Source organism: Paramormyrops kingsleyae, chromosome 16 (assembly GCF_048594095.1).
Source record: "Paramormyrops kingsleyae isolate MSU_618 chromosome 16, PKINGS_0.4, whole genome shotgun sequence".
Lineage (NCBI taxonomy): Eukaryota > Metazoa > Chordata > Actinopteri > Osteoglossiformes > Mormyridae > Paramormyrops > Paramormyrops kingsleyae.
Window position 1 is genome coordinate 19,221,605 of NC_132812.1, and position 70,645 is coordinate 19,292,249.

The 70,645-nt window shown below is 38.1% G+C and overlaps 1 protein-coding gene and 2 long non-coding RNA genes across 3 annotated transcripts; 1 reads left to right on the plus strand and 2 right to left on the minus strand.

Annotated features, from left to right (window-relative positions):
• Nucleotides 1-39,068: 39,068 nt before the first annotated feature.
• Nucleotides 39,069-40,822, minus strand: LOC111834126 (uncharacterized). Its single transcript, XR_002835919.1, has 4 exons — nt 40,738-40,822; nt 40,300-40,408; nt 39,584-39,677; nt 39,069-39,256 (listed from the first exon to the last, which is right to left on the minus strand). It is a non-coding gene; the product is annotated as an uncharacterized lncRNA (long non-coding RNA).
• Nucleotides 40,823-42,617: 1,795 nt separating this feature from the next.
• Nucleotides 42,618-45,570, minus strand: LOC111834124 (POU domain, class 4, transcription factor 1-like). The gene is made up of 2 exons (XM_072700459.1): nt 45,140-45,570; nt 42,618-44,796 (listed from the first exon to the last, which is right to left on the minus strand). The coding sequence occupies exons 1-2, from the start codon at nt 45,260-45,262 to the stop codon at nt 43,819-43,821; spliced, it is 1,101 nt and encodes a 366-aa protein (XP_072556560.1). The 5' UTR covers nt 45,263-45,570; the 3' UTR covers nt 42,618-43,818.
• Nucleotides 45,571-48,090: 2,520 nt separating this feature from the next.
• LOC111834125 (uncharacterized) lies at nt 48,091-54,253 on the plus strand. The gene is made up of 5 exons (XR_002835918.1): nt 48,091-48,639; nt 50,733-50,830; nt 51,036-51,142; nt 53,658-53,763; nt 53,943-54,253. It is a non-coding gene; the product is annotated as an uncharacterized lncRNA (long non-coding RNA).
• The last annotated feature ends 16,392 nt before the right edge of the window (nt 54,254-70,645 follow it).

Below are 70,645 nucleotides of genomic sequence, written 5' to 3' on the forward strand. Positions count from 1 at the left end.
CAGTACTCACCCCGACTGACCGTCAGCACCTCACAGGCCTTGTTTTCCAGAGATGCTCTGACCAGGTCATCTGATCATAATGATTTGGTCCTTGTCATAGTCACTCAGGTATATATCTTATGGTTAGGGCTGGGTTGGAGTAAAGGTTGTCATAGTTAGCATTAACATTTTTCCCATAGAAATTAATGAGCAGTCCCCAAAAAGATATGATTACATGACTCTGTGTGTGTGTGTGTGTGTGCGTGTGTGTGTGTGTGTGTGTGTGTGTGTGTGTGTATATATACATATAAAAGAGAGTGCGGGCACTTAACCCTGCCTGTGCACACTCCTGTAACAGTAAACATTACAATGTGGTGAGAGTTCCGCACCTCTCTGCCAGAACATTAGTCATCAGGCAGCCAGCCCTTGGCAGACGGCGTGGGACAGAGGTGGGCTTGACCAAGTGCAGAGGGCTGTATCTTTGAAGCAGCCTCAATCAAGGAGCATAATCTGCTTCCGCTAGGCAGCAAGACGGCCACCTTTGGGTTCAAGGTTACTGCGGCTGAGGTGAATCACACAGTGCTCCGTCAGATCGGCGCCAAGTGCTTCAGCAGTCACAGTGGGCAGGAGTGGAAATAAACCTGAGCTTGCATGTATGTTTTGAATAGAAAATAGAACAGTAGACTAACAAATGACATCTGAACAGATGGCAAAGCTTCTGCACGTGCAAGGGTGGTTTCATTAATTTAAATATTTTATTTAATGTTTTAATTTACCTTCTATTGAGATTTTTGTATTATTCCAACACTCTTGGCAAGAAAATTACAAATGTAAAAAAATAATTAAACAAAATGAAACAACAACAATAATAATAATAATGGACAAACAGAACAAAACTGCATGCATTATAGACATCGCCATACCACACACAGCCTACAAAAGACACAAACAGATAAAATACGTAAATATACAGATCTGGCACATGAATAGTCAGGAAATTTCTTTCACGTTTATGAACCTGCCCTAATGTCTTGGCCTTTGTCCGGCATAGGAGATAGACACAAGGATTTCCCAGAATAATTATAATAACATCAATAATAATGTATTGACTGAGTTAATCTTACCTTGAAGGATCCTTTAATATAGTAATAATGTGTTAGTCTATTCCAATCACTTATTTCCATTTCAGTTCATTTTTGAACGAGAGATGTGATGTACCTAAAAAGCCCCTAGAGGGCACTGTTGTTTTACATTTTAAAACAGTATTGAACAATACTTCTAACTATCCAAGGCTGTAAACAAATCCCGTGCTGCCAATAGTTTATTCACTCAGTCAGGCATCTTCTGCCAGCTTGTTTCTCTCCTTATCACCGCCATCTACTGACACGCCCATTCCTCTTAGTAATTCACCTTCCATTTTAGCTGTTTGGACCCCTGTCTCACCCTTAGTCTGCCAAAACTTTCCTTTACTGTATTGTGCACTGCTGTGTGCCCAAATCCCACCCAGATTATCACGCATCCACTCCAGCTAGCAGTCCTGCCTCTCTCTTTCTGCGCAGCCTCTGAGGCACACTCTGGATCCTAGCTGTGAACCTTGCCCTGGTTCCTTATCGCAGCCTGAATCCAGTTAAAAATTGTAGCAATCGTGTGCTATTTTCTTTGTCGGTTGTCTCTGGTTATTGTCACTTTCCATGCCCCTTGAGCATTCTTCCTCAGACCATTAGTTGCCTTGATGTGTGCTCCACTCAAACCACACTGCCTGTTTCCAGGTCTCAGGTGATGTGATGAGTGTCTGACTGACAAGAGAACAGCAGCATCAAAGACTCATGGTGCAGAATCATACTTCACGACCCCCTGTGATAATGTTACTCTGATGATCCAGAGGGCAATTTTTTTATTGTCTGAGTATTGATCCAGTGGCCATTACACTGCACTGCTACAGACCATAGTTTTACATGGTATTGTCTTTGGTTTCTGTTTTAAATGCATACAGATCCTTGGATCTAATGAGATGCTGTAGTTGTAACTTGAGCTGCATGAATGCCTTGATGATATTATGGGCTCTAGCTACAAAGATGAATAATAATGTTACATGTTGTGAAAGCTAATAAACGATTCTACTGGCTGTAAAGTTATCAAAAGAAAACAGACAGGAAGTAGAATGAATCTGATTAGATGCCACGAATCTTCAAAAGACACGCCCTGAAAGAAAATTAGAATTTGCTGGCATGTGATTGCAAAAAATAACCACTAGAGTGAGCCAGTGCACCTTGAGAAAGCAGTGATTCTATGCTAATGCAGAGAACTGGACTGATTGCAAGTGTAAATATCCTCCCATAGTAGAATATTGTTTATTATTGTTACTATTTTCAAATTCTATTATCGTAAGTGAAACACATCTGATATTTTTGAGTAAATGATTAAACTTTAGCACACGCAAACTTTATTAACAAAAGCTATAATTTGAAATTCATATAAATATGTCAAAACCAGTATAATCAACAATTTATTTAAATTTGTTCATGAACTGGAAAACACAACCATGAAAATAAAAATAAATTATAAAATAACAATTGCATAAAGTAAGTACTGTGCTAAGTACTGGGGGTCACATCCTCTGAGATCAATTTTGGGTTCTTCATGCTCAAGATCAAACAGAATGAGGCATACAGAAGCATGATGTGCCTTCAGAAAAAGAGGGATTAATCTGATTTCAGTGCAACAGGCAGAAACTGGAGGAAATTAAAGCAAGAAAAATTGGCAACGTTACTATAAATAATTAAACATCTAAATGTGGGTGGAGCTTGCTGGGAAAAAAGAATATGTTCAGTAACCACCATTGGAAACTTAGGATCAGTTTCACTGCAGCACCACGCTAAGATGAATGTCGGCTGGTTCGGCACTGATATTGCACCTTGCCAACTTTGAAGATTGTTTCGATCCTTGTGGAATGTGATCCTGCCAAAATATTTTCATGTTTCTGTCTTCAGCTATGCTTTATGCAGTGAAGGATACTGCAGTTTCCTTAAACAAATTTAAATAAAAATGGGTCCTGTTTTGACTTAGCCTACATCCTCAGATAGCAAGACCAGCTGATCATTACAGCTGCTGCAAATGCACAGCACTATGACTGCACCGGTCTGATGCAGAAATGTATGAGTTGTTCTGTCATAAAAAGTCACATAGCTGTGCCAGAAATAAGGAACACCCCTAGACTCCCACTTCAGCTTTTTCACACACTGGTATCCAGTTTATTACAGTGGGTTATAAACAGATCTCTTTTTGCCTTCTACCTTCATCTTTTCTGAACTCTTCAAGCTCAGTGTAGCACAGAGAAATTGTTCTTTGACAGAACTTACATGCAACCTTTAATATAAAATATACATTCTTTCATTTTGGAAAACTGCCTGCAGAATGATTTGTTTGACCTAGATCCAAACCCATACATAGATCAGTAGTCTTTAGTATTATAAATCCAAAAGAAGTCCTATAAAATCATTCATTGAGTTGGTTTTTCTTATTCATAACTTTTTGCTGTCTACTAGACTATTATAGAAATTTTAGTGTTCACTCCCAGAATATTTATGCTGGGGATTTGCAACATGGATGAATCCTGGAGCGTAATAGAACTAATAGAAGTCTCAACAACATTTTTTTAAAGAAAACACACTGTTATCCTTATTTATTTTTTGCACTTTCTGCATTTAAGTTATCCAAAATTTGAAATTTATTTATGCATTTATATTTGTTAGATGCACTTTTGTAATGTGACTGATATAAAATTGTTGCTAACAGAAATTACATAAACGGATTTGACTTATGCAGAAAAAAAAAATGACTGGACTGGAACTGAATAAATGTCTTTTTACGGTCCTTAATATCCTTGAATTTATCCCCTCTGAAATTACACCAGGTGAGTGAAGCGCTGTAAGACTGCATTACTAGAATTGACAAGTAACTGTTTTCTTAGATTTATTTATATATTTACTTATTTATTTATTTATCTATCTATCTATCCCAGACATATCACACATTCAACATAACCCTCTGAACTTGGCGCCTAGAATAACCAGCACCTCCAAGTCCCTATAATTATTTCTACTGTTAGTGACAGGCTTGGGCTAATCAGTCTCAGAGGGAATTGCACAGTACATTGTGGGTATTCCTGTGTATCCTTCACATGATAACCATGAGGTTATATCCATGAGCCCTTCTTTATGGCTCAGCACACTGAGGCTTTCCAGTGAAAGTCCTTCCTTTAATTATGTTAACACCCATCAACAGGCATCTGGCTGGAAAATAATAAGAGTGTGTGTGTGTGTGTGGGGAGGGGGTCATGCATCCGGATGATCAGGTGGCTAGGACAAAGGCGACCAAACCCTGGGCTCCCCCTCTTATCCAGTCTATGTGCAGAGAGAAGGCTTGATTCACAGGATATTCAGAGCTTTATGGCCCATTGGGGTGCTTGTCTGTTACCCCTATAGACAGCCCCCCTGTTGGCACTTGAGCTGTTAGGGTGGGAGGCAGGACCTGTATGCTGCAGTGTACCTCAGTGAAATCCCAGAGAGTATGAAAAGTAAATAATATTCTATTATAATATAATAATTACATTTAAAAAATCATTCTAGAGGTCTTGCAGCACTTGTCGATTAGATACAAAATAATTACATCTATATATGTACAGCAATTAAAAAGCACAGCTCATCTTGTCACTGTCGGGTTTATTAAAGCCTTATCTGGCATTTCACTTGTGAGAGGTGGTGGGAATCAGAGGTGTAAACTTGCAGACTGAAACATGACTTCTAAACCTAAAAACATGGTTTACAGGACCGAGCACCCAGTAACTTATTGTTCATGCTTATTTCCAAAATAAAAGATTACTTTTGCTATTTTCAGATAAATTGGACATTACTGAAAATGTAAACACTTTAAAGAGCTGCAGCAGGTTGTCACGTATGGGGGGAAAAAAGAACCATATGCTCCACTGTAAATATCTTTATTTTAGTAGCTAATTATAAGAAGTCGATCAGATATGTAGTGTTGTATTGTACACGCTATTTTTCTCACTGTCCAGCCTTCTGTTCCACTGGTCATGAATTATTCATGAATTCCCAACTGTGCAGTTCTTCATAAAAAAGAGAGAATGTTGTGTGATTTGGTCGGTACACTACACTCACCAGACCATCCTGTGTAGGAGAGCAGGGGGAAATGCTTTCATCCCAGTCTCCAAAGCAGTCAGGGTCAGAGCTTACTCGGACATAACTACAGACGTGGGCAAATTTGTTGGTACCCTGACATCTCATTGAAACAATACTTCATTTCTCCTGAAAAGTGATTGAATTAAAAGCAATTGTCTAATGTATACCTGCATGCCTTTAGTATGTGATAGAGTAACCAATTAAGTAATGATTTGCTGTTTATTTTACATAATAAGGTATGCTAATATAGTATGGACAGATTTGTTGGTACCCCTAAAGAGACAATTTATCATTGCATTTTAATCATGTTTCAAACAAACATGTATCTAACCTTAATTAGTATCACAGGTGCCTCCAAGCTTTTCATCAGCCATTCAGGATATTTAAACTTAAAGAACATGCTACTGTGTTGTTTGGTATCATTGTGTGCACCACACTGAACATGGACCAGAGAAAGCAAAGGAGAGAGCTGTCTGAGGAGCTCAGAAAGGAGATTATAGATAACCATGTTCAAGGTAAAGGCTATAAGACCATCTCCAAGCAGCTTCATGTTCCTGTGACCTCAGCTGCCAATATTATTAAAAAGAATAAGGTTCATGGGACTGTAGCCAACCTCCCAGGATGTGGATGCAAGAGGAAATGCAAACCCTGGTTGATCAGAAGGATAGTGTGGATGGTAGAAAATGGGCCAAGGAAACCGTCCAAAACCATTCAAGCTGAGCTCCAAGGTTAAGATACGTCAGTTTCTGATCACACCATCCGTCACATTTTGAACAATAATGGGCGCCATGGAAGACGACCCAGGAGGGTTCCACTATTGACAGAAAAACATAAAAAAGCCTGAATGGAATTTGCTAAAATGCATGTTGACAAGCCCGACATTTCTGGGAGAATGTCCTTTGGACTGATGAGACAAAATCTGGAGCTTTTTGGCCAGTCACATCAGCTCTATGTTTACAGACCGAAAAATGAAGCTTTAAAAGAAAAGAACACCATACCTACTGTGAAACATGGAGGGGCTAGGTTTTGTTTTTCTGAACCTGGCATGGGGAACTGTGAATCTGTGCAGGGCACAATGAAGTCTCAAGACTACCAAGGCATCCTGGAGCGAAACATACTGCCCAGTGTCAGAAAGCTCAGCCTCAGTCGCAAGTCATGAGTCCTCCAACAGGATAATGACCCAAAATAAACAGCTAAAAGCACTCAAGAATGGACTATTCTTAAATGGTCCTCCATGAGCCCAGATCTTAATCCTGTTGAACATCTATGGAAAGATCTGAAACTTGCAGTGTGGAGACTCCAAACCTGAGACAGCTTGAGTGCTCAGGTAGAGTGGGTCAAACTACCTGTTGGCAAATGTAGACGTCTCATCGTGAAGTACAGAGACCGCTTGTTGGTGGTACAAATGCTGTAAAATGCTATTTTAATGTACTTTATTGCTTTACACTGGTAACGTTAATTCACCATTAATAGACTTACAGTATTAAGATTAGTATAAAATGCCATATTTACAGCTGCAGTCCCCTTCATGCTTGTGCAGGTGGATGCAGTAGAGTTAATTATGCTGTAAATAAAGTTACGTGTGTTGTAAAGTTTTATTTTTATGTCAAAGTTGTGAAGACATATGTCAGCTACAACGTGTACTTATCCAAAAACAGAAATGCTGGTGTCCATTTTTTTATTATAATAATAAACAACAAATGCAAACATTAACACAAAATATACAGTAAATAAAAAAAGTTCATTTTTGACATTATAGTTTACCGGTAGAGGGGATGTTCTGACGCTTGTTTATGCAACAGAGATATCAATTACGAATATCCAGCACATAGCTGCGTAACATCTGCCTAGTGTCCGAAACTATCAAACGCGGTGTGCCCTAGTGGGTGTAAAATGTAGCGAACATACATACATACTGTATATATGAAGTGAGTGGGTGAGTGAACAAGCGGACGTTTCGAACATTGCCCTGGTCTGACGTCAATGGCGCGGTATTTCACCATGTAACGAGCACCTACACATGCGCGTGCACAGCGCGCGTACACTGCTTAACACACAGTGACGCACAAACATATAAATGATTAAAAATCACTAACGTGTAAATAAAAATATTTTAAGAAATATGTCATAAAAGCTAGTCATAATATTCATTAGAATTATACAGGGCTGTATAATAATACATAATGTATATTTTTATTAAATGTCGGTAATGTCATACTGTGCATAATTTATCAATTAAACGTTACCATGTATAAGTACACGAAAATCCGCGACGCCACCCGCGGATACTGGGGGATTATTATTATTATTATTAAGCTAGAGGAGCTTTGTTGGAATCCTTCTATTGTCGTAGATGGTCTTCTCACGCGTTCTCCCTGCGCAAAAAAGTGGGTCGGCCTCCTCCTAAAAGCACTTGCGCCTTGCGCTTCAGACCAAACGCTTTAGATCCGGCCTATTCAAATAGTGGCCCGCCGGGCCACATGCGACCCAGAAGTTAGAGGTACACCGATGCCAATACGATCTTGATACCTGATATCCGATACAAGCTCTTAAAAATGTATGCAAAAAATGTTTAATTAGGCTGCTACATACATACATAACGTACAATTCCACCTCGTTTGTACATCATGTTTTAAGCGTTTTTGAGGCATTTTGGGGTTCAATATGAATATCTTCAAGGCGAGGATACGCAAGTGGCCATAAAATGCCAACAGAGTTTCTCCCACCAATTGACAACTGGTATGCACCTGACGTCACAGCAGGCGGAAGTCACTGCGCTCACACTGACTGAGGAGCAAAAAACTGAGTGGCAGCTTTACCGTTCAGCTTGAATGCTGCAAAAAACACATCTAAAATCAGAAAGAGCCAACGTGCGATTGATTGTACAAATCGATTTAACAATAAATGTCTATGTTATCAGACTGCCGAAAACTAAATGAGTAAGACAAGATAATCTTGCATCTCGGTATAAGAAGAACAAGTATCTCATTATAACGAGATACTTTCACAGCTCATTATCACGAAATGGTCTCGTTTTAACATTATACTATGGAATCCGCTTATGATCACGTATGTCTGGTTCAAATTGATCACTTAAACGGATGATCATTATAACAGTTTTTTCCTGTCTCAGGCAGATTACCATCGAATTGACATGTGTATATGTATTACATGAATATAAGGCAAGAGAAAGGACATCGTCGCTTTTTACAAAATTTTATCGACTATTTCAAAATACAGTACAGTTATTGCAAACACATTTCATATTACAGTACTGTACAAATTAAATTACTGAGCTATGTATAATTGAAATACGCTTTAATATAGCTTCTTGTAGTTTGGCCTTTGCTAGTTTTTGGCGGTTTAAGCTTCGATGAGTCTATATTTGTTAATGAGAGAAAATCACTTTCTTTTTCCCGTCATATTTTCTGTGCATGCAGCATTAGCCTCAGGTAGCTAGCCAGAAGCAGACGGGTTAAGGCAAGTGAAAGTAGGATTATCAAAGTAAAGGTAAAACAAAACAAACAATACCAATCTTGTTATAACGTGATACGGTTCTGGTTATAACAATAAACAGGGCAAATTTTATTTTATAATGATGGCAATATGCTGCCATATGCTGATACCTCTTCACTTCCTACAACAATTCCTATGCTATTCTTTCTTGGTTGACTTCTGCTCTATGAAAGTCACTGCTGCCACCTGTACGCCCTTTAAGCGCATTCACCCAGCAACTTGGGCTTTCATTCTTTGGCTAGATATGGATTGTGGGTGGAGAAACACCAAAATATGGACATGCCACACGTAAATGACCCTTACATGCATTTTGCCAGTTATATGAACTATTATCTGAATTATTCACATGCTTTTTGAATTGCAACATTTATTCATACATGTAAAAAGTTTGGTTTTGTTACATGTTTGGTTTTCAGTACACTGCAGTATTGCATTTGCATGCACCACGCCAATATTTTGGTGTTTCTTTGCCCAAAGCACGCATCTAGCCTAAGTGCGTGCAAACCGCAGACTTAAGTCAATGGGAAAATACTCTTAAGTGAAAAATGTATGTGGCTGTGTACTTTTTTTCTTAATGGGATCTCTACAAATGCACTGAGTGATTTCAAAAGACAGCAAACATGAATCACCTATAGCTGACCCCAGTGGGGTAAGTTTGGCAATGATGTAAGACAAGATGGCTGATACACAGGACATTTGCAAAATGCATCCAGGTGAAAAGCAGACTGTAGCAGATTCCCATTTTTAGTACACTAATCAAATGTACCTTGGTCAATACATTTTTATGTTTTGCAGAGCCATTTGTCAAACATAGCTGTTAAAAGACAACCTTTTAAGCTTAAATTGCTTAAGCAATGAGAATCAAATTAATTAAGTAGTTTTAATGAATAACTTTGTTCATGGATACGATTTAGTATGACGCTCTAAAGCTCTTAAAGTTTTTGGAATGCTTTTATTCATTTGCTTATGACAGTTTATTTTAAAATACAATACAGGGAGCAAGAAAAGGCAGTAAATAAAATGTATTGATTAGAAGGTGGTAGCTTCCACCTGGTATATAAGTGCCTTTTAAAGCTCCTGAATTAATAATATTTTCCATGGGGCATCTATCTCTGTTCCTCTTTTTTACCAAGAGAAATGCACCACACACACACACACACACATATATATATATATAATATGTGTGTATATAAATCCATATATATATATAAATCCAGTCTATCCATATACTAAATGAACAAATCTATTTGACAATAGCAATTGTTCTTATCTGACTCGTTTGAAATGGCAATCAGCATTTGTTAGAATCTTGAATTTATTTGTGGGTTAGTTTGTCTTCCTGGTACATGTCTAAATATAAGGATCTTTAATTTTTCTGTTAAAGTCAAGGCTGGTGCCTGAGTCCCACAGCATGAGGAAGTATGTAGGACACACAAATAAATTTTACAGGCCTGTCGGAGTGAAGCAATCACAGATCAGTGCATCTATACAATGATAACATCATCCACGTGCAGGAATTAATCAAAGGTTGTAACTCGGACTGTGTCATCAAAACAAGTGATGGGCATTATAGCGTGGCTGTAGTGCTGTCCCATAATAACTGACTGAAGCCTAGATATAGAAGTTGTGGCATTTGTTTTACAAGCTATGTACTCAGAACACAAATAGGAAAAGGACTCATACTTGTAGATAGGGGCACTTGTCAACTGCAGCTTATTATTATTCAGGATTGCTACTACTGGGAAGCAGGCTGCCATAACCAATGTTTTGTGAGCATTGTAAAGGGGAATTCCAGTGAAATTTTGTACCTTGTCGAAAAAAGGATTCATGGAAAACTAAGGATAGGCTGCAGGATGGGATCAGGAGGAGAGTGTTAGGTATCGCAGTATAGGAATGTTACTCATAACTGTATAACAAATGAGGGTACAAAATAAGAATAACATTTTAGTAACTTGGAAGTCATATAAATGTTACTTTCCATTGATCTTTATATGAAGCTAAGAACAAAAGGGTCTTCTTGTGAGGTTATTGTTTGGTTTCTTAACCAGTGGTGGAATTAGGGTGAAAAGCAAGTACTTGATCTTATTAATAAGTGCTACACATTCTGATACACAAAGTAACACTGACTGACATTTCCCTTATTATATTCAGATAAACGACTTTTCAAATGTTTTTTTTGAGTGTGATTGTCTTTCATGGGATCTCAATAAATTGAAAATGTATAACAGTTAATAATAATAATAATTATAATTATGCGACAGTACAAAAGAAAGAACACAGCTATTAATTATGTTATGATTGTATCATTTAGAATTATGTAACAGCAGTAGTAAGAGCCTTTATATGGTTAGTTACTTTTTACCAGGTTTTCCATGAATGAAAATAGTTTAAAAGTGATTAATCGTCTGTCTTCCAATAGGTGTCAGTGTTGATGTCAGAAATAATAGGAATGAAGGGTTATGAGAAACCTTGATGGTTGTATATGGGCTTTGGCTTATTGGTAAAAGGAGTACTGATATCCACAAAAAAATATTTTTACACAATGCTTGGAATAACTGCAAGGCAAAAGATTAGGCCCCTGAAGCGTGATTATTATCTATTTTTGGTATATACGTATAAGAATATTGATAACTCAAATAACTAATTCCTAGAGAGACTGGCTTCATAACAAAATGTAAATTGTTTGAAATGGTCAGCTTTATAAAACATTGATTTAATGAAGTTATCAATATGATGTTTTATGAAGGATGTTTTATCTTCCAATGTTCTATTTATTCTCTATTATACTAAATGGCAATATCTTTGCATACTTATCTAGTCTTACAAAATATGTGATATAAATGAGTTGTAAAAGAAAACTATGTATTACTCAGAGGGTTATGGTTTAAGAAAATACATTTAAAGCTAAATGAAATGATTTCTAGAAGAGGAAGTTCATTTGCAGCCAAGAATACTGCAAACTGACTGAGACAGATTTAAGCAATCTACTGAGCTGCTGTTGCATTAAATTGGAACTAAATAATTCAAAAGTGACAGAGTTTAGAAATTACTTTGGTCTGGAATAAACACAAAAAGGCAAAACACAGAGTCAACAGTTTGAGTATTAAAAACCAAGTAATCAACATCATTAGTATATACATCTAACTGAATATTAAAAAAACCACTAAAGTGATGTTTTGTTGTGAATACATTTTAGTTCTATCTATCTATCTATCTATCTATCTATCTATCTGACAGAGACTTGTAAAGAGAACAGACAAAACTGTGAACTTTTCAAAAGGCAGAGCTGTTGATTTCTATCACGCCTAACACTGCAGCTTAGAAAGAGCCTAGTTTTTTCCAAGCCAAACAAACATAATTTTTAATGGCTGCTCAAAATATGCTTCCAAGCAAACCCACACCTGCTTGTCAAAACAGTCCCCTCAGTCGCTCAGCAGAGGCTTGTGATCTTCAAGGCCTTCGCCTCCTCCTCTTCCTCCCAATGCTTCCCCCTTTTTTTATCTGTCAGTCTTGTCAACAAAAATGCCCCCGTTCGCCTTTGTTTTTAGAACGGTACCTGATCAATTTCATCAATCCATCTCCCCCATACCCCCCCCCCCCCACTCCCCCATCCCCCTCTTCCTCGCTGTCTCTAAAGCTGTATCCATTTCCTCCTGGCAAAAAGGGACTTTATGAATAAATGATAGTGAATAGCTGAGGGTTCAGATACTAAATAATGAATTTCACCACCAAAAACACAACAACTTCTCCAATCATAAAACACTGCTGCCTTCCATATTGATTGTGCTTTGGCAACCAGATGCAGAGAACAAGCACTCTTGGAAGGTGTTAAGCAAGGATGCAGAAATTGAAAAGCACCCAGTGTTTTGATATAGGAATTAAGAAATACTTTTTGGAATGATAATTAACTACACTCTGTGGTGGATAGAATGATAGAAGGTAATGGCTGGGTTTCTTTCAGCCAGGAAAATGGAGAACTGAAGACTTTAGCAAAAAAGCTGGGACCGTTCCTTCATGGGGCATTTGAAGTAAGTGTGGTCATCTATTCTGTGTTGTTGCTTCAGCGGTGTGATGGTTTTTGCATGCATGCTTGTCTGCGTGCCAAACTGTCTGTGTGTGTGCCCACACATGTGTTCATTCAGGTGAGGAAGGACATGCGATGACTTTATTAGCTCACGGCTGTAATATTTATATCAGTTACCACTTGCAAAATGTTTCGGGTGGCAGGCAAATTCAAACGGGAACAGAGCCTGATCGTCTAGCATGTCGCGCACATAGATTTCTGTGTGTTTTTTTGTTTGCATGCACCTGAATAATGCAGTCTGCAAAGACAGGTTCCTGGTGGTGGAAAAGATGTCCGACATCGAGGTAGTTGACCTGTTATTATTATTTAAAAAAAAAAAATTGCTGCATTGCCTCGTAGATCTTTCAGTCCCCCTGGCCTGCTCTCATCTGATGTACTGCATGTTTCTGCACTTTGGCTAGAGAAATGTATCTGGGGTCATGTGCAGATTCCAAAGTGTTGCCTCTTAGTTGTGTGTGTGTGCGTGTGTGTGTTTGTGTGTGTGTCTGCGTGCGTGCGTGTGTCTGCGTGTGTGTGTGTATGTGTGTGTGTGAGAGAGAGAGAGAGAGAGAGAGAGAGAGAGAGAGAGAGAGAGAGAGAGAGAATGTGTATACATGAACTGGGGAATATCGTATTATCTGCTAGTGTATTACATTTGCATTGCTATTGCTATATGTAATATGTTGGTGATCATAAAACAATTATGGCTCTATTCACAAGTTTACACTATCAGCAACTCATTTACTAATTAACAGAGAGTGAACATATTATACAGAGTGGTATTAACTAGACAGTTCTCATATGGGAAGGTTCAAGCATTGATGGTAACCCCTGGCCAACCGCTCCTTATTGTGCTTAATGATAAATAAGCATTGTTAATTGATCGATTGATTTTATGGTACCTTTGGCTTTAAATCATAGACACTAAAGCAGAAGTTATTAAAATATTCTGACCCAGCAATCTTGATTCAATATATGTTACAATCAGCAACAAGGCCATATAAATGGTTGATATATATGGCTCAATCATATATTTCGTTCAACTCATTTGACATGTTAAAACAGCCATGCACAGTAATGCATATGATCGCATTGTGTTGCATAATAAATAATGAATATTTCAATGAATATTTAAATAAATTAAAATTTATTCTGAATTTTCTCGTTAAGATGCATGTCATCAGTGCTTCGGTGAACATATTAGGTGCTGTTTCATTTTACAGTTTTACAAAATTATGAGAGTTTCATCATGTTACTTAAAACTCCTGGTTAAGTTAATTTAAATACAGCTGGAAGGATGTGGAAACAGCATAACTGCAACATACACCTGGTTTGAAGGGACAATCATTTAGCAGAAATAGTTAAGAATTAAATAATGTTTAATTTTATACAACCTGAACTTTTTGTTTAATTCAGGTAGGAATTGTAACGCCTGGAATGCCTCATATTATAAAGGGACATATCTATGGAAAGACCCCATTTTGCAGCAGAATTTCTGAGAGGAATATTAAAGTTTCATGCTAATCAAGGAAATTGGATGTCAGAGATGACAGGTGCTTTCTACTCTACTTATTTCTGTCCCAATTAATTAGACATTACCAGAGGATGAGACCTTCAGTCCCTTTCTTGTGTACAGACTGATACAGTATTAACACAGAAGTTGTCCATCAGTTAGAGTGAAATTTTAGAAGAAATGTCCGACAAGCTAGAATGCTATTGAATCCAAGATATTGATAAATAAGGATTATTCTGTATATTTTTCATATCACAATAAATTCTAATACCAAATAAATATTTCACACGTCTTAAATAGAATCCATACTGTACAGTGACAATGGAATAATGCATGTGAACATATCTGTGGCTGGTGTGTACACTTGTGTATGGGGGGGGTGTATGTTTTCCTGCAAAAAAAAAAATCAAATAATACACAAAGTATGTCATATTTTCTTTCTCTTCACTCCACGCAAGCAGAGGCTTAAAATCTTTTTTCTTGATCTCATGAAAAACATAGATTAGCCAAAAAACAAAATGCTTCATCCTTTTATTTAGTATTACGCAACTAAAATGAAAAAGTATCAGAGCAGTTACTCAGTGGTCGCGATGCTGAAGAGGATAATCCTCACCATGACCGTCAGTCCCACGTGCTTGACTCTCAGCTGGGAGCCACAAGGTTGAATTAGTCATTAATAAGTCACAGTCTCTTGGGTCCTCCACATTCATTGCCCAGCGGACAGTGGAATTATCACACTCTGACCACACATTCCTTTTATGTCTCAGATTATCCTGCCTTGCTGCCTTGCTGCCTTGGTAATGACAAGAGGCCTTTGGGACTGACTCTGTGCACTTCTGTCTGTGGCATTTCAGAACACCGCTATGTAAATGGGGCCCTGTTCGCACTGCAAACACAGAGTCCAGACAGATCTCTGGGTGAATATGGACCCATTCAGTAACCACGTTTCTTTTCAGGAAAATTCTGAGAGTGACAGATTCTCCCACCACCACCTACATTTAATCTAATCAGTAATGCTTTTGGCCAGATTTGTTTGGTCTCTTAAAAACTGTGGTCAGCTGTCATGGGCCAATGTCAAATCCAATTTCAAAAATGTAACATTATTTGGCTATGTTCATAATTCTTTTGTATTATGGCATTATTATTGTGGGTGACATTTTCTAATTTAACCCTGAGCTTAACTTACACTGACGTTGAGACTTTTAATGGGTTGAATCCGCTGAATGGGAACCAGGTGGGCCAAACTCAACATGCCATATTATTTCACAGTGAGTCCCAGGGGTCCTGCCTATGAAGACTTGTGTCAGTCCTGATGCTGTTTAGCTGTGACTTCCGCGAACCCATGCAGAGCTCAGTGTTTAGTGTAACAACAAAAAACAGTTGTTATATTTCACTTCCTGAAATGAGCAAAACATTTAATATTTTGTTTTTCTTTTATTTCTGTGCATGCCACTTTTTCCCGCAGGATGGTCCTTAGTTTTCTGTAATGTTAGAAGACCTGCTTATGCTTTTAAACACAGCTTGTTTGTGTGATATTGCTCCAATGACATATCTTTTTATGAAAATGACTGCATGAGACACTGGGTGATTTTTAGAATTGTATCATACAATTCAGTATTTATTTGTCACTGAAGCTACAGAATTTTGACTCTTTGCCCTTTTAATATAATAAGGTCATCTACAGTTTCATTTAATTCTAAATGAGTCACGGAGTATTACTGTAAACAACAATATCTTCACCACATTGATATCAGCCCCCAGCTAGTATCTGCTGTCATTATTAGTATCACCTCAATTACAGCTCACACCCAGCTGTTTTCAGACCTGCTAATGCAGTAGAATCAATTCATTGGCTTGCTGACAGTCTTTTTTGTATTCTGCCATATTGCTAATGTAGATGGCTTAAAGGCAAAGCTATGTATAATATGGGCTCGCTTCAGCCGGTTGATGCACAGCTGACGCAGCCCCGGCCATTTTCATCAAATATTAATGAAATGGAAAAATAGACGAGGCCGGGGTCTAGTGCATTGCGGGGTGGAACGTATTTAGAACCGCTGTCTGATGACTGTAATTAGTGCTCACTAATTAAAAATTCAAACCCCAAGTTTATTTGAAAGCATGAATCTTCACTGGTATAGCATGAATTTCTTTTACACAGTGTTTTATTTTACTGCAATAATAATGTAAGCTTTTCTCCCCACCATAACTTTTGAGGAGACTCTCAGTTATTTATAAGATTACTTTCTGCTTAAGATGAAGTAGTTAGTTGGGGTTCGTATCCTGTCCATTCGCCTTGCTTGGCTTTAAAGTGTCCTTTAAAATCGTCCTTTGCTGGTTTAGCTATTTAAAAGTGATGTTTTATTTGAAATTATCTTGTCAAATTAGAAATGAGACTTAAAATTATAACACTAAAAGTTGATTTCTCATTTTTTAAAGTAATTTATCAATTCTTTTATATGCTACCCAAAATGATAACACATGAAAGACCTTCCTTTACCGTAACCCATCCATGCTAATACGTGATGTACACATATGCCAGTTTGACAGAGATCACCAAAGTATAAACTTTGGAAAATCTGCAGGTAAAGAATGAGTGAGCCATTACTTATCTACATCATTTCAGCTTTATGAGAGCACTGTTCAGTCTCCTCTCATACTTACACATCTGCATTCTGTGTGACAAGGCAGCCACTTGTATTCCACTGTAAAGTTTCTCTGAATCATATCAACAATACTAATAATAATAAAAGCACATTTTTTCTCTAATATGTTCCCCTAATGATTTATTTTTTGTCCATGAACTACAGTAGACTTTAAAGCGGAACTTGTATTTTTTTTTTTTTGGTATTTTCATCACGTATAAAAAAGAAAGAAAGAAAAGATAGAAAAAAATAGCGGAGAAAAGAGTTCCTAGAAATCTGTCAGTTCTTGGGGGAGGCTGTTTGCCCTCACCAGCCCCTCCATCACTCTGTTATGTAGAAATACCCCCATTTTTCAGAGGCCACTTGCCTTTCGACTTCTGCAGTACTTTTAACATGGAAGGGAAGGGATACTGAGGCTTGCCATCGGCTCCTGTTTATATTGCTTTTGTTGCCACAGAACAGCCAACAGACAAAGAAAGACGTTAAAGGAAAGTGCACTCCCTCCCCCTGAACACAGCGTGTCACTCTCCTCATTCCCATAATATACTGGCCAGTTCCCACAAAGATAGCATGGGGTAGTTAGGCAAGTTACATGACAATAAGCTAGTGATTGTATAGGATATGCCTCTTGCTGGTTTACTTTCATATCCAAACATGGATCCATTTGTTGAACTGTGTGTGTGTGTGTGTGTGTGTGTGTGGATTAGGTTTATATTACAATGTGGCAACCAAATGTCTCAGACAATCTGAAAAAGCCTGTTATTTTAACATTGTGGGGACCATTTTTCAGGTGCCCACAAAGATCTGTGAATGCAAACAAAAAAGTTAAAATTCCAAAAGTCTCGTATTTTGTTTGGTTACTTATAGTTAAGGTTAGGGCTGGGTAGGGGTTAAGGTTGTCTTGTTGTGAATAGAATTTTCTCCCTAGAAATGAATGGTGAGTTCCCACAAAGATATAATTACAAATCTCTGTGTGTCTGTGTGTGTGTGTGTGTGTCCTTATTTTCCTTGCAGCGCACGCTCAGACATATAATATAAGTACTATTCACCCGTAATAATTACTGTTTTCCTAGAGGTCAAATTCATGTGACATTATTCATCTCAGGATATGAATGACAAGAGAGGGTTATGTCTTTATCGTATTTAAATTAGATTTTCAATATTAGGTAAAGTCAGTCAAGTCAATGATGTATTTCATATTCATGGGTGAGATTAAAAGGTATTCAAACCATTTTCTGTGCAAATTTGATGACTTCCTTCCATGATGTTGACTGTGTAGTGAGCGCTCTTCAACAAAATGGACTGGATTAGGCAGTCCCTTTAGCAAATATGAAAGTAATACATCTAGGCCATATTCTTTCCCAGAATTGCAGTTTATTTATCTTTTTGGTCCTTTTTATCTAGGTTATCACCTAGGTCAAGCTAAAGACAGACAGACAGACAGACAGACAGATAGATAGATAGATAGATGGATAGATGGATGGATGTATGGGCAGACGGATGGACAGATAGATTTGTTGATTAAATGATTGATTGATTTTATCTGCTGTTTTATGGTCTGACTGTGATCATGTTGAAATCTTTGGGGTCACCTGTTCTGCATGGGCTGCCCCAACACACACACACACCACGATAAACACATGTTAATGATAGGCCAGATCATAAGCAGGTCGATTAACCAGCAGGCTGAAGCTGAGAAACACACAGCCGGAGGTGGAGTCCCAGGCTCAGAAAGACAATGCACCATAATGCCCCCCCCCCCCCCCAGCTGGTTATGCATCTATTTCAGGGGCTTGCTAACCAGGCCTTGTGTTAATCAAAGATTCGAATGTTTTTACCATGGGGGTGAAACATCTTAGTACATATATAAATGTAAAGATGTTATGCTTGGTCTTTTAATGGTGCCTTTTTGCATATGACATACAAGAATAAGCAGTATACACAAAAGCAGTATTGAAAGCATATATAGAGACTGGATTAATTTAGACTGGAAAGGATCAGGTTAAGTTACATTTCAGTTAAACAATATCCTGTTACAGCATTAAGCACACTACACCAGTGAAGAAAATATCTTGAAACAACACTTCTACCTTCCGTTGGAGTTAATGAGTAAAGAAAGTCTGCTTGTGTTTTATTATAACACTCACAAATGGAGGCTGGTTTCAGGTGCTTGGAGATTAGTGTGCTTGACCCCTTTCCCCACCGCTGGTGCCAGCACCCCTTACTGCGTGCAAACTGTCACTCTGTCTTCGTTTGTGTGTTTTCCTGTCTTCCAGCGTATAGACCACCTGCTGCCCCCCCACCCCCTCCCCATCAACCACGTAGCCCCCAGGCCACCAAGATAACAGCATTGATTACGATGTAGATCTAATTACTGCTCATCATCTATTCATTCCACCATATTGAAGTTCAACATCTGTCACAACACAGCCCCTTATCACTGTCATCCTAAATCCCCCCCCCCCTAGTCTATACCTCCTACTTCTTGCCCAACATCCGAAAAACAAGGGGGAAAAGCCCCCAAAATAACAGGCTGTGGGAAGATTTGTGCTGCCGAGACTTCTATCCTGGTTTTGAAAAGTACCACTACACATCAAAATGATTGTAATTGATAGAAATATATAAGGAGAGGTAAGGAAGGCCCCCCCATCCCCCTCCCCCCCAAACAGATTTTGATGGTGGCAGAGGTAGGAGGTCATTCGCATTCTTAACCTTTATTCATTAACGGTGGCTGATCCCATCAAAGACATTTTGTTGCTTTTTTTTTCCTTTCACAACTATTTCGATGGAGCCTACAATGGTGATTTGCAGGGTTTATTGATTTTCATATTTTATTTCATGTTGTTGGCTACTATGTTCATAATAAGTTCAAGTTTGGCGAAAACTGTGGTAATGAGGCATATAACATTGCACTTGTAATATATAATTTACTGAATGTCACAGTGCTGTGTTATCAGATATTTACTGCTCTCACCATGGAAACGAGTACTGTGACAGGAAATTTTGCATATAGAGCAATAATTCAAAGATGTATACTGTCTGAAAGACGTTTTAATTTTTCTCCCATGGAATAATCCAGGACCAACTGATGATTTATTTTACTACAACTATCTTTTCAATGTGTTACATTCATATTTTCATGTAGATAAAATATTGCTTGGCAAAATCGTATTTTCAGCCTATGTTATCTACCTTTATCTGTACACGGTTATAAACAAAAATCTTTACAGAACTTTCAATCATTACTATTCTTTCAAAGTTATTACTTAGGGTTAATATATTCTGAAAACAAATGCTTTAAAGAATTAAGCTTTTCTAACATTTTATTAATTTCCCTTTAATACCTTTGAATAGTCTTAACGGGGAAACACATAAGGCCTCCATCAGATAGTTACTGGTCAGTGTTTCCTCTTAAATTTCTGTTTCTGTAGCAGCTACCTGCCCAACAGTTTATAAATGCCGAGCCTTTAAGTATCATATTGCATGAATATCTAATGTGCGTCTGTATATGTATATGTGTTTGCATGTATGAGTATGCAATTTCCCAAACTAAAAATGTAATCTTTAGTACTCAGAATGTTTTGTAACTGTAACTGCAACGCTTACCCTTTGAATGGCAGAAATCAATAAGTTAATGAATGAATAGAAAGTATGCTGACTGATGGCCTTAGGGTAGAAAGTTGAGTGAAACACTGTTTCCACTGGGACTCTCTGAGAAGAATTCTACAAAACCTTCCCAGATTTTCTGAGTGAGTCATTCTCAGTGATAGCAAAAAGAAGAAAAAAAGATTTTGTCTGTCTTCATATTCATATTCACACTAAGGTGAATTTTCATAGAAATATTACAACCTTAATGGAATTACTGATACTCAGTAAAGTCATATACACTTCTAATGATCATGAAAGATTACAAACATAAATCAAAGTGATTAAAACTAAGTAAAAGATACTGAGTTATACCCAGTTCACAAAGAATGTACACCACAAGGTACATTCAATTGGCTGTTGAAGTGTCGCTGTTTTAGAATTGTATTAATCAGTCCCTGTTTATTTAATTTGTTTAATACTGTATAATAATAGCAAGCTCCACTGGGTGTGACCAGTTTGCGTAATAAATATGCAAAGAAAATAAAAGCATCTGATGGGCTAACTAAATCAGAACATTTTCTGTTAATTGAACTTAATTTGCAGGTTACCTAAATTAAACCCTTTGTGTTTTCCTGGGGAACCTCATGACACTCCCTCCTCTTATCATGAGGTTGTAATGTATTCAAGTGGGCGGTCCTCTTAAGCTAATTATCACAAAAGGGTTCAATCTGGTTTTCAATTAGAGGCATGTTGGAAACATTCCGGAAGCAGCCTCTGCTGCTCGCACAGTGTTACAGGACACAATGGCATAATTAGAGGCATGCGTTGAGGTTTGTGCCAAGGCCTGTTTAGGGGTTAATGAGCCTCTCGTAGCCCCCCAGCTGGGGATTGAGGCCTGGTGCCGTTGAGCTTCAAGAGGAAATCACCCATAGGGGTTTGCTTTGAAGTGTCAAAAGGTGCCCTTGTTCTGGGTGGCTCATGTTTCATTTGTCTGAGTGGCAAATAAAAAATAGATGAGCCGCCAGCAGCCGCCCCATGACATTATTCGCAGATTATCTGATGTCTCTAACGTTGCCTCTCACCCCCTAATACCTCATTGCCATTGGGCAACAATGTAATAAAAGACAGGGCATTGTAATATTTGTGGCTAGCTGCCCCTTTGTCTACATTTGCAATATAAAAATTAAAGCAATAAAAAACCAGTGAAAAATATTTTGGATTATAATAAATATTGGTATAACTGTTCCCGCTTTTATTTTACACAGAGGAATACAGTTGTTTAATATATGTTCATGCAGTCGGGGGGGACACTTTTTATAGTCTCCATTGTAACTCTGATATATTATCTCTCTCAGTCCCAGTGGGTCATGTGTTGTCCATCTGGAATCCATGGCCTCAGTCAGCTAAAGACCAGTGAGATTGGTTCAAATGGGTTACATATGTCATTTATGATATAAGACTGAGCTGGTATCCTTTGTAAGTGTAGACCTGGTCCCTAGGATATGTTTCTAACCAACATGCACAACCTTGCTGAAAGCATCCGTGGTCCACATTAAAGTACAATATAATTTTTATTTATTACATGCTCTGTTTAGTAAGACAGCATGAGCAGTCTCATATTTGTAACATTGTGTTAGTGTCTATTGAGTGGGACAATGAGGCCAACTGATCCATTGCTATGTCTACAGCATCTGGACACTTCATAAGACTCATTTTTAGTATAAGTATCAGACAGAGATACAGTATGTATGTACATGTTCAGAGATCATACCATTATATAAACAGTAAGTTATGTGTAATCTGATCAGTAATTAATGCTGATTCCTTTATTTTCCACATCTTCCAACCACTTGAAAACAAGTGCAGCCTAAATCAAGGTTACACCTTGTATGGGATACCAGTCCATCTGGCCATATAAGTTAGCCTTAGTATGTTGTGTTTTGACTGTGAGAAGAACCTACTTACCTACCTACCCACTCCACCCCAACCTAACCTAACCAACCATATCAGGATTGATCCTGTCAGACTTTCATGGCTTTACCATATAGTTGTGCTGCTGCATCATGTTTAAATCTGTTGCTGTTTTGTTGTAGATTTTCAGGTGTGATTCAGTTCATTGTAGTTGCACATTATGTACTGTAGTATTCGTACTGACTAGCCACCAAAAACAAAAGTTGTTTGTGCAAACATCACTATGAAATATATGGGATCCACTGTTACATAATTATAATGCTGTATGGAGACATTTGGTTGTTGGGCGTTTTTTTCAGTCACTCTTTCGTTACCTAGCTTTTTGTAGGTCATCTTCTTTTGTATGTGCCAACACTAAATGTGGCTCAGTGCTCCATGTATTGAAAACCTTTTCTGTGCCTCCCAGGGGCTGTTCACTCTCCCTTTGTTACTGAAGTTTACTTTGGTGCCATCACTACAACTGGCTGTGATGACACATAAACATACAGTGTATGGACAACAGTATTGGGACACCTGGCCATTACGCCTACAAAAACTTTTATGACATCCCATTCTGAATCCATAGGCATGAATATGGAGCTGGTCCCCCCTTTGCAGCTATAACAGCTGTCACTCTTCTGGGAAGGATTTCCACAAGATATTGTAGTGTGTCCATTATTGGCCATTCTTACAAAAGAGCATTTGTGAGTTCAGGCACTTATGTTGGACATGAAGGTTTGGCTCTCAGTCTCCATTCTAGTTTCTCCCAAAGGTGTTCAGAAGGGTTGAGGTTAGGGCTCTATGTGGGCCAGTGAAGTTCTTCCATATCTTTATGGACCTTGCTTTATGCACTGGGGCACAGTCATATGGAAAAGAAAATGACCTTCCCCAAACTGTTCCCATAAACTTGCAAGCATAGAATTGTCCAAAATGTTTTGGTATGTTGAAGCATTAAGAGTTCCCCTCACTGAAACTAAGGCGCTTAGCCCAGCCCCTGAAAAACACCCCCATACCATTATCCCTCCTCCACTAAACTTTACAGTTGGCACAGTGCAGTCAGGCAGGTAATGTTCTCCTGACATCCACCATTCCCAGACTCGTCCATCAGACTGCCAGACAGAGAAGCGTGATTCGTCACTCCACAAAACACGTTTCCACTGCTCCATAGTCCAGTGGTGGCGTGCTTTACACCACTCCATCTGATGCTTGGCATTGTGCTTGGTGATGTGAGGCTTGCATGCAGCTGCTCGGCCAAGGAAGCCCATTCCATGAAGATCCCTGTGCACAGTTTTTGTGCTGGGGTTCCTCTCAGACAAAGTTTGGAGCTCTGCAGTTACTAAGCCAGCAGGGCGTTGGTGCCTCAGCATTTGGTGACCCCGTTCTGTTACCTGACACCTCGCGCCTGAGATTCTGTTGTTTCTAAATGCTTCCATGTTGCAATAATAGCACTTACAGTTGACCATGGAATATCTATCAGGAAAGAAATTTCAAGAACGGACTTGGGTGGCAAAGGTGGCATTCAATGACAGTACCACACTTGAACTCACTGAGCTCTTCAGAAGGACCCATTCTTTCACAAATGTTTGTAATCCTGACTGCGGACTTAGGTGCTTGATTTTATACACCTGTGGCAATGGGTCTGAATGAAATTCCTGAATTCAGTGATTAAGAGGTGTGTCCCAATACTTTTGTCCATATAATGTATCATAAGATTGTCGTCGGTAAGGTCTGTCTTCTTTGTCAAACAGCACCTGGTTTAGTTGGGGCTCCTGGCTGAAAGGCATTACTTAAAATGCCCATGCATCACATTTATTTCCTGCTGTGAATTTATCAGATTTGTAAAACAATTTAATTCACTTTCAATGGAAGCACAACTTAAGTTATTGTCCCTAATGCTTACATTGTACACCAATCAACCATAACATTAAAACCACTGACAGGTAAAGAGAATAACATTGATTACCTCATTACAATGGGAACCTGTCAAGGGTGTCATTATACAGTAGGCAAGTGAACAGTCAGTTCTTGAAGATGAAGTGTTTGAATCAGGAAAAATGGGAAAGAATAAGGATCTGAGTGACTTTGACAAGAGACAAACTGTGATGGATGGATGACTGAGTCAGAGCATTTCTAGAACGGCAGGTCTTTTGGGGTGTTCTTAGTATGCACTGGTCAGTACCTACCAAAAGTGATCCAAGGAAGTCCAACTAGTGAACTGACGACAGGATTATGGCTGCTCAAGACTCACTGATGTGCGTGAGGAGTGAAGGCTAGCCCATCTGGTCTGATCCCAAAGGGGAGCTACAGAAGCACAAATTGCTAACAAAGTTAATGCTGGCTATGATAGAAAGGTGTCAGAACACACAGTGCATCGCAGCTTGCTGAGTCTGGAGCTGCGTAGCTGCAGACCGGTCAGAGTGCCCATGCTGACCCCTGTCCACCACCAAAAGCACCTGCAATGGGTGTATGAGCATCACAACTGGGCCATGCTACAATGGAAAAAGGTGGCCTGGTCTACCAGGATACACTATAGGAAGAAGGCAAGCCAACAGAGGCAGTGTGATGCTCTGGGCAATGTTCTGCTGGGAAACCTTGGGTCCTGGCATGTATATAGGTGTTACTTTGACACGTACTACCTACCAACACATTGTTGCAGACCAAGCATACCCCTTCATGGCAACGGTATTTCTCAATGGCAGTGGCCTCTTTCAGCAGGATAATATGCCCCGTCACACTACAAAAATTGTTCAGGAATGATTTGAGGAACATGAAATAGTGTTCATGGTGTTGACTTGGCCTCCAAATTGCCCAGATCTTAATCCGATCAAGCATCTGTGGGATGTGCTGGACAAACAAGTCCGGTCCATAGAGGCCCCACCTCGCAACTCAGAAGACTTAAAGGATCTGCTGCTAACGACTTGGTGCCACATACCACAGGACACCTTCAGAGGTCTTGTGGAGTCCATGCCTCGATGGGTCACAGCTGTTTTTTTAGCACAAGGAGAACCTACACAATGTTACGCAGGCGGTATTAATATTATGGCTAATCGGTGCTTACATGTTAGTAAGAACTTTAGCATTTATGCTACCTCCCAAACTCACACCAGCCTTTTTTATTTTTAAGGGTTGGGGTAGCAGAGGAATTCAGTTGGTTATTTAATGCCATGAATCAAGACATGCAACACGGCACTAAACACAAATACAGATATACAGACAACATGTTGGATGATCTTCCACTCAATGTATTAATTATGGTAAGTCACCCACCCGACACCTTCCCCTTCCCCACTTCCCCCTTCCCCGCTTCCCCCTTCCCCGCGTCCCCCTTCCCCCGGTGCATTCCCACCAATTACTTTGTTCCCCTTGAGGGGAGTTTGGCACTTAATACGCATGGACTGTATCTGGACAAACATGCAAGTTTCATGTTTCCTATCATGTTAACTGGGTCCCAAAAGACAGGACATAGCCACACAGTACATCTTAATGTCACTTTTGTTGAAGAGAAACAATTCCTGATGGATGGATGGATGGATGGATGGATGGCTTTTTTTTTTTTTACTAGGAATTAGAATTATATGTTAGTATACGATGTATTTTGGTATCATAATATACCAACATATTCTCAGTAACTGTGCAAGCACTTCATTACAGAGTTCAGGGACACCTAATTCAATTGTGGAATGCTGTACGGCTCTTTCCTAATGTTCCATAGAGACCAAAACAATACATGTCTGCAATTTGTTTCCAATTTATTCACCTAACTGACATTTGGTATGTTGCATGTAATTCGTTTATGTTTCCATTTTCTAATGATATTAATTAATCATCAGGTTCTTTTCCACATTTCAATGAATGTTTTTTCTCTTAACTGAAACCCAAGTGGGCGTGAGAAATAAGTCCACATACACTTTCTGCATGTGTGCAGGTGCCTGTGTGCAATTAGAAGAGCCTCTAAGTCTATAAGAATTCAACTTTGCGCTAACATATAGTTTAATTACAGAAAGGTTAAAATAGTTTCGAATGCTGTAGAAATTAAGTTCTTCTATTCAAGGAAATACTTCAGCATTTCATAAGGATTATTGCATTTCTGTTTTTATTATTATTATTTTATTATGGCTACTATCAAAAGATAATATGCAATATACTTATGCTGCCATATTGCTATCATTAATTAATAATAGCAAATGAAACTCAAGAAAGTAAATTGTAAAGCTTTGTATTTCTGTGTTTCTTTGTAGTTATTGTAATATCATTTCTGAAATCTCCAGGTTATTCTGCTGCAGTTGTAATAAAGACCAAAGAGTACCACAGAAAAAGATCATTTTGAATTTAAACTCTTTTTGATATTGTCACAGAATAGTGGAAATTAAATCTGACAAGGTTGGATTTGTTCTTTTGAGTAACATTTGTCGATACTGATTTGTTTTGAAAGTGCACAAGGAGTAGATCACAGCTTGCCAAAGGCATTCCATGCAATTACAAATTAAAATTCTTATTCCTTACGCGAACTTTACAAAGTAAGAGGAAAGGCGTTTTTCTAATCTCGAAGTGATTATATCTGGACTGCTGCCCCTTCAAGGATTATCAGATTGCTTTCTCTCATAATTACACATTGTGTGTTTGATCTTCATGATGAATACCTGATTAGGTTTTCATGAAATCAGTCAAGCACACTGTTCAGCTCCACTCCTGTGAGAGATTGATTTGAGGGTTTGAGAGTGCAAGGTTTGCCTGCGGAAGACAACTTAAGACTAGTCTACAGGGACAGAGAATCAGGCACCGGGGTCAAGTTTATATGTAATGATATTTCAGCAACATGGATTGAAGACTTTGATCATTCTTTTCTTAGTCATTTCACACTAACCCCTTTTTATTATTATTATTTATTTATTTATTTTTACCATGGAGAGAATAGAGTGTAGCTTTCTTCTTTACCACACACAATACAGTGTTTGCTCAGTAGATAACTTGAGAATGTGCGTGTGGTCCTTGTGGTGAAATATAATATCTGTACTATACTTAGCATATTATACTAGAATGATATGAAATGATTAAACGCAATAAATGAATGAAGTATAAGTACACGCAAGAACACTGGGCATGTACTGCAGTGTTGAGAAATGTTTTTGCATTCACAAACAAACTCTGCAGGCATGCTGCACACAGCAAAAATAAACTGAATTACATTTCCAAACTCTGTTCCCGTGGACCGCTACATTCTTACCCATAACATTGAATAAGAAATGTGAGGTACTGAGAGTCTGTCAGAAGTGACTGTCTAAAAGGAATTCTAACAGACAGTTTAACCAAAGGAGAAGAGGAAACTACAGGGGGCTTCTGTTCTTCACAGCGGCTTTGTTCTGAGCTATAAAGCCTAGTTGAAGGGAAGCCATTTTTCCCTGGTCAGGAATGGGGGATTGTGCAGAGGAGAAAAGGTGTGAGATGGTGTTGTTACTGCTCCCCACCCCCCATATTCTTCTTTAGTGTTGCTGTTTCACAGTATAATACTCAATAATACTCAAGTATGCCAAATACAAAGCTATTGCCACCTGTCAGCAAAATGATTGTGTCATGTCTCCAAACACAGTTGCCATGCCAGCCATTAATAATCACAATCATTTAGCTTTAATTAATAGTGTTGACAAAAGAGATCAGCAGTTAGAATATTCATTCATAAATCACATTCCAGAATTGTTATGTTTATATGCGTTATTAAGAAATGTAACAAATCAGTCACTTTATAAAGAGTTTCAAAAATCTGTTCCGAAACAAATGAGTATATTTGTAGAACACAGAACGATATATATATGGCTAGTATCTATCTATGAAATATTTTCACTTTGGATCATTTAGCTGATATGGAAAATCATATATCAGTGAATGATAGCATCCTTACAGAACCCAGTTATAGATGTTTAATTCCAATTATTATATGAGAGTTAGCATATCTGGACATGACTGGCATGAGTGAATCTTCTTTTCCCTGTCAATTTTTTAGGAATCATGCCTGCAGCAAAATCTCACCAATTTCCATCCTTCTAGAGTTGGGAAAAAAATACATTAAAAAATGTAGAAAGTGGTGTGGGTTGTTTCCCTGTAGTGCTGCTACATAGGATTAAAAAAAAAAAAAAAGTGTTACATGCACTTGTCAATTCTCTGCTATCACAGTTTTGACAGTGTGTCCACTGGACTTTCTCATCCAGAGTCTTTCCTGTGAAATATACTTTTGTTTCCTCTTGCTGTCCTGAAGAAACAGAGCTCATCAGCATTTTCAGGAACCTGACAAGAAAGCAGGTCGTCTCCAGTGAAAGCCTTTAAATCACCTGGCTCCCTCACTCTGACTTGACACTACACCGGGTCTAATCAATATTGCACTATAGACAAAGGTGAATCCTGCTACTGCCCAGAACGTCCAGTCTAATTGATAGGTATTTTTTTTACCACCAGGTAGTTCTTTGCCCTCTGGCTATGCACGGGGTGATATTCAGTCATTCGCTGCAGCTCTAGAAATGGTGGGAATAAAATCTGACAGAAAAAAGAATGGAAAATCAATTGCCAATATTTTTATATGTCATGTATACATAAATAATGAAAGGTGCAGGGCTTCCACCTAAGCTTATCTTAACCCGAACACATTTGTAGTGAAATCATTTTGGGGTATAACATTCTGCAAAAGTCCTCTAGATATTAATAAATGTGATAATGTAATTATTAATAACTCGTGAACAGCATTTCAATTCTTCTCAAAACTGTATATAAGCAATTGCATGCAAAGCTAATGCATACATGCATGTTAAATTGCTGAGTTAATTGTTGGCAATTATTTACCAGATTCCCAGAAACAAGTGGATTTGCTTTAATTGAAGCCTTTTGAGCAGCTCTAAATTGTGGGCAGAAACACACTAAGACTATAGCTGTGCTGTGTTCCATTTTTTAGAACAAAATTTATTGAACTTATTATATATGCAGCAAAAAAGTCCTTTTGCAGTCAATGAAAATTGTTTAAATGATCTTCATGTTGATGTGAAACTATGATATTAGTCAAAAGTTAGCCAGTTTAAGACCCCTCCTAACCTCTAAACTGGAGAATGGCAGGATATCCACAAGTGAGAATGCATATACTGTATAGCACCAGTCAAAAGTTTGGACAGACCTATCCATAGAAAGCTTTATTTGTACTATTCTCCGCATTTTAGAATAATTATAAAGATGTCAACACAATAATGTAACATACAGGGAGTTATGAATTGACCAAACAAAAGTATTAATCAAAAAAAGTGGGGCAGCTTTGTGGGCTGGTACTCAGAAGATTGCTGGTTCAAATCCCATGGTTGGCAGAGTGATCCCACCATTGACCCCCAAGCATGGCCCTTAGCCCAGTGGGTGCTCCAGGGACTGACTGAAAATTCTGTCTCCCCTATGCCAGTTTCATGAGGTGGCCTCCTGGGATGCTTTTCCAGCTGTCCTGAAGGAGGTCCCACATAAATGCTGAGCACTGATTGGCCGCTTTCCCTTCACTCTCTGGTCAGACTCCTCCAAAACCATCTTTACTAGGTTCATGTTAGGTGGCCAGGTCATGTGATGCGACACTGTCACTCTCCTTATCAGCTTTCCCTTGATATCTGAAAGTAGAGCGTTCCTATTAAATCCTTTGTAGGTCGAAATGGCGTAAAGTGAAGAAGCAATTACCGTTATGTATGTGGGGAAAAAATATTGAGCATTCCCAGACTGAAAAATAACATACCAAATTATACATAAAACTTAAAATAACTCTAACATATAGTAAAAGCAGGAATTATATGATAAATACATAGCCTATATAAAGTAGGAATAATGTATGATTGGTGTAGTTTCACTTACCAGAATCAATACAGTCATACATCACTTAACGACAGGGATACGTTCTGAGAAGTGCATTGTTAGGTGATTTCACCATTGTGCCACCATTGGCCACCTAACAAAATGTCATTATGAGATGCATGACTGTATCTATCTGGCTTGCTGATAAACAAATGCTGAACCCTATTTTTCTATATGCATTCTCACTTGTGGCCTTCCTGTCAATTTTACAACTACCCACCATACCTTCACCTTTAAATGCCATTTATGGTCTAGTCCACATCTTCAAAGGCTCATGCTGGTAAGGGTGCAGTTCAACATACAGAAGTCCTTCTTCCAATGAATATATTGTTATCATATGCAATAACCCTAGCATGATAATTATCATTAATAATTCAGCTAGTAGAAAAGGCAAATGGGCTTGCAGTCAGTGGTCTTCAAATTTGCCTCATAGACTCTGTGCTTCATGCTAAGCTAATTTAGTATGCCTTTTATATGCCACTGAACATTGGCTTTATTTTCCTAGATTCTTAATTGTTCACATGGTTCTCAGTTATGAGGCAGAGTGTTTTTGTCTTTCTTTTCATTTGGTTCTTAAAATTAAATGCAAAAACTGGGCAAAAATAATAGTGGTCCTCATCTGGCTTGTCAAAGGTAGAAAAATTAATGACAATGTGCCATTCTTACTTTTTAATTAAAATGCAATAGTTGTTTTTTTAGACACCAAAAGAACAATTGATGAACAAAACAATACCCCAAACTGCTTCAGACACAAATTCAAAAACATAAAATAATATTATAATTCTTCTCAGCAAAAGAATACAACAATAAACATTTTCTCCACATTTCTTTGTTTTTCTTTGTTTTCATCTTAACAATTGGAGTTCCAGTTACAGGAAACATGGGAAACATGGCCGTTTAATAAAAAGAACCAGTTTTGTCCCAGCATGCATTGTTATTTCATAGCACCATTTCTGTACTTTGCCTCATACTAGAGGAGAGTTGTAAACATGCATTCCTAATTATCCACTTTCTGTTTCTGTGACTGCGATTTTATTCTGCAAGCAGAATTTTGGTTTTATTTGCTTAGAGCAAAGCATCAAAAGAATGAAAATGACCATCAACTTACAGTTCATTTTTATTTCCAGAAACTGAAGTACCGGTATGTCTGTTGTGAAAAGGTTAATCTGAATAAAATGTCAATAGATTACTTCATTAAAAGAACCAAATCATGATTGTTCACTAATTATGACTATTTTATTAGCCTTAAAATTCAGTATATACAAAACACATATTAAACACCCTAAATTACCTTGATAGATAAATTGTATCACATTAATATCCTGCCCATAATATGATATGATAACCCTTCAGGCAGGTTTGTAGGGTTCAGCATGTTTAGTGGGTGGGATTAATCATGCTCATCAGGACGCCATAAATGTAACAGTATGATCTGTTTAAAGAAAGTTCATGGTACCTTTCTCTATGAATTATTCTAGCAGATCAGAGTGGCTTTGAGTAGAAACTGTGCTCCCTCTCTCTGCTCATGCATTTTGCTGATAAGTATGAGTTCTGCCTTCAGGCTACTCATTGATAATTTTAGTGTTACTTGCACTAATTAATGTATGTATTGAACAAATGTTTTCGATCCGCATATTTGTAGGTAATGGTGATTTTAAACACCTTATATTTCAGAATATGCTCATGATTCAGCATTGAGCTCTCTTTAAGGAAAAAGTCCATTTTTTGTCCTAATAGAAGAGGAAGTCTTGCAATATACTGTACAGTTCAGCAGACTGAAGTAAAACGAATGGATATTTTGCCAGCTGGCATTATGCTTTGTGCTGACAAAGACTGTTTCAATGGAAACTGATTCAAGCCACCAAATGGCTGGCACCAAGCCTTTCTCTCGTGTCACAGCACAAAATTAAAACAAAACTCACACACACAAATACAAGTCACTTTGTATTCCTATGTCAGCATAGCGAGGACGTTGGGTTTCATTTGTGATGGAGAAATGAGTGGTGAAAGGCTTAAAACCTGTTACATTTCTGATAGATGCCGAATTATAAAACAAAGTCTTGCTGTGATGGTGAAATCCACATTGTAACATTTTAGATTTGTTCTAATCGAAGAGGAAATTCATGTGCATGGATCGCTGCATTCTTATAAAGTAAAGAAAAGCAATCATTACAGTGTTAAACTTTCACGTTTCTGCTCTTTCCAACATGCAAATTGTGCTTAAGAGGCCCTGGGTTTTTTTTTTAATCAGAATTACTGTGGTTCATTTGATATTCATCTTTAAACAGCTAAGTCTGGTTAATTAATTCAATAATGTACTGTATTTTTTCTACCTTTATTATCATGCTGCATTGATAATGTTGATGAAGTTAGTTCCATAAACTATGATCAAGAAATAGCTACCCAAAACGTCTCAACATAACTTAAGCAACAAATAAGCATTCCTATACTTAAGGGTGCTTAAAAATTGGATATTACACTGAACAAGACTTAGACATTTACATTAATTTATTTGGCAGGTGCTTTTGTCCAAAGAGAAGTGCAGCAAATACATAACAAGCACACAACTGTCAAGGAGCCAATTTAAGTGCAAGTGCTGCTAAGCTAAGCTTCCAGTGACACGCTAGGGATAGCTTCCAGTGACACGCTAGGCATAGCTTCCAGTGACACGCTAGGCATAGCTTCCAGTGACACGCTAGGCATAGCTTCCAATGATTGACCACTTTGCTTCAGAAATGTTACACACACAAGTATTACGCAGGAGAGGATCTAGAAAGAAACTACTCTAAGTCTGTAAATGCAATGCACAAAAAAACAAAAGATATCCAATAGTGTCACGTGAACCATTTCACAATTGAAACAAGTTAATGATAAGCAAAAAGCCACTGAGGGCGAGTGGTAGGGGAAGGTCAGAGATGTCTCCAGACTTTCCATTATACAGTAACACTACAAATTAAAATATACCTGTGGAACCTTTAAAGTAAACCAGCTCAAATCAAAGCAGGTCAAAAAAACGTTAGAAAAAAGTATGTCTATATGTTATCTAATAATGCTCGTAAATGCAGTAATGAGTGTATAACTGACATAATTTTCATGGCAAAACACTTGTAGGTAATGTTGTTTAGATGATTTTTGCAAAAAATAAGTATTCCATATTCTTCTGTTTGACCCGACACATGTTCCGTGTAAAATCGTCACTGGCCATTCTACAGTAAACCCTCTCCATTTGCATTTATGAACATACCTGACAGATAGCAGTATCTATTCAAATGAGTGGACACATTAACTAAAGCTGCCATTTCCGTTGTTCCCATTGAGACTAACTATTCTGGATAACTAGGGTTATTTATTGCGGCAGACCTGCATTTACCCTTGTTTTTAAGACTGGAGAGGATGTCTCCTGCTTATTTTATGTACGCTTCATTAGTTATATCTTTATTATCTTTCATGTAAAAGCTGCTATCAGCTCCCATTAGAATGACTGTTTATTCATCAAGCATTCACTTGCTGAGATTTTAGGCAGCAAGTTAAACATCTGGGATATAAATCACGTTCGTTATAGTTGCATTACAATATTTAAGTCATTGAGGGAACTTGCAGAACCCACGTTTATTCAGCTTGACAATAATGAAGTTCATGAAATTACTAATTACATATGATATATTGGGTTGATTTCCAAGTCCCATTGGGATAAGTTTTTGCTTTAATTGAGTCACAACTTGCCTGTTAACATGTTCTACAAATGTAATTGAAAAGCTTAATTCGAAAAGAGTTGTTTTCATCAATCACCTATTCGGTTTTTTTTTTACCAAAAGTAAAAACCTTTGGAAATGTAGCAAGTACAGTATTCATGAAGTAGGCTGTGCGTTGTGCTGTGCTGATTGTTGGTTCTCTTTAAGCTTCTCAATATGTATTTAATATATTTGTATAAATTTTGTTATTTACTTTGAAACGCAGACATAGCCTAGTGTTGAATGAACCACATGCACTACCAGTTTGCAAATAAATAAATAAACAAACAGTATTTTCTGAACCACTGAAATTTACATTGTTTCTCTGTTTCAGTCAAAACCATATCTTATGGTTACACTCACCTATTAAAAGAAACTGCATGCAGATGATCTCTTTCAGATATTATGTCATGTATTTCAGAACGTCCAAACTCAGTGTATTCTTTTTTTTTTGTTAAGTCTAATTAGTGAAGTTGAATAAGCATCATATAAGCACACCATACTTTTATGCTTACAAACAAAAACCAAACACAATTAATACTTAACAGTTACCTGGGGCTAAAGTATTTATTTCTTGATTTGATCAGGCCATGCTCCTTAATATCTGCGTGCATTCAGTCACTAAGCAATTCAGGAATGTCACAATGACGCAGACTTGTCTTTCTAAATAAATACAGTGAGGGTGTTCCAGTAGTGTAGAGGCTTTCACTGAGCATGGGGTGTAAAGCACTGTAAAGAATGGAGCATCCTGAGCTGAATTCATCAGAGGACCCTTACAAAAGTACACAATGGGGACTATTTAGGCCTATCCTGTACTTAAAAATGCAAACCACTCTGGTGGGTATATGGACGTATATTATCTAAAACAGCAGCAATAAGTAGAAACCAACATCAACAATTGCTGGAAATGGCAAAAATTAAGTTTCATATTCTTGCACCAGCAAAGAAAGTCTTGGGGGGGTGGCAAAGTACCTTTACAAAATAAAAGCTCTCAGCTGCACTTTCCTCCCACAGAGTAACTTTGCAAAATAAAAGCTCTCAGCTGCACTTTATCCCCCCACAGAGTAACTTTGCAAAATAAAAGCTCTCAGCAACACTTTCGCCCCACAGGACTGTATTGGCTGATCTGTTCTGCAGTAGCATCACCTTTTGTTTTTTCCACTAGTGTAGATGGGTATTCAACCACACTGTGCAGTATTTGACAGAGGAATACAACTCAAACCAAAGACTTGGCAGGAGAATCCAGACACACATTTTTACCCATAATTCTTTATAACTCACTTGGTGCACCCTTTTCTGTTATGATTTTTAATCCAAAAAATCTTAAGTAACCAATGCTAGGTTTGATTAGCCCCTGCTTTATGACAAAATGAGATTACATTTCTATAACATAAAAATGAATTCCTAAAATATTACATAGAATACGGAGGTCTTCCATCGCCATTTTTAACTTAGAAAAGGTCAGCAAGGTAATTGACACATTTGCAGAATTTCCTCAGGTGCAAACACATCTGTTAATATGGGTAACGGTTGATTCAGGCTGTGCTACACAGTCAGTCATTTGTATCTCCAGGGTGGTGTCATTCATTCAAGGATCTTTGTGTGAAGAGTTTTCCTCTTTTTTTTTGTCTGCTTGTGCTACAATATCTTGCCACAGTCCAAATAAATGAGTTTCAGGTGAATTAATAGCACTAAATTACCCTTGGATTTTGCCTGTTTAAAAGTACGTGATGACGTAGGATGGACTTGCCCTGTACTTCCTAAGATGGGCTCAGTATTAACATAGCTATAGAGAGCACACTTTAATATTTATTGGGGAAAAATCTGGGTTTCTGCAATGTGATGAGTTTGGAAGGTTTCCATTTAAAAATGTATTTGCCGCAACTCTGAATTAAGGGGAGAGTAGTGAAAGCATAATCATTTCATGCTAATGGACATCTATTGCCTCAAGGTGATGGACTTAATGATATTTAGCATGAAATATTAAACCTGGACCATTATCAAGTATAACATTTTTAAAACATGAAAATACGTCAGTCCTCTTAAATCTTTAGTATAAATAGAAGAAACTAGTCTAAATGTATGATTGTACAGTAATCAATGCTTCAGCTCCGGGCCGGTCAGTCCTATAGGCGGCATAGGCAGTCGCCTAGGGCACCGTCTTGCCAGCCAATGTCACTGTACCTCAGTGGGGGAGTACTGGCAGTGAACCCCGCACAGGGCGCCACCTCGGCTAGGACTAATACTGCTTCAGTTTTTATAATTAGTATATGATCTGTCTTATTTGATGATTAATTATGATTCTTAATCACCACCTGTTTGTACACAGCTTTCCATAAGATCCACCGACGGGAGACGTGATTAGTGGCACCAGCTTCGTCCACAAAGCGCAAAATTTAGACGAACTCGTTTGCACACCAGATCTGTCACTTTTGGAGTTGATACTGGAGATTTATAACACCCAGCTAGCCTGCTGACCCAGCCAGTGTCTGCCTGCAGTGCAGAGTTACGGCAACAGGATACAGTGGATACTGTTCCAGGCTGCATGCGTTACCACGGCAGGAATATTAATGACAGCACACAACAGTATCAGCGGGAGTGAGACTGTCTAGTTCCTGTGAGGAAGCCACGCTTGGACGAGGCTTCTTTTGTGGTTTATAATGTAAGAAGATGTCAAAACTTTGACTTCCTGTGGCCCAGTGGAACAAAGCTTTAACATGAATGTCCCAGTGAATGTTATGGGATCCATCTTGAATATCTGGCAAGATTAGGTGCTCTGCCTCTTTCAAACCCTCACACAGGGGGAGCGATATCAACCAGACCCCACAGTGTTCTCAGTAGTGAAGGAGTAGCTTTGTTTGTTTGTTTGTTTGTTTGTTTGTTTGTTTGTTTGTCCATTTCCGGTAAGGAACCTAAAGGGTCATTGCAGAACTTCTTTCATAAAACACATGTGGGAAACATAAGCCTGATGAAAACTACTAATCAAAAGCATACAACAGATTCAGAGAACTAAATGAAACAATACTGTTGACTTCTGGCTTTTCACCAGGAAATAAATAGTCTCCATTTCACCCATGTTGCTCATCTTGTTTACACAAATGAACAGTTTGACTGCTGAAATTACAGTGGGGCTGAAAAGCAACGATAGCACTGGTACTTCTTTTGAAATGTTGATGTAGTTTAATTATGGAACCCACTGAGGGTTTTCTGTTGGCTGGCAGAATCGACCTCTGTATTATTATTAATCACATTCTTATCATTCATTTAATGTTCAAAGAGATGGTCTCACAAAATTGCCCCAGCATCCTCATTAGTGTCTGTCTGCTTGCATTAATTTATTCATCTATCTATCTATCTATCTATCTATCTATCTATCTATCTATCTATCTATCTATCTATCTATCTATCTATCTAAATTTGTTTGCTTATATATATATATATATATATATATATATATAATGTTTATATATATATATAATGTTTATATATATATATATATATATATATATGCTTACACACTTTTTCATTGTTGTTGCTATCTTCCCCACACCCACCTTAACATCAGCTTATTATTGCATAATCATTTGATGCAAATGTTCTTCAGATGACACTGCTTGTGTGGCTGCTTGAATGCTATTGCATGTAATTTTGTACCTTATGGTACCAGGCAGCATGAATGCAGTAAAATTAAGGTTCCAGTGTGCAAAATATGTGCTTCACATAAAAGAGTTGTAATAAGTAGTCAATGTTTCACGTACTGTGCATTCTTATTGGGCCGTGGCAGCTTTAGGGTGGAAATTAGAGGTTGGGATATTAAATATGCACACTGTGGTGTATGAATGGCTCTGGCTCATGACCAGTGCAGACATTACCATTTTCTCAGTGTTGACAAAGCAGGTTGCATTAACAATTATTGTTCTCCACCTCTATGAGTGAGGGTCTACCAGGGCTCAGCAAATGAGTTGAACTAACCTTTCTGACCACAGTCTTCCCTATCTTCTCAGTGTCCTCATAAAATATTTAATATGCTTCTAAACAACCAGCCCAGTCCTCCTTGCAATCTTTTTTTTTTTTTTGGATTGTTGAATGATGTCATGGAAATGAGAGAATCGATATGCTAGGCAAACTACACTCTCTGTGACCCTCTGGAATAGAGCAGATTCAGTGATTCGTGCTTCTTAAAATTCATTTTGTTTGAACTTATATAATTAAGGCTTAATCGTAATGTTGGACACTTGATGCCCTCGATAGATATTCCAGACGGGTCATATAGGAAAATTCATACGTGGAGTGATTTTATATAAATCACTCAACTAATACAAGTGTGGCAAAATAAAATTCCATTGGAAATCACTGTTATCTTTATCTGCCACAACTCAAAGAGTCCTGAAATTTGGAATGTGCATCTTGTGCATCTTACATGAATGATAAACGTATTGATCCTGAAGAATGCCAAACGTGAATTCCAGAAGCTGCGGGTGATGGTGATAATGATGGACAAATGTGTTCAATATGGGGTCAAAAGTGCAGAGCAGCAAGCTGTCAAACAGCAAAGGGTACAGAAAAGGGGATATTTCACAAATGCATTGGAAGACTGATAGAAAGTTAATATACAAAGAGAAAAAACACCAATGATGAAGGAATGAGAGTAGAATGGTGGATAGTTGGATAAGTAGGGTATAACATACAGGACAAAAGTACCTTATGCTGTTCACTGATGTGAGGAACTTTCTGGAAATGTCTTCAGTTATTATTATTATTATTTCTCTGTGAAAGGGAGAAAGAACATAAGAGCACTTAAGTATACTCATTCTCAGCAATTAACAAATGTACTGAAAGATTATCTGTTGGATTTCAAGAAGAGAAATGGTAGAATACAACTGCCATTATTAAAACTGGAAAAGAAACTGTTTGCTATTGCTGGTTTGTGGTTTTTTTTAAGTCGACAGGATTCAGCCTAATGTGTGGACCCCTGTACTCAGACTACTCACAAGGTCTTGCTTTCATTTTACTCCTCCAAAGGCATTGCAGTAAATGTGACCAGAGGTCAAATACAGCTGCTCAAATATTTTTCTTACTAAATGGCGGATTTATTGGATAAATAAGTTGTCCGCTTGATTCCGAACCCGTTGTGATTGAATTTTGCCGCTGTGTCAACATCGCCACCGCCCCATATCAGAGGCTGCATGGAGAATCGGCGCTACTGGCCGAGATTCCTGAGTAAATAAAAGTTGGAAATGAATACAGATTTCGAAGGTCTACGCTCCTGTTCCCATATGACATCTGTATCTTGGGGTCATTTTTCACGATTATTGTTCATAAGCAATATTACAGTTGGAGCAGCTGTGTAGGATATTCCTTATGGCGGTCATGCAGTTCAACTAAATTAAAGCATGAATACATAACCGGCTTTGCAAATAAAAAGTGCTTTATTTACCTAAATAATTTTATCTGAATATTTTCCAGTTTCTCGATTAAACAAATTCATTCTATAGCGCAGTATATGGGAGACAACAAATTATGCATTTAAAAATCCTACTCACCTTTCGTGTGGACCTTTGCATTTTAGATTTCGCTTACGTCAACATTAACCCACCTTAAAGAGACACATAGGCGTGAATCTTCAGGTCAATTTTACTGCAAAAAAAATCTTGATTATGTTCATGCTTTATCTAGACTTAAACAGGAATATTTTTATTTATTAAAAAATATTTTTAGCCCCTTTAAGACCCAAAAATAACGTCCCAGTCATTTTACAGACAATGACAAAAATCCCTTTTTTTCAGTTTGAGGAAAAGGGAGAAGCGGCAGAAAGCTTCTCTGCTTGAAAGGAGCCCAGCGTGTTGGCCTGTTTCATAAGAGCAATGAAAGGACTCGAGGATGAACCGTACACAAGCTTCTGCTGATCGTAAAATATTCAGAAGCATGATTCTCGGTGTGCTTCATACGACAGTAGTTTAGATAATTTTTTAAAAGGAAATTATTATTATTATGATTATTATTATTATTTTGCTTTTAGTTTGACGGCGGGATATCGTTGGCCTCTGCTGATGAAATCGTACTTGATTAACAGATCCGTGTGGCAAACAGCCTGACATATGGCTGCCGAAGCAGCTGGGAATCGTACCTAAGGCATCCCCTACGGCCATTAACATATTAGAAGCTTTTGTGCAGTCAGACAGTCGGACTTCATCTCGTGCCCAGCTCAGAAAGACAGCACCCCAGAGCTGTTTGATATAGGCTTTCAATAATGCATTACCGTTCAGTCTGCGAGGGAGCTGTTCTTGGTACTGAAATATGGCTGAAATCTGGAGCCCCAGTGAAGCCTGCGTTCATGAGTACATTAGCAAGTGCTCCCCGAGATCGTTCTGCAGGGATAAAAATACAGCTACCAAAACAACGATTCTAATAACTATAAAATCTATAGTGTTTTAATGAACTAGGAAAAAATGAATGCGTATAAAAATAAAAAATCGACATCCGTTATGTTTAAAATACTTTTAAGTGGGTTTTACTGTTTTTACAACCACACGGTCATTTTGTTATTACTATTAGACATTGTAGAGTGCAGTGAGAACGTTGCTTCTGTATTAAGTTTCTGGAATTTGGCAAAACACTTGAAAAGAAAACAGTTATTTTCCAAAAACAAATATTTAATGTAAGTTACATAGCTGCAAATAATTTAAACTTCACCTACCAATCAAATCTGATCAGGCAATACTCGTTGAAATTTGGACAACTTTATGGGTCTATCTAAAAGCTGAGAATCATGCTGCCTCCCTTAGTTTGGGAAAATATGTTAATTTATTATGTCGTCAAACTTCAGGGTGCGCATTTTTAACACGTCACAACTTTCTTCTTCTTCTTTTCTTCGTACTACCACTATAGGTATCAAATAAAACACATGGCGTATACTAAAAGCAGAACAACACTAAAACGTTTTCATTATATTTATGACGGAAATTGTTTCGTTATTTTTCCCAGAAATTAAACTAAATGTCCTTACTCACAAATCAACCATCCCATTTCTCCGAAGCCAAATACCAAACAAAAGCAATAAATAGGTCGCATTTCCCCGGTCTACAGCTGTGACCACTTTCATCAGCCGATTCTGTCAAAACCCCGTTAGCCCTCTGAAAATATTGCATTTTATATCACCAAAAGTCGATTAATACTGCATCACAAAACAATTAGTTTTAGGGAAAGTGCGGGCTTTGTATTATTATTATTATTTAACCAGATAATATAGACCTAACTAATTTGAGACCTATCAAATCGTTTTAATAATAATAATAATAATAATAACCGAATTTACGTTTCCGTTTTTACTGCTATATTATTATTATTATTATCATTGTTGGATTTTTCTGCTTATGATAATTTTGAGATAATTACTTTATTTTTTATTCTAGAAAAAAAAAATTACATACATATATTGCTAGACAAATCACTTATTGTATTATTGTTGTGGTTATTATTATTGTTGATGTCTTCTTGTTTCTGTTGCTTTGCTATGCAATTTGCAAAAAAAAAAATAATTAAAAACTAGTCATGGGATGATGTATAGTAAACACTTTTTATACTTCCGCCGAACTGCGCTTTAGAATATAAGAAATTTCTAAAACATCTTAGAACATTTCTAATATCGATAGTATCATGCAGTGGGGGTAAGTTACCAATTTATTATTGCCTATGCGGAAAACAACTGGCGGCAAATGATGCACGTGTATTTCTCCTGTTCTCAGTTTTCGATACAATACTTCCGACAACCGGAGGAAATGAAAATAGTTGGGGCTGTCAATTCAGGGTAATTAAATAAATCATAAAACACATAGTTAAAGTAGTCAATTGTTCTTTCTAGACTGAACTTCACCAATTTTCTGAATTGCATAAAATGAGATTTAGTCACAACAAACAAGCTAACAATAACAACGATGAAAATAATAATATTCAAGCTATCAACAACAACGATAATTATAATAATAATAAATAAAGTAAATGTTTTGTATTTAATCTTCTATAGGCCTACATTTGAAGGCAAGAGTGTTTCGCAAAATGCACTTTAAATAGTTTCACAGTTACGAAATATAATACTGCGGTTATTCAGGAAAATTTGTCCGTAAACTTGTATGTTTTCTTTGAGTTATTGCCCTGAAAAACAATCAATAAGTAGCATAACTTCATAACTACATACACTTTCATTTAAACTATCTCACACACTAAAAATATTGTACAAGAAAACTGCTCATACAATGTTGAAGTATTCCTTTTAGATATGCACAGTCGATATTGTATCGTTGTATCTGCTTTTTGTAGTTTTTGATGGTTATGATGCTGTTAAACAGAAACTGCCTATTTGAGAACTTCTTATAATGGCATGAAATGTTTGTAACAACAAGAATGGGCAGTCGATCTATCAATTATAAGAACATTACGTGTTTCACTCAAAAACGTAAGTGGAGTTCTCTGTTATTTTTATGATTATTCTTTTTTATTATCATTTCAAGCTGGTGGGGATGCAGCTCCCTTTTGTTGGATTTGGCTTACAGAATTTATTGAATATAAACACAACTCAGGAAGACACAATCATAGCTGAAGACCGAAAACATACAGGAGCGAGGAAAAAGACAGTGAGACATCGTCACGGAGCACGTTTCACGTGGGCGTAGTTTGTAAACATCTGTGCAAAAAAATAAAATTTTACTTGTATTTTTTGTTATTGTTTTGTTTTCCTTAGGCAATGCGAAAATACCATTCTGTTCTTACGTGAGAACAGGCTGTACTGATGCCTTTCACAATGGTCTACCGCTAGTGCTTATATAGTTATTTGAATGCACAAAATGTTTGCACTGTAAATTATAGGATACAAAAGTGTTCTGCCACATGCCATCGGAAAAATAAGAAATAATAATTTTTTGAATAACTTAATAAAACTGAATCGTGCAGGTTAAAGATCCATTTTTTTATTTTAAAATTCCGTATCCATTTATCCATGTTTTTTATTTTAACTTGGGATTCAGATTCTGAATTCTGAGAAGGTGTCATACATATATACAGTTAACCATATTAACATATCTAGCTAATGAACATAACCTAAATAACTATATATCTTAGTGCAAATTCAAAGTAAATTTCTGCGGTCGCAACCAAGGTCATTTTACAGTGGTATGATAGGAGTGGCCATTTCTACGTTTGGAGCTCTTTTTATAATCATGCAAATCTTCGAAATATTGACCAGGGAGAAAAGTTACGCGGATTACGGGCAACACTGAAAGTTGAGACCAATATTTGATGGATTTTTAAATGTTAGAACAATGCAATTTCAAACGTTGTTTATTTATTTATGTAATCACATAAATAAATAACCAAGCTAGCAAATGAACTTTACAGTTGCAAATAATAAGGTAACAAACAGATAACCTTATTTTTTTTTACAATGTTTAGCAATTTAATAGACACACATTATATGAAAGCATATTACCACATTAAAAAGAAATACATAAATTAAATAAAATTCAGAGGACTTTTTATCCAACCAACCAAGAATGGGGTATATACTGAACCAGCAAACATTTGCATACTTCACATTCATCAGTGAAACGAAGATGACTGGGGAGAAAGTAAATAAATAAAACATATCGTAATAATAAGCCTTATACAACCGGTTCCATTAATATACCACGTTTAAAGCCTTCGTTAAAAGGAAGACAGAAATTTATATTTATTTGGATGCTCCTTGGTCCCAAAACACGGTCAAAAGCAACTATTTTTCAGTCAGTTAATGGGTAGCAGAAAATTTTAACCGCTTTTGTTTTTGTCTTTGGTTACAAAACCATACGCGCACCACGTTCTTTTTGAGGTCCAGTTTCTCTGCTATTGCTGCTATCTTCTCTGACGACGGTCGAGGCTGAACAGCAAAGTATGCCTCTAAAGATCTTTTTTCCGGGGCTGCTATCGATGTCCTCTTACGCTTCTTTTCTCCCCCGTTAAAAATGTCAGGTTTGCTCATTTTTTCTCTTTGCGCTCCCTCAGCCTCTTCCAGCCATGCTTGAAGAATAGGTTTAAGCGCTATCATGTTGTTGTGCGAAAGAGTTAATGACTCGAAGCGACAAATCGTACTTTGACTTAAGGAGCCCACACCGGGGATTTTCAGATTGGCAAGCGCAGCACCAACGTCCGCTTGGGTTACACCGAGCTTTATTCTTCTTTGCTTAAACCGCTCTGCAAACGCCTCTAATTCCCTTGGATCGGTGTCTGAGTCGGTAATGGAGGCAAGTCCGTTTGTGGGGAGTCCTGGCGTGCTCTGGGAACTTCCGTGATGGCCAGGTAAAAGCCCGTGATGCGTAAGGGGGGAATTCATATTCATAGCAGCCTGGTGGGAAAGATGGCCCAGGCCGTGCATGTGTGAGTGCGGATGGGCAGAGGTGGAAATCAGTCCTCCCCCACCACCGCCGCCTCCGCCACCTCCGGTCCCGTCGTGTCCACCGGTCATTAAGGCCAGAGAAGGCGAGCTAATGTGCTCCATGAGGTCTGGGGGTTCAAGGTTCTGGTGATGGTGATGGTGGTGGTGGTGATGATGGTGGGCGAGAGGCACGGTGGAGGTCGACGAGCACGGCACGCTGCTCATCGTGTGGTAAGTCGCATCAGGCTTGAAGGGATGGGTCTTGCCCTGAGACACTGCGATATCCACGGCTGCCAGGGCTTCGGCGCGGGCCAGGAGCGTCTCATCTAGGCTGGCAAAGATGTTGCTCTGCAGCTGAAAGTGGAAGGAAGGAGAGAAACGGTAATGGTGAGAAAAAAGGGTATCAGGAATAAATGGATATGTTAACCTCAGCTGGGGAATACTGTCATCATAGACCACATTCTGAATATTCCTTTCTGAAGTTGAAGTCATAAAAATTAATACAAAAAGGCAGAAGTCGCAGCCTTCGGTGAATATGCCTTCAAAAAAGATCACAGGCGTTCAGATGATTGCCGAGGAATACATGAAAAAAACATTAAGCGCCGCTTGTCAGATTGTGCCTCGCAGTACTCCTTCTTATTACAAACGAGCAGACCCTGGTATAGAAAGAGACACGAGATAACTTTAGCTACTTTACCTGTGGAGTCTGCAGGCAGGCTCTCCGTATCGCCTCCGAGCTGGAGTGAAGAGTGGTGTACTTGTGTTCAGGTAAAGTCGGATGCATGGCAAAATGTGGTTGTTTGCTGTTCATGGACATCATAATTGCGGATCCTCGAAATAATTAAAGTGCACAGGAGAAAGGTACCGCTCCGGGTTTGTTCACCAGTGATGCAATAACTAGGGGTGTTGAGTGCAGGTTTCGAGTCGGGAGATCATACGGTGATGCTTGCAGCCCCAGTCGCACTCGTCTGTTCGCTGTTTCCTACTGCTGGGATGAGAAGAGCTCCTACACCTGAGTCCCTCAGATCTCGTCAAGCGATTGCGGCTTCTCTCGCGAGACACTAAGCCGTGCAGGCTGACAGATGACAGACGCTTTAAGTCCAGTTGCCTCTCTAGCACTCCGACACGTCGACGGCGGGATTCTTTTTGAGGACGGAGAGGTATAAAGCATGGGTTCTACACCTGTAGATTGTGCGCAGGCGTATTCGCTGACAACTGTTTTTGAGCAAGCAAACATAGCCTACTAGCATCATACTCATTTCATTTATCTGTTTTAGGTTTGTTATGGCTATATGAAACATAACTTTTTAATATAATAAATGTCAATTACTACCTGGAAATCTCAATACAACAACAAAAATAATAGTATATAATAATAATAATAGTAATAATAATAATAATAATAATAATAATAATAAAAGTAGTTTCACCACGTCCAAACTTAAAATTTTAACCTACATTAAAAGTATTAGTAGACCGTATATATTCTAAAACTTTATAGATAGATATAATGAGCTATGATTGTATTACCTATGTAATCTAGAGAATATGAACAATATTATTAAAACCATAAAATTGTATATATAAAAAAAATCAGTATCATATCCTCATCGATAACATCTACTGGACGGAGTAAATCGAAGCATGATGAATCACAAGGGCTCCCTGGGGGAATGTAGGAGTCTCGCGAGCTTTGCGTAACTGTGGAGCTTGTTATTAGCGTCAAGTTCAATAATGTGTTTCTGAGTAAACAGAAGAGCTATTGAAAAGTTAAGTGGGGTTTTGTTATTACTGAAAACGCATTATACTTTTTAAAAGACTTTCGAATACTTAGGTTATTGTCATTTAACTCTTTCATCTACCCATGGATACGGAGATAGGCTACAATTATTGATACGGCAGCAATGTTTGTGGTTCATCAAAATTTACGAAACACTAACTTATGCAGGCATACATGCCATTAATTAATAAGAAACTTGACGTTTGAATTATCACGAATTCGAAGTGTCGCATTAAAATCCCATTTGTTACAATCATAAGACTTAACTTTTTGGGCAGGAATAATCGTACACTGATCACTCGGACAGCGACTTTTATCTAACCCATACTCAGGCAAGTTATATGTAACCTAAACTCAACGGTGCAAGAGACAGTTTGATGTAGGGGGTACTTAATTTAAGTACTAAGGTCTATTTTTGGGGCGATGAATGAATCCAAAGGAAGTAATGGGCGGTTGACGCCCCTCCTCTGCTACTTACGCCCCTGCCCGCACTATACCATTTGAACACACACGATGTATCAATACGCAACCGTTATAATACACCCTTACGGGTCTACATCCGATACGTAAAATAGTACGAAACGTATATATAACAAACTAGCAAAAGTCATTAATGTAATTTCTGTCTAGTTTATAAGTCAAGGATAGTATACCTAGTCAAGCATGAATTTGTTTTTGGTTATGTCACGTAGTAGTCTTAATAACGGATAGGTCCAAGAATTAACATTTTAAAACTGATTCTGAATCTGTGCCCCGTCCGAATTCCTGGCATGACTGAACCACACGACTGGTGACGACTGAGGAAAGCTGTCTGTAGCGTCAACTGGCTTACACTTAAAACTTAATTAGCCGAAAATCTAAATGAAGAAGGTAAACACATGTGTAAAAAGAGTATTGGTGACACTCGTAAAATCTTCATCTAATTAAGCATTTTGGAATTAGCCTGTTCGATCATTAAATTTGGCAAAACTTAATTGCGCATTTGATTAGGCCGTTTTACGTAATGCGAGGTTTATGGGGAAGCATCAAACAGGCAAACTGATTAAACATGCTGTATTATCTACTCAAAACGTTTCATCTCTTTACGTCGGATCTTTGCGTTGATAGTATACATCTTATCGAAAAGAATATACATGCAATTAGTTATACGACTGATTTGTATGCATGTATGTGTGTGTGTATACATATGTATATGATACATAAAATCACAACATGAATTTTAAGTTATGCACTGGGTCACACTTTGTGAAAAGAATGAATGAATCCATGGCTTTGGTGTACATGGTTATGTGGGTGTTTAGCTATCTAGCATTGTTGTAATTGTTCTTAATTTAATGATAGACAATGCAGTGGAGCCCATGTTTTTTATATATAGATGTGTAATAGTGTCTTATTGGGAAATGTAACTGCTTCACAGTTTCCTTTATGGATTCAAATCCAGATGCAACTATGTAAGGATGGACATTGCATTTTTCCATTGTGTTCTGAGGCTTTGCGGTATCAGGTGAATTGATGAGGATGAGTGAAATTTTCCCGGTGTGACCATCTGAGCAACAGTGAGTCAGTGTTTGTGTCTAAGTGTCCTGTGATGGAGAGGGATCCAATCCAGGCTGCACATGACACTGAATTTCTCAGACAGCCAGGTTCCCCGGACACGCACCGAGCATGGATGAAAAGTTTTATCCTTAAAAAAGAGAAAATAAATAATTGCCCATTATTTGTGTTTTATTACAATTATGATGCATATTGGGTATTATTTGAATTCTAGTACAATATTTCCTTATGTGAATCTGCTGTAAGAAAAAAAAAAAGATTTGTAAAATTCTTACTCAGAGTTCCAGGAATAATCCTAATATTGAAAATTGTGAGAGATTTTGCTGTAACGTAAACTTTTCTTATAAAATTTCCAGGTTTATAAAGTGGTATACATTTAGTTTTCTGTACTATTAACTACATAAAGATCCCATAAAGGATCTCAAACCCTGCATTCCATGTAGTACGGATATCATGAGCATCTCTGCATTGTTGCATTGTTGACAAATCCTGTTTATTTAAGTGTAAAACTACTCTGAGAGGACTCTGATGTGGTGCTTTTAAGGATGACATGGATAGAATACAAATACATTCTTTGTGTGACATAGTAAATTCTAAAGCTGGGTGTTGTGATCTTCCAGCCATAGATGTATGCCAGACAATTAATTACTATGACTTCCGATTTCAGCATCTATTGATCTTCTCTATGGCCTTATTTTTCATTCCTAAATGGCGCACATCTCCAGGTTTGAATTGTAAGGGCAATGGAGGCCTGCGAATCAGCAGTCCACATGGTGTCTTCATATTAGGCTTCTCTCCATGTAAAATGGCACCTTACCATTTCGCCTTGAAAGGTTTAGATTGCCCTAAGAGCAAGGCAGAAGGTGAGTGGCCGCTTCTTGCTCAGCTGACCTTTTCCATTCAAAGCTTAATCAGTGACAAATGCTTGCATTAATTACCCCTGTAGTCCCATCCCAGTCCTCAGAGCTCCTGTGCCTCCAAGCGGTTACTCAAAAGGAGGGCGACACGCTGATTAGCGTGTGTGCATGTGTCTGTGTGTGCGTGTGTCTGTGTGTGTGTGTGTGCGTGTGCGCGCAGAGCGACTGGGGGCGGATGAGGCATTGCCACCATTTCACGCCGCTGGTTGCTCAGGGACCAGGTCCTGCCCACCTGCAGCTTTCATTTACTGATTAGCAGCGCTGACCGTGCTGAGCCCCACTGGCTGTGACCCTGGGAGGCGCAGGATGCACTGCGTGATCCATGGCTCTGTAAAGATTTTCAGATTAACTCACTCCCAGCCGGAACTTACTTTGGCTTTTCTTATTATTTCGCTCCACTCTCAGGTTCGCAGCTTTCAGTTGCCCCTAAACATTGTCTGTTTGTTGGTAACACATACAGTACCAACCATTCAACACAGAAAAGTAGCTCTTTTTTGTTTTGAAACATCTGTTGTATGTGCCAGGCAGACTTTCATGTGGATCAATCCATAAATGTTAAATAACTGTTCAATGTGTCCTTGCACATAATTGGCTATTTGCACTTATATCCATTTATTAGTGACTGAAGGGAGTATGGTTGGTTTACAATGATTAGTCGGATCTCAAAATAAGTATCAGGTTTATTTGGAGAGGAAGGTAGACAGAAATGGCATTGCACGATAACGTCTTTGGATTGTGAAAGATGAAATTACTGGTTGCTTTGTGTATTGAGTACAGTTTTTGGTTAGATATACAGGTAACACTTTACTTTAGGGGGCACAAGTAACTCAGTTACTACTCAAGAACAAATCATTAACTATTATAATTCCTGCATGAAATACATGAACCGTCATGGCTGCCTCATGATGAACAAACATGGGATCAGTATGTCGCTAACACTTACTTACTGGTTAATTAATGCATTAAGTAAGAATGCACTACTACATTATCTGTGTCCCAAAGTAAATTATCAATTTACATTTATTCCTATGTAAAGGTTTGAGCATCTTAAAAGTTAATACAAGACACAAGGGAACAAGTGAAGTGTATAAAACAGGAAACGACCCCAACATAATGACATTATTAGCATGTGTAGTCATTTGCTGAGACATTGCTTTAACATGACAGACTTTTTGCTACTTGTGGTCATTAATGTCCTTAATTTAAAAACAAATTCAGTAAACAGTGAAACAAAAAGTACCAGTGTTTCACCCAGAGCTGCATAAAACAACATATGCATGAAGGTGTAAATAAAGAATCGGTAAATGTTAATGCTAATTACAAGTCCATGTGGGGAATAAACTTTTATGATAATCTTATATCATCATCATTACATCATTACATAATAATACTGACTCATAATGTTGAAAATATGCCTTTGCAAAGATGTCCTTCACGTTCTGTGGCTGGTTATAGAAGTCTGCTCCATGGATGCTTATTCGTTCCACAGGCTTCATTCTGCATGTATCAGTTCAAATTAGGTCTCTGGATGTTTACAGTGCTGACAATGATCTCCCCCAGATCTCTTCCGGATCTCCCTCAGATCTCTTCCAGATCTCCCCCAGATCTCCCCAGATCTCCCCCAGTTCTCTGCTACATTTAGACCTAATATACTTAACACGATGAAATACGGTAATGATAATGGAAAAAGCAGTCGTACAGAATATGAATTACAGTACCCAATGTATAATGCAAATACAATACAGATCAGCAATCTTCGATAATACTTTAACGTTCCAAAGTTTTTCTGCTAAATTGCTTCACATAAACACTAGTATACTCAGATATATAGTAATGTACTCCGTCTCCATAATAATAATTAAGATAGGAAGATACAATAAAAGGCAGCGATCAGACTTAAAACCCACATTTTATTTACATCGTTTCAGACATTTGTATGGTGTTCACAGATATGGTTATTGTCTTCTTTTTAATCCTGCAAATAGCTCTCTGAAGCAGTATTCCAACCAGACCTTCCTTTTATTGACATTGTTCTGAAGTTAAGGAGCAAGCGGACATAGACGCAGCATCCAAAGCACACAAAGGAAGGTTACCTTCATGGTCTGCATCTTTCCCAAAAGCGAAGACAAACAAACAGGTTCATTTATTTACTTGCATTCCTGATGAACCATATGAATGTTGCCTGTGTGCATATATGAATGTATGCTATATATCTTAGGGGAGTAAGCTGATTATCACAAACGAAGTCCATCGCTGGATTACTGAGGGCACTTGAAGCACTTCAGGAGTTGTTATTTATGCTGTTATTCGGCATTAAGGTGATTTTATTGCTTTGCCTTCAGGCTGGTTTCGGCACACATGTCAGCGAGCCGCTCTGCAGATGAGGCCCCGGCAGCACAGTGACTTGTTCTCATCAGAAGGCCCTGGGGACTGCAGGCGGATTATTATGGTAATATTATAGCCCTTCTGCCCTCTCCACCAGCACAGCTGGGCTGCCGCATCATTACAAGTATTGTAACAATCTGTTTGGCGGAGCACAGGATGAGCGCTACACGCATAGATCACGTGTAACGTGATTAAAATTTGCAGCTTGAATGAAATGTAAAGCATGTTTTGAACCCCCTGCTCAAGTTATCCAGATAATGTGAGTGTGTGCATGTGTGTGTACGCGTTCCTGAGTATATGTTTTATGAGGCTTATTATATTTAATGAAGGGGATTTGTTAGTAAAGGCTTTTTGCTATACTTTTTATTCATTTTTTAATTATATAATGTGACATCATCATTTTGCCAGGCAAGTAAAAAATTAGGGCAGAAATGATTCCTCATTTAGACTGTAGTCATTCTGTTAGTTGGGCTGATTTCATTTATCTCTTTTGTTACCTCCGTCTTCCTTCAATGGACTGTGGCTTACAGTGTTTCACATCATGTTCACAATCGCAAGGCTTCATGTCACATTAATTCATCCAGGCAATGATATGATTACCGGTTACATCGCAGATACATGCCAGATATATCTGGAAAAACTGCTAATAACTGTTAGTGGTTAATTTCTTCAGTCATGTAGTGTGAAACCAGCTGTGTCCATAATGACATATAGACAAATCATTAAATTAGCATTTTGGGGGACATTGTTGTTCATGAAGTTCTAAGCAACATTCATTTACAGGATGTATGTATCCATCCATAACCACTTACCCTATTCAGGGTCACAGTGGGTCCAGAGCCTATGGGCACACAGCAGGGAACATCCAGGTTGGGGTGCCAACCCATCACAGAGCGCACTCACATCTATGGGCAATTTGGTGATGTCAATTAACCTCAGCATGTTTTTTGGGCTGTGGGGGGAAGCTGGAGTACCCAGAGGAGACACGACACGACAACATGGGGAGAACATGCAAACTGCACACACACAGAACCCTGGTGGAGACTCGAACCCTGGTTCCAGCGGGTGTGAGGCAAGAGTGCTAAACACTGCACCACCATGCCACCCTGTACAGGATGTATCGTATAGGGTTATTTTTTGGCTTTTTTAATATGATATCTGGACACAACATTCATTAAAATGTGAAATCTGCAAATGTAAGTTGCACTTACTGTCAAGATTCTAACTCTTTACTCTGCCATGGGTAAGTGGGGGGGGGGGGGGGGGTTGGAGCCTGTTTCAGGCTGCATAGAGACACCCGGGCCAGGATTGGGCTCCATGACAGGGCACATGCACGATCTCGTCCCATGGGCAGTGGCTGCATGCTTTGGAGTGCCGAAGAAATCCACACACATCGAGGAGAACAAGAGAGGCACACAGAGTTGAGGCAGAATTTGAAGCCCCAGCCCTGGGTCTGCCAACTACTGAGACACTTTTTTTGCTGTTGTGTGTCCATATGATCAACCTCTAGCATAGGGTGCAGTAAACGAGCAGATAGCTATGTGAAACACAATATGACATCAAGTGCTTTCTGTCGTCATATACTTTGTTTCAAAGAAACAAGATGGTTCTGAGATATCAAATATTAATTCTTTCTGTCTTTGTTCTATTTTTGGTACTCACTTTAATGTAATTCTATGCAGATATTAATAGAGAAGCAAATCAATTACAGACAAACGAGAGGAAAGGCCCTTTTGAATGTTCTAAAATGAACTAGAGAAAAAAATCTGAATATTTAATTATATATGTTACATATTTAATTACATATAGTGTCTAATTACATTTAATTATAAGCATGTCACACTTTTTTTTTTTACTTTTGCTAAGCTGCATAGAATTCTCTAGATACTAGAAGCAGCAACCTGACCCTATAATAATCTTCAAATAAGTTCTAATTAACTTATTTGAAAGACAGAGAGAGAAAAGCAGAGCTAATTGTAAGATTATTAAATACATTACCTGAAGCAAAGGTGCACGTCAGGCTCATTGTTGTCACCTTAACAAGGTGTGACGGGGAAACGTTTGCTTACAGAACCAATATACCTATTAGGGTCGCGTTTCCCCCACATAAGAGCTTATTAATTATTTGTGGCCGTCTGACTTTATGTTTTGATGCTGGTGGCCTGGTCAGGGATTATAATTACCACTTTGCTGTCTGTATCATATTTATCCCCCTGTTCTTCGTGCCATATTACTCACGCATCTTCTCCTCCTCCTGGTACACAAGACCAAAAGTGCAGGCACATCATTTATTGATAAGACAAAAAGAATGTAATGAAATTATCAATGTTCTTGAATTAATTATGAACATGATTAAGAAAGCTAAAATCTCTGGAGCCAGGGTCTCATTACGCATTCAGTCTTAGGGACTGCTTTCATTCAGGGCAGGGAATAGGCTTTGAGCACGCAGTGCTTCTCCTTTACCTTTCCTTCACATTCTCATCCTGGCCGGAGCACAGTCTTCTGGGCTCGTTTTGACCCTTTTGCTTGGTGTCCTGACACCCAAAGCACAGTCTGTTTTTATTTTTTCATAACCCAAGCGGTGTCCTGACTCAGTGGCCTGCACCTCTTCCTGGAGCCTGCAGCGGATCCCAGATCACCGGCAGCCTCTCTCCGCAGCGTCTCCACTGCTGGCCCTCCAATGATGTGAGTACCCTGCTGGGCCACTTTACTTTCTGCTATGCTTTAATGCATGTTTTACCAAAATTAAATGCCATATTTCTAATAACTATTAGGAATGTAAGATTTTTGTATGCTTAATCTTTTAAATTGTTGCCTGGCTTATATTGGTATCAAACTGTATTTTTTTTTTTTTGTAATTGAAGGGCGTGTATCTGGGAACTGTACAAAGAGTGCTGAAACTCTCACTGCCAACTTTTACTGGGCATTACAGTCAGCGGGTTCAACAGCACCATTAAACTGTATAACGATCATCTCTTTCTGAAACGGGAGCTTATTTTAAGCTTACCTTTGGAATCCAATAAAAGGGAACCTTCATGGATTACAAATCATATTTTATACACTTTTTATATGGTCATGAGCAATGTTGTTCGTATCATGTATGGAATTAACTGCAAAGTAATAATGATTTGACATTTAATAATGTATCAGTGGTACATGCACAATCCAAGTTTTTTCTTTGCTTCTCATATTTTTATTAAATAAATTATACATATTGAAAAACAGTAAAATGACTGGATAGATATTGTGAATAAAGTGAATCTGACAAGATCTTTCACTGTGTTGTCAAGGCATGCATTTCTTTGCAAAGTCAAATTTAAAACAAGGGGATGTAATGGGATGATTAGATGAGATATTTGCATTTTCATGCTCCCCAACAGTCACTTTGACTGGTGTTCAGGGTACTGTGAGAATCAAGACAAAATTTTAACATGGAAATCATTTACTATATTTTTATGTATGCAAGAGTAACATACAGAAGGATGTTACATGTTACTTTTTCGTTACTTATGTCTAATCACAAAAGAAATCTGCTTTCACAAGTAAGGGATCCATGTGTTTCAAAACGCCAGTAAGAGCTGACAGTAGTGAAGTATATGACCCTGTGGGTTTTGGGCAGGACATCCCAGAAGAAAATAAAGAAAATAAAGTGGTTTTATAAAGCAGTAGTACAAAAGAAAAGTAGATCTTGTTCAGTATATATATACTGAAAGTTTTTGAAGTACAAAAATAAAAATACAATAAATGTATTATTATTATTATTATTTTATTATTACTATTATTAATATACTATTGGTATATTACATTACTGATTGCTGTATTACCACAGTTGGTTTGTTCCTATATGAAAGCACATCATGTGTATGAGGGAAGGGTTGTTTTGTGTTTGCTGGACCCATATTTGAGTACTTCTGTGTGTGTGTTGGGGGGGGGGGTTAAATAATTTGACTAAATTATTTACTGCCCTACATTTAATCCCAGTCAAACAATGTATGTTTACACCAACAAAAAAATACTTTTTAAAAAAGGCCTTTAAGGCTTTGCTCTACTCAGAAGGGTTAATGGACACAAGAGGGGCCTTGGATTGATCGGGGATATTGGATCGCCCATAAAGCTGCTGTTATTGGATATTACCCTGCTATCAGCCTGCCACCATGGCACAGATAAGAAGTGCTAACTGAGGAGAATGTTCCTAGCGGGCAGATAGGGTTTCCGGTCCCACAGGGCCGAAGAGCCACATGCTGCCAGCTCAGGAGCTTTTACTTCATCGAGTAAATCCAGGGCTTATCAAGTTACTGCCCCCTAACTGCTCAAATATTTAACTACTCTCATTAAATGTTGCTAAAGCATGTAGCTGACAGAAACTAATTAAAATGCATCTGCTTTTCATAGATAATGCTTGATTTCTATACGATGCAGAAAAATAAAAAAGATACAAGACTTGCAGTCCTGCACAGTCAGATGCAATAAAACATTCGGTGTAAAGACATTAACCAGAGTTTGCATTTTTAGTACTGCTGATTTTAGAAAGTATGCTATCACAGTTTGCTTTTTATTTTATAATGGAACATCATAACAAAACATTCCGATAAATTTTAATATTAGAAGAAAAGAAAAACATTGCATTATACTCTATGACAAATTACTAAATTTGGAGTAATCTTCTTTGAGGGAGTAACATATTAGTTTGATTTTAAATGAGGAATAGGACCTATAATTAAGCTGTAATGCAGTAATGGTCACTTTTACATTATGAGGACGATCCGCAAACTCACTGGATGAACAGCTAGGGAATGCAAACGCTCACAGAGACGTCAGCCGCTAAACTGCTACTCAGCTGCTCTGCAGGATGCCGAGCCTGAGAACATCTGCTGTGGGCGGCTGGCCAGTCGCTGCGGCCCAGATGCTCTGTTTAGCGCCGTCATTATTTCAACAGCAAGTTCTGATATGGCAGCCCACAGGGTTTTAAATTCACTGGCTTGCTTAGGAACTTTGCCTGACACCTTAGACAATGTGGATAATGTGAAGTCAGAGGCTCCTTGGGATGCACAGGAGGCTCCATCAGACAGATGGATACCTAAAACTCTGATGGTTATGGAAGAAAAAATGAACCCTTTAAAGATGCTTTTTGCTTTTCTAATTTCAAGATCTTTATATGCAGTATCAAAGGAATCATGGTTGTTGATTTGAGGGTCTCGTTGTGGGGTGGACCACATTAACTAATGTAATAACACCATACTTATGATGATGTAATCCCAGCTGTGACCTGTCCTCAGCGTAGGTGGAGGTTAATAACACCATACTTATGATTTAATCCCAGCTGTGACCTGTCCTAAGCGTAGGTGGAGGTTAATGACACCATACTTATGATGTAATCCCAGCTGTGACCTGTCCTAAGCGTAGGTGGAGGTTAATGACACCATACTTATGATGTAATCCCAGCTGTGACCTGTCCTAAGCGTAGGTGGAGGTTAATAACACCATACTTATGATTTAATCCCAGCTGAGACCTGTCCTCAGCGTAGGTGGAGGTTAATAACACCATACTTATGATTTAATCCCAGCTGAGACCTGTCCTCAGCGTAGGTGGAGGTTAATAACACCATACTTATGATGTAATCCCAGCTGTGACCTGTCCTAAGCGTAGGTGGAGGTTAATAACACCATACTTATGATTTAATCCCAGCTGAGACCTGTCCTCAGCGTAGGTGGAGGTTAATGACACCATACTTATGATTTAATCCCAGTTGTGACCTGTCCTCAGCGTAGGTGGAGGTTAATGACACCATACTTATGATGTAATCCCAGCTGTGACCTGTCCTCAGCATAGGTGGAGGTTAATAACACCATACTTATGATTTAATCCCAGCTGAGACCTGTCCTCAGCGTAGGTGGAGGTTAATAACACCATACTTATGATTTAATCCCAGCTGAGACCTGTCCTCAGCGTAGGTGGAGGTTAATAACACCATACTTATGATTTAATCCCAGCTGAGACCTGTCCTCAGCGTAGGTGGAGGTTAATAACACCATACTTATGATTTAATCCCAGCTGAGACCTGTCCTCAGCGTAGGTGGAGGTTAATAACACCATACTTATGATGTAATCCCAGCTGTGACCTGTCCTCAGCATAGGTGGAGGTTAATAACACCATACTTATGATTTAATCCCAGCTGAGACCTGTCCTCAGCGTAGGTGGAGGTTAATAACACCATACTTATGATGTAATCCCAGCTGTGACCTGTCCTAAGCATAGGTGGAGGTTAATAACACCATACTTATGATTTAATCCCAGCTGAGACCTGTCCTCAGCGTAGGTGGAGGTTAATAACACCATACTTATGATTTAATCCCAGCTGAGACCTGTCCTCAGCGTAGGTGGAGGTTAATAACACCATACTTATGATTTAATCCCAGCTGAGACCTGTCCTCAGCGTAGGTGGAGGTTAATAACACCATACTTATGATGTAATCCCAGCTGTGACCTGTCCTAAGCGTAGGTGGAGGTTAATGACACCATACTTATGATTTAATCCCAGCTGAGACCTGTCCTCAGCGTAGGTGGAGGTTAATGACACCATACTTATGATTTAATCCCAGTTGTGACCTGTCCTCAGCGTAGGTGGAGGTTAATGACACCATACTTATGATGTAATCCCAGCTGTGACCTGTCCTAAGCGTAGGTGGAGGTTAATGACACCATACTTATGATTTAATCCCATCTGAGACCTGTCCTCAGCGTAGATGGAGGTTAATGACACCATACTTATGATTTAATCCCAGCTGTGACCTGTCCTCAGCGTAGGTGGAGGTTAATGACATCATACTTATGATGTAATCCCAGCTGTGACCTGTCCTCAGCGTAGGTGGAGGTTAATGACATCATACTTATGATGTAATCCCAGCTGTGACCTGTCCTCAGCGAAGGTGGAGGTTAATGACACCATACTTATGATGGTTTAATCCCAGCTGTGACCTGTCCTCAGCGATGGTGGAGTTTGATGCTTGCACTTTGTCTGCCTGTAGGGTATGACCAAACCACAAATGCAAAGGTGCAAAGCGCCCCCCCCCCCCCAGATTCCAGCCATGGCCTTCAGCAGTGGGACAATTCAAACACGTAACAAGATATGTTTCGAGTAATACACTTATGGAGAGAAGTAATGATTTATGGCATTCAGTATAGTATATAACATTTCAGTTGAGGGGCGGCATGGTTAGCACTGTTGCCTCACACCTCTGGGATCAGGGTTTGAGTCTCTGCCGTCACCCTGTGTGTGGAGTTTGCATGAACTCTCTGCATCATTGTGGGATTTCTTCCATTTCTTTACATTGGTTAACCCCCCCCCCCCAAGTTCAAAATCCTGCAAAGGTGAATTGGATTTACCAGAGCATAGGTGTGTATGTGTGTATATGCATGCATTTGTGCATTCCCCCCTGCTATGGGTTGGCACCTCATCCTGGGTTATCCCCTCCCTTACACCCATAGCTCCAGGATAGGCTCTGTGACCAAGCCATTACAGAAAATGAGTGGATTTCAGTGCATCACAGGACATTAATTTGAATTAAAATACACTTAAACTCTAAAATAATGATACAATAAATAGGTCAGCATATAGTTTTATTCGTTCAATGCAAGCCTACAGCTTGAAATCGAGCACAAGAAATGATAAGTAAGCATCTGTATCTTACATAAATGGTTCCTTTTAAATGAAGTCAATAATTGACCTTTTTTGACTATTTCTATGTTTTCATTTTACAGTTGATCTTATTCAGAATGGCTTTGATGACTTAATGGTTTAGAAAACATGAGAACTGAGAACTTCCATCCACCCACCTTCATATTACCTCCATCCATCCATTGTACCCACTTCTCTGATGCAAGTAACTTGAACATTAAATTTGTCACTTTAAACTGGAATGTACTAAATTATATGTATGTGTCAGTCACTGAAATTAGGCTAATGGCTATAAATGACTTTCACAATTCAAACCACAGAAACAGTTTCTACTAGCAGATGATTATGATCTGCCTATGTCAACTCTTGTATTACTTATTTGTATTTATTAATAAACTTTATTTGTTTTGAAGAGATGTCACACAATTAAGAACAGGATGGCACCTTCAGGATTAAACCTGTCAAAACCTGACCGATTTGAAGGAAAAAAAAGAGTTAATTTATAACAAGAATAATGCCATGCACAGCGCAGGCCTTTCAGTGATAGCATACTGACTTCAGCATTATAGGTCTTTCTTCTGAAATTGAGTCCTACATCTTGATCAATTTTCTGATGTCACTGAAGAGTAATGCCCCCCCGCCCCCCCCCACTCAAATACTAGCCATAGTATCCTGCCCAGACCCAAGGGGCAATGACAAGGACAAAGGAAAGGGAGGTAGCTACCCATCCACTGAGCACAGAAGGCGTACCCTTCAAGATGCAATGAGCACTTCCTCCCTCGTGAAAATCTAATTTTGGGAAAATAACTGTCTATATATAAACACATAAACAAACAAACAAGCAAACTCACACATATATGTGTGTGTGTGTGTGTGTGTAGTGTGTGTGTGTGTATATATATATATATATATATATATATATATATATATATATATATATATATATATGTGTGTAGATGGAGAGAGAGCCAGTTCTCAAAGGTTCCTCTATCTGCTTGTGGGGACCTCCTCTTGCAGAATGTAGCAGTGGCCGGATAAGCATGCTATTTACCTGTCAATACATTCCTATTAGCCCCTCAGATCCATACATCAGAACCCTGCTGGCCTGCAGTTCACTTATCTTTGTTGGAGTGTCTGCCTTTGATTTATCTAACACCCAGGTTAATGAGACATGGAGCCCAGGGTGGCTCCAAGGGTAATGCACTCTTGTATAAAAATGCTTAGGAAGGATCAAGTGATAATCCATAGTAGACTTAAAAAGCTCAGGACTTCAACAAATGTTGTACTTCTTAATCCCTCTGCAGAGGCATTAATAGCTGCTCCTAAGGTTTCTGTTCTTGCAACATCCCTGCAATAAGTGAAATTAATGATAGCAGACATTATCTTACATTTTATAAAGTGTATATCTAACTATGCCCACCACACCTGTGCAATAAGGCAGTCAATAATTAATATGTACTTGTTTCACTGAAACCAGTTTGTATGGTGGAATGTCCTGTGGATTAAAGGGGATGGTTTTGTTACTTATACCAGACCTATGAGAGTGTTTTTCAGGGTTCTTGACACATTATTTTTGGAAATTAATAGATTAATAAGTTCTCAATATGTATACATATATTCATTCATATTTTTAATCTATCCATCTTCAATCCACTTATTCAGGAGATAGTTGCAGAGGGACTCAATCTAGGGAACAAGATAGCTGGGATGTTAGTCTACCCTTTTAGGATAGATACCTAGGTATATAAGCAACACATTTTGTATAAGTTGGGATGTTAGTCTGTCCTTGTTGGATTGTATAGCTAGTTATGTAAGCATTCCATTTTGGGACATTAGTCTGTCCTTGTAGGACAATATAGCTGTTCATACATGCATAACCTTTGTATAAGTTGGGACATTACAAGTATATAGCCTGGTATATAAGCATACCATTTTGTCCACTGCAAAGTAATCTTCAAGCTGGACTTCCAATTTGCCTCATTGTAAAATTATATAAAAAAAAAAACTAATTCACATGTACATCTCTTGCTGATTCAGTTACGGACTTTAATTTGACTTTTGTAAAATACATGTATTTAAATACTGTTTTATACTCAGTAGAGTATCATGTCCTTTTATTTCAAAGTCTAGGGTGATGTAACCACTTCACATAGGATACTAATACTCTTTCTGAAGCAATAAGAAATATAATGCATAAAAATTCCTTTGTAGTAAAATGTTGTATCATGCTTCTCTCAATATACCTTTGGATACTTGTGACACTAATATTGTAGGTTGAGGAACAAAGTGTGTCTGCATGTCTGACACGAGACATGCTATAGGGTGTTTAATGAAAGCCAAAACAGCTGAGTTTGAGACACAGCAGGAACCTGCAGGTTAGAAGGTAGAGTGTCACTTGTTGACAAATATATAAACCCAGCCTGTTGCTGCTGAGCTATGTGTGGCTGAGCCTGTAGTACTGCACTCGTTCAAGAATAAAAAATTAATTTGAAATGCTTCATTTAAGGTCCTGAAGAAAGGAAAATGGCTTCTTATTAGTGATTAGTCATTTCCTACACACATGGCAATTGAATCTGGTGTGGCATACCGGTCACCAGCCCCTGTGGGATGCTTCAGTACGTCAGGACAATAGATTGGACAACTAACCAATTAGTTACATGGGCCTGGCCAGTGTTTGGATGGGAGACCAACTAGCAAAGCTGGATTGCCGCTGGAAGAGGTGTTGGTATTGAGAAAAAACATTGGACTATTCTTAAATGGCCCTCCATGAGCCCAGATCTTAATCCTATTGAACATCTATGGAAAGATCTGAAAATTACAATGTGGAGACGCCACCCTACAAATCTGGGACAGCATGAGCAGTTTGCTGAGGAAGTGTGGGCCAAACTACCTGTTGGCAAATGCAGACTTCATATTGTGAAGTACAGAGATCGCTTGTTGGCAGTGATTGCTGCAAAAGGTGGCGCCACAAAATATTAAATTAAGGGTACCATCCATTTTTGCCCGTGCCATTTTCATTTGTTTAATTATATAAAATATTCAGCTGAATCAATAATCAAAAGTAAAGTCTGATTTGGGTTAAATATGGAATAAACAATAAGGGATGCCATTAAACTTTTGTCAGTTTCAAGTTATTTCAGAGATAGTTGTGTTTTTTTGTTTTTTGTGGAAAGGTACAAACAAATTTGCCCATGTCTGTATATTTAACACATTGTTACATTAGAGGAAACCAGCAAATATGGCCTGCAGCATTGCTGCTTCCCTGCATGATATTCCCCTTTTCAAGGAGATATTAAGAAGCTGTTGTGTAGCTCCTGCTCTAATGCTGTACAAACATAGCATTTATGTTTGTAATGTGTTACTTGCCTTACGTGTACATCGCTTCCTACAAAACATCTCCTAAATGATAGTAAATGTAAATGTTTATAAAGCATACATGTACACAGATGCAAAATGCTCACTCAGTTGCTGTCATGAGTTACACGTAAAGCACAGAAGTTCAAAAGTTGAAACACTGGCTTGCGCACAGGGCTGGTCATTCCTATAGGTGACTTAGGCAGCTGCCTAGAGGGGCAACATCTGAAGGGCACTGACATCACCCGCATGCAGCATGACATCATCCAAGATATTAAGGCAAGACATCATCCCAGTTATTAAACTGGCTTGTGCCCCGCCCCCCCCCCCCCCCCCCAGAAGTACTGGCACAGAACAGTCACGTAATGTAGGGCGTTGTCCTTCAGTACCGGCACAAATTAGCGACGTAATGTAGGGCGTTGTCTTCTGAGGGGAGGCCAACTTAGCTAGCTGATACCACTTTGTCTCGGATGATGAGCGCCACTCTGACTGACAGGGGGCGCCAAACAGCTCAACAGACTCGCTAGGAAAGCCAGCTCTGTTCTAGGAGCTGGTCCTGAGTGACTGGAGATCGTGGTGGAACAGAGGGCATTCGACCACTGAACCGCTGGCTGTACCGAACAAAGACACCAACCCCATGCAGGTCATCCTGGCTGAACTGAGAGGCACCTTCAGCAACAGAGCGAGGCAGCTGCACTGCTCTGAGTAGCACTGTATAAGGTCCTTCCCACTTTCGGCCATTAGACTCGGCAACGAGTCACCCCATGGCAGGGCGGGGCATCCAACTGTCAGAATGGACTAGAAACGCTTGGGCCCTTTCACTGGACATCCATTTGTTCACTGTGCAATACCTACTCTACAATATTATTTATTTCTGAGCCATTACTATGGAATTCGGTGCAATACATTCCCTGATATTCTTTGTACTGATACTGTTTATTCCTGTGTATTATTTATTGTTACTGTCTATTAATATTTAAATGTGTTTTTATGGTGTAATGTGTGTATTGTGCTACTTGAGCATATATGAATTCCAGATACTGTACATATGATATTTTAATTTAGGTTTTACTGTTATTACTATGAGCTTTTATGATCGTCGACCTTTTCTACCACTCCAACCAGGTTTGGCCCGTACCTGGGTAGAGTTAATAGGAAAAAGAAGACCTTTCATCTTACTGTATATAATACTACATCCATCATTTCCCACAATAAATGGATATTTTATTAAATTAAATCACACACTTTAGTGTATTATTTTACGTTAACAAATCAGATTAATTTAAAGATTGAACTAGACTGAAAGGACATATTTTTTTTCATTGGTAAATCTGATTACACCATACATAATATATTTATATTTTGTTTATATATTGTATTTATTTTAGGTTTTTTTAATTAAATGTCCTTTCTGCACTCAGACATGCCAAATGCATCCAGCTGTGACGTTGGCGATAACATTGGAAGAAGCCACTGCCTTTAAATCTGTTTTTCTGGGAGGCCTGGCTGCAAACAGATGTAGATACCAGTGATGTGGTCGGGCTTCTTTCAGCCTTCCTACATTAGCACGCTGCAAGGGAAGGCAGCTTCATTTCTCTGGTTGTCAAGGGGAATGGGAAGTCCTCTTCAGTTACCATGCCGCTGAAGGGAGAGATCTGTTTACCTCAAGTAGTTAATTGATTATGGTGAGTTCTCCTCTAATGCTGGGTGGGAGTCCACCCTTTTATTGATTGGACGATAGTCTCAGCTGAAGTCCTTAACTTGCTTTTTTAGGAAGTCTTGTTTTTGCAGTTTTGCCGAATCACAACTTTTGAATGTAAATAACCACGTGTAACCAGTATAAAATGTCAGATTTTTTATTTGATAAGCATCTTTTACACTTTAGCCCGTCCTGTGAACTGTGATGCCAGACTGCATGATCTCACTACCCCTATTACTTAGAAGATGGATTCAAGAATAAATGGATGGCTGGATGGATGATTTGTATGTATATATGTCTGTGCACCGGCACAGAATTTTGAAGCTCATCTTTATATAATCTCACCATCTAGCTTTTCAAATGTGTTGTGTAAATATGTCATATTTCTAATATATTGTTCTAGTTGAAGATTTCGGAATTTCAAATCCACTTCATCTGCAAATAACTATTATATTATCATAATGACAGGTTTATATTGTGTGATTTTCTGAACGAATGAATTAACAGACAAATAAATTAAAATAATGAACAGCTGGGCAGTTTTCAATCTACGGGTTACATTTTTAATGTATGGGTTACATAGGAAAAAATGTGCACCTCTGTTGTTGTATCTTTTTTTTGAAAATTCATGTCGCTTTCAGCTTTATTTCAAAAAGTCATTTTATCCAAGGACAACCCCCTGACTTTTCAGTGCATTTTATACAAAACTAAAAGACAATGGCGATGTCTGCAGATTGATCCGCTTTCATGTCTGGCATTAACTTGTGTCTCAGAGGCGGTACTGTAGGTTACTGGGATTCGAGTGACCCGAACTGGGTTTACACAGTGAACTCTAAGATGGATCCCGCAGTCTGCTGCCACCTTTCTTGTTCACCCCTGATAACTTCAGACCTTTTGTTTGGGCAGGACCCCACAATTTTAGGTTTGCAATGATGGGAGCAAGTCTCTGTGGAATTGTCAGACTGAACGCTATAAAAACCAGGCCAGTCAAGCAAAAGGTGTATGTACACCATCCTGTTTGTATTGAATGCTGTCCATAAATAATTGAACATGCCGACTGCTAGCTGTTATTACAAAATCGGGGATTGCATTTGGACACATGCCTCTTGCTTGTAAGTTAGAAGATACACTTTTATTAACAGGGGGCAAACTGGAATGCTAATATATACTGATATGCAGTGTGAAAAACTGTTTATAAAGTGCTGCAGCAGATAGAGCTTGAGTGGAAGGTTGTAAAAGAACATTCTGTTTCTTTTAATCATAAAAAGAAATGTTGCTCTGCCTATGAAGGCTTTTATTCCCTAAGGTTAAGATTTTTTGATTGAGTGCAGTTTCTTTTGCGTGTTATGTTTTCTCTTGTCAATAACTTGCGATGGTGTTTGTGTGGTTTCTAGAGCTAACAGCATTTTCATTGTGTCACTGTCAGTGACCTGGGAACAATTCACCTTTGTACAATTTTAAAATGTCACTTGTACAATCACAGCTTCATACCTCAGGTTTATTTTTTTTCAGTATCATACAGATTGAATCGATCGAATTTGGCTGAAGTGATTGGTGGATGAATTTTTTGCTTCATATAGAACAAGCTATATATAAATGTAAATTAAATGGAATTAAGAGTTGTTATTAGAATATGCTGCACATTTTGAGCAGTTCTGTTTTTAGACCATTGAAAATATTTTATGTGCACACAGATATATACATAAATAAAATTATGCATATATATAATAAAATTAAATGTCCTGCCTTTTATCAATCCACAGCTAATTCGGCTAAATCATAGGTAGCTGGGTGATTAAACAAGTTCTTGCACACCTACAATATTTTAAAAAAATATAGATTAAAAAAAAATTATTAAATAAGCTTGACATTCTACAGCTTATTTTTATTTTAATGTTTATATTACTGTTTAAAAGTACTACTGACTTAAATCTACTGATGGGGGCAGCGGGTATTCTGGGATTCTGGGGAAGTTATCATGACTGAAAATATTTAGTAATAATGTACTATAAAATTATTAAAAATTGCATAACTTTGAGTTTTATAGCAAAACAAAATCAATAAAAAAAATCTTAATTCTGACAGCATGTGTCATGCATGACTCTTTTTAGAAGTTATTGAATTGTTACTTTATTTTTATTCAAAGTCACATTATTTTTATAGAAATTTTAACATTTATGTCTAAATTTCCAATCAATTTAAATAACAGGAGCGGTGTTACCTAATTTATGTCTTGCATTTACATTGTCAAATTTTAAAGTAGCTCCACTTAAATTCGCATATGCATAATTACGAGTGTAGGGTACAATTAGCAAGACACTTTTACAGTCATGCCAAAGCCTCATCACGCTCTGAGTGATTAAAGTCAATAGCAATCATTAAACAGCAATCATTAACCAGTTAACACTGATTTTAAGCTCCAGTAAAATGGAATTACACTTCATGGACTAACTGGACAGATGCGTTGGCTCAGTTTATACCACTTGTATGTGGTTTGCAGGATTAATGAGGAAGAATGCCGTAACGCGGTTTATAGTACACATCGGTATTGTTAAGCAAATGCTGCCTTGCATTATGAGAGGCCTGCCAGTTAGCATGTAAGGGATACAGCTGGTTCATTGCTTCAGGTGGGCATGCTGGGACGGCTCTGCTGTGGGTCCATCACTATAAAGGGCAGGCAGCTCCACGCAGCGATCAAGGCACAGACTTCACTGCTGTGTCAGTTATATATGTCAAATTCGCTGTCATTCAGTAACACAGTGAACTGATATCAACTAAGTTCATACCAATTGTAACTCTGAATTAGTAAGTGACCTCATTTTATTTCAATGTTAGATTTTAAACTACCTGGCCTGTGCTTTTTTGATTACCACATGTCTAATTGAGTTGTTTGACAATAAACCATAGTATATTAGGGAGAACGATTTAACTGTAATTCCTGACATGTTGGCCTTTGTAAATTATTGGAGTCCTCTCCAGGTAATTCCTCATTAGCAATACATTGAGTATTACCCCAGTAATTAATGCAAACCGGAAGAAAATGGTAGCTGTACATTAAATGCATTCTATTGTCCTTCCAAACTCAAATTTTATATATATATATATGTGTGTGTATGATACAGTTGTTTAACTATATGGTGAAGGTGTATAATCTGTACTAATGACAGTACACGTGTGATTTCATCTAATGCTTTTGCTGTCTGGAATCTCTGTTATATCATTTACATGTGTTAAGGGCCACCTTCTGCAGTTAGGTTAACCTGATCCCCAAATTGCCCATAGGCTGTGACTTTGCATATGAGTGTGTTCATGTCTGGGCCCCGTCCTATCAGGGCCATTCCCATGCTTTGCCGCCAGTGCCGTCTCAGTGAGGCTTCAGGCTCCTCACAACCCTGTACTGAAATTTGGCTGGTAGATGCACATATATGTGGAATCTTGAGTATATACTATTGATCATCAAAGAATAACATAAGGTAATTGTGTTCTCATCTAATTGCAGAAAGGCTTGGAAATGATTGATCAAAGCAGACTAGACAATATTGTTAAATATGTAATGCTTTCATTTAGTAACAATCTACTCATTTAGTTATGCTGAATTGCATACCTGCAAAACATCGAATATGTGTCCATCAGTATTATGTATTCATTCTACACTTAAAGAATTGTCATTACTGGGAAACAATGTAGTTCAAATGCAATTGACATCAAATCAGAAAGTTACCACGTACTTTTCCAGATTTCTTTATTTTTATAGGCTCTTTATATATACAACTATAGGACCAATATGCCTCTCTTTTAGTTAAGCTGATAACTAAACAGAAACATTAATATTGGTGGTGAACAGTAAGCTGAACAGGATGACATTGCTTGATTGTTGTAACACAAAACAATAATCACTGCATCCAGTCTGAAAAAAGCATGCCAGAAATGATTTTTTCTGTAATTAATTAAAATCACTTTAAATGTTATCTAAAGCTCCTGTACAAAATCAGTAGCTGTATGTTAATGTGACATAAGTGAGACAAGTATTTTCTTCTTCCATAGAGTTCCTTCTCGAGAGTGGTCTCCTTAAACATGGCAAAGGTCTTTCACATTTTTGCTATAGATACATCTTACTTCTCACTCAGTCGTGAACAATGCATGAATGTGGAGTTTATTCACATGATTTTACTTCAAGTTAAACTTTTTCTGTGTATGAGTCCAGGTTCTGTACTTAAATGATGAACATGATTCTCTTTATTTGCTATTTGCATACTACAGATACTGCGTAATTAATACACATATTCTGATTTTGTTTAACTTTTAAAAAATATAAGTAAAATAATATTGCGTGTATTTGATGTGTTTTGAATTCAATGATTAAGATTTCCTTGTGAAAAGCATTTGGTTTGAATGTGTGTGTAATTTGCAGTCATTGACAATAAGGTATTTATCATAATTACCATAAACCCAGCTGAAGGGCTGAAAACATTTGAGGAGTATTTCAGTAAAGTGCATTTGGGTTCCTATTTTGCTGAAATATGTACATGTGACTATTCATTAATAGTGATAATACCTGTTAAGGTTTGGACTCTCTATTAGTTGCTGAAGTAAGAGACTGATAATTTGGACCCTTTTCACTGTCTCTCTGCTGTCCATCCAGCCAGTAGACATGCCTTTAGAGCAGGGGTGGGCAATCTTACCCGCAAAGGGCCGGTGTGTGTGCATGTTTTTGGAATAACCTGTAGGTCAGCTGATCAAACCCAGGTGTGAGGACTCTTCAGCCAATCAGTTCTCTAATTAGTGACCTGAATAGGGAGTTGCAGTGAAAACCCGCATACACACCGGCCCTTTGTGGATAAGATTGGCCACCCCTGCTTTAGAGTCAAGAAATAAATTTTGTTCACACAGAGGCCTCTTTTGGACAGAAAGGGAACTGCAGGGCAATTATAAGTACTGTCCATCAACAGCAAGTCACACAATGAAACAGGGCCAGTGCTCTATAAGTAACATGTTCATGGTTAAATAAATTGCTTAGTCATATTATTTTGTTTAAAATATGTGACTTACTAGTTATGGAAATAAAATATTCATTCAATTATACCTGCCTTTTTATATCAATTCTGAATAAACCTTTCACAGCTGTTAATAATACAGTAATTCATTATTATCTTTTGTTTATATTTTGATATAATATTAATTTAGTTAAAAAAATTTTTTTTACAAATACTGTATACTAATTAACAATAATTATGAAAGCAAATTAATTAACATTTAATATAAATGAGCATATATTTATAATGAATGTCAATCCACAGCTGGCTTTTTGCATACATTAAGCTGTCACGAATAAAAGATTAGGCTTAAACTTCAAATTGTATTCACTGAAGAGACTGAAAAACATGAATTTATTTTTAAAGCATATTCTTAGCTGCGTTTATTTTATTTTTGGTTTAGGGAAACTGAGTCTTTAAAAGATGATGTTAAGCTGATATTGCATTAGCAAATAAAGGTTTAAAAATACAGTTCCAATTCACTCAGGCACTTTTTTTCTTTGTTGCATTCTTTTTATCAAGCAGCTGAGAAAACTAATTAGACACTGGGAGACATCAGTCACATTCAAAGAACTAATTGCAAAATAAAGGCAGTCATGTGTCCCATTCAGCCTCTTGTAAATGGTTTACAGCGATAGCTTCATTTTCCCTGCTTGTGGCTAATTACAAAGGTTCATAAAAGCCTATACAAAAAGGACAGGGGAACGCGTTTATACCAGCTGCCCCAAGAGGACCAAGGCTAACAATTTAGCCAGAGCAGTAATAAGATGCAGGAGACCACCACACTCTGGAAGGACGTCCCTGTTCATTTCGGCAGCCAAGAAGCTGGGACATAACAGCTTCTTAATTTGCCTCTGCCAATGGGCTGCTCAGCTAACACACACAACAGTCACTTTTATAGCATGATATTCAAGAACATCCATAAAACTTCCCTTGACAATCTTTGGAACTATAAGTTGATGAGTTAATAGTGGTCTTATATTAAATTATGGCAAGAGCCACTTACATTTTTTTTTGCTTTTTTATTGTCCAAATGTGTAACTAGAATTACAACAATATTTTCACATAAATGATTTTTGATCTATAATGCAATAATTATTCTAAGGTGTGAATACATCAGGGCCATAAGCAGACGTATAATACGTATGTTGTAGAGACCTAAATACATTTTGGGATACAATCTATATTTAAGGGCTAAAACATCTGTTTGCACAATAATGTGGAGAAAAAAAACAGTAAAAGGAGCAGAGAGGAAACATTACATTTTTCTAGTGAATAAAATGAAGTAATGCTGACTTTCTATCATGACTAAGTTGGGTAATTAGAAAGGGCTCCAATTTTAATGGAGAATATTCAAACCATGATAAATGACTTTAATAAAGGTGCTTGTAACCCTTTAACAGAGACAAATTCCCCTGACAGTGTCTCCCATCTCCCTGCCTAGAAGATAAAACTGTCCTGCCGATTCTTACTCAGCGCCCTTCATCTTACCTGCCCCGTACAAAAGCACAATGGATGGATCCTGCTTGTTTATGCTGTAGTTCATCACCAAGGTTGTTCTAACAGATGTTTTCTCTTCTCTAAAATCTGTGATTTTTAATCAAAATTAACTTCCAAGCAACGTCATTATAAATAATTACACATGGGCTTTCAATCTTTGCTGTACTGAACATTCTCTTATGGTCTATATATAAAATACACAACTTTGCTAGGATTTAAATGCTGGAAATGTAGTTTGGGTGATTCCGGAGATGGGATACATCAGATGTAATGCATCACAGTCCCACTGCAGCTAATGCTTCCA

What these genes read in the sequence shown, in the direction of transcription:
- LOC111834124 (XM_072700459.1), bottom strand. Translation starts at nt 45,262, where the DNA reads ATGATGTCCATGAACAGCAAACAACCACATTTTGCCATGCATCCGACT. An exon ending in CCTGCCTGCAGACTCCACAG is followed by an intron (nt 44,797 to 45,139) that starts GTAAAGTAGCTA and finishes TTCCACTTTCAG; the next exon opens with CTGCAGAGCAACATCTTTGC.